The sequence below is a fragment of the Dermacentor silvarum genome, unplaced genomic scaffold (genome assembly GCF_013339745.2).
Source record: "Dermacentor silvarum isolate Dsil-2018 unplaced genomic scaffold, BIME_Dsil_1.4 Seq910, whole genome shotgun sequence".
Classification (NCBI taxonomy): domain Eukaryota; kingdom Metazoa; phylum Arthropoda; class Arachnida; order Ixodida; family Ixodidae; genus Dermacentor; species Dermacentor silvarum.
The window spans coordinates 1-60,001 of NW_023606957.1; the positions used below are offsets into that span (position 1 = coordinate 1).

Genomic DNA, 60,001 nt, shown 5'->3' on the forward strand with positions numbered 1-60,001 from the left:
AGTAGTGCGGTCAAAAAATTTATGACTACGCAATTTTCGGTGTTACGTAGGCTGCTACGGGTCATCCTCACATGTAATAAATTGTTGTCCCGCCACAATGCTTTCGCACGAAGCTAATTTTGTCATTAAGCACGCGCACGTACATTTTTCTTGCGTACTGTAACTAACGCACTACTTTTTGGCCGCGGACGCCGGCAGTGTGCGAAGTCGCTTCAGCGCTCACGTAATGGCATTCTAATTTTGAAGAATTATGCCATGAACGTTGTTTTTTTCAATATTCTAAGTTAACAGTTCCGTGTCGATTTAGGTTTCATGTTCCTTTCAGAGAGACAGATCTCATATATGCGAGCCTGTGAGTCGTAATTCTGAAAACAGTACAGCAGCTCGCTAGGCCGTTTCGAGGCCCACATTATGGTGGCTATATATACTGGCAGAGTTGCTTCTTGTTGTGTGTAGAGTGTCCGTTGGATGTCTTTCACAGCTCTTCATCGGGTGTTTCTCAAATGTTTATGTGTTTATGTATTGCTTGGTCTGTCTGGTCTCGTTCACTAGTTTCGCAGAATATGGCTTATTGTTGTGCGTGTATTTCGGAATTTGACCCGAAGCCTCTATACATAAAAATTGTCCACGCAAATTGACGTCTTTTTTTTTTTTTAAACTCCCGGTGCACCTCGAAAAAACTCCGTCCAGCTCGATGTAAAAAAGTTGCAGTGGCTTAGCTCGGCTTTGCCAGGATATACGTAGCGTTAGCAAAGGTTCAGCTGATTATTCTTAGCTTTCCTGGTTGTCTAGATTGTCAAGGATTAGCTTGATTGTCATGCTTACTGCTGCTCCAATGACACACACGCGGTATACGTATTATGTGGCACATGTATTCATTCCTCCTACGCTCAACCGCTAATTGCCAGGCAACTACTTCGGGATCCGATGAGTCAAGCTTCTCCGTTCTTCTGCGCTATTGAGCAGCATTTGCGCTCTCCTTCTCCATGGCTATACCACACTGGCAAACGCCAGTCAGAAGCGCAGCGGCTCCAGCGCAGTGTCAGACGGCGACTGCACAGCGAGCGCGCGCCGGCGCCAGTGCGTCTACCACGGCTACGACGTCACTCCTCTGGAATGCGCAGAACGGCGGCGGTGAGTCGCGCGCGGCGGCGGCGGACTGCGCGAGAGGTGCCGGCTCCGGTGGCTCCGGTGCGCAAGCTGTGTGACATCACTGATCCTTGCGCATGCGCAGCACGGCTCTTGATGTGCCGCGCGAAACGGGCTTGGCTAGGCCAGTGTAGCTAACGCTACAAAATAAAAATGACAGCGCAAAAAAACTCCAAAGGCACCACGCAAAAATTCCGCCCGCACGGAGTAAAAATTATACTCCGATGATTCGGAGCATAATAAACTCCCAACCGGGGGGTCGCTAGAGGACAAGATTATACTCCCATCTAAGAGTTATTTCCGTTTACAGTGTAGCTTTATGGCGAAAGCAATTATATCGACACTTCAGGCAAATTGTCGCGGTTGTCGTCGCCGTGGTGTTCCGCATTAAATCCAAAAGTCATATACATGAGTGACCCATACCCTGTGGGTGCAGGAAAAAGCACGTCAGCGTGAGCCGAAAAGGATGGCAGCATGATATTATTTCCCACGCTCTCAATAGTCGGGTAGTTGTAGGTCAAGTAATGAAACGCGAATGGGAAGGAGAGCAAGCGTCTTCTCCTCTAGCCCTACCGTAGCTGTGAATGACTTTGCGCGGCTGACGCTTATGGGGTCCGCGTGCCATATATAGAATTGTTGGTAATCATTGATGGGTGCAATGATAAAGGGCGACCAGGGATGCGCGCTGTCTTCCTTGCCGCGCTGTCTTTCTGCGCCCCTGGTGTTGCAGAGTTAAGAGACAGAGGTCATCGCAGATCACTCACAGAGGCCGTCAGTAGTGAACATAAACATAGGCAGATAATGATGATGAATCTAATTTTCACAGTTGCGGTGAATCGCGCGGCTTTACGAACCGTTCGCCTCCGCTGCCGGCGTTCCTCACAATGCTTCCATTGTGAAAGCGAGTGCTCGAGGTCATCCAGTGAGTTATTTACAGGTTTACGTGGTCCGTGCTTACTACGTCCACTATGTCCACTATGCTTACTATTTTAATTTTTATTTGAATTTTACTATAATTTATCTGGCCACTATAACTAACGTATAGACGCGTGTAAGGGCCACACTTTTCTGTCGTGATTTTGACGAGCCTTCCATGGGACCGGGCCATTTGACCTCATTTTTCCAACTACGAGTTGAACTCCGCCGTAAACCTCCGCGATCGCCTCCTCTCGACATCCAGTAGCGACGTGCGAAAGTACGCTGCGCGCGACAATTCGCTGTTGAGCCCAATCAGAATCAGCGCACCGAACGCAATTGCTTCTCGGTTGATTGTCTTTTTTTATTAATACTGGCTGTAAAGTTGGGGGTGTGGCCCTTACACGGGTGCGATCCTCACACGAATTTACACGGTAAGAATCTTCCTTCGTGTAATACTTCGCTATCACTAATACTGCTTCGCCTTCCCGGCCAAACTGCACTCTTTTTTTATTTTTTTAGTACTTTGAGTCCGAGTATAAGCCCTACTGCGCATGACTCCTAGACTTCTATTTATTCTCATTTTGAGTGAATCCGGCTTGGCATCATTTCGGTTGCTGAGTGAATTCTATATACAAGGTGTTTCAGCGAACAGTTTCCAAAATTTTTAGAGGTGGCCTGTGGCAGATAGTACAATTCTAGTTCATGAGCTCGTCTACTCGAAGAGGCGGGCATTACTTGCAAAAAAATGTCAATGCATAATCGACTAATTAACAAAATTAAACAATTAAGTTTTTAGCTAATTACCTTATGGCCCATGTTGCAATTTACAAATTCTAGCCATGGAGTGCGGGTCCACTTCGAACTAAACCTCAGGCTGACACCAGTGTCGAGATATTAATTCTCTAACCGACCAACATTGGCGTGCCAGTCACTTTCTCAACAAAACGTCCTTTTATGCATCAAAGCATAAAAGAATGAAAAGAAAAAATTATGGGATTTTACGTGTCAAAACCACGATCTTATTATGAGGCACGCCATAGTGGAGGACTCTGGAATAATTACCACTTGGGGTTCTTTAACGTGCACCTAAATCTAAGTATACTGGTGTTCTAGCATTTTGCCCCATCGAAATGCAGCCGCCGTGGCCTCAATTTGATCCCGCGACCTCATGCTTAGCAGTCCAACACCATAGCCACTAAACAACCACGGCGGGTAAGCGCAAAAGTAACTGGAACGCCAATGCATTTCTCCGCAATGTTCAGGAATTAATATCTGGAAACTGGTGTCATCCTGAGAATTAGTTCCTAGTGCATCCGCCTTGCGAATTCCACGGCTAGAATTTGTAAATTTCAAAACGGGCCATAAGTTATTATGTTAAAAACCTAATTGATTTTTTATTGGTTGATTATGCATTTCGATTTTTTGTGCAAGTAATGTCCACCTCTTCGAGTAGACCAGCTCATGAACTAGGATTGTGCTATCTGCCACAGGCAACCTTTAAAAATTTTTTGGAAGTGTTTGCTGAAACACCCCGTATTCATGGCCTCTGCATGCAAGAGGCGATGTTTCCATCCCTAATACGTAAATGTTGTAAATAATTAGAAGAGATTTTTTTCTTTTATTTTGTCGCTAGTCGTTAGCATTAATTACACGAAAGAGAATCAATATTGAGACACATACCACTCACGTGCTTTTCACACGCCGTTGATAGAAGACTCTGCCAAACGGGTCACTGAAGTCTACATGTTTTTTTTTTTTTTCAGGGTCAAAAAAGCACGCAAAGTAATTTGAAGTGAAGAGAACATACATCAATATATTCATTCTCTAGGTATAGGCTATCCATTTGGTTGGCTACCTCCTTCTCTTTAAAAAATATCATAAACTTGGCCCTTTTTATATATTTAAATGTATTGTGTATGTGCGTGGTGTTTTGCGCGGAAATGAAAAAAAATGTTAAAGTGAGGAAACACGGATGAGGTTGCCACCGCTGCTGCTTCTTATGCGCTTGTCCTCCTACTGTCAAGATTTGCCGAAATAAAGCGAAAGATAAATTAAAAGCCGTGCACGTCCGCGCCAACAATGATTCCGTAAGCTTTTAGCCACAACAAAAGTGAGAATGTGGAGCCAACGCAAGAGAATCCTCAAATTATGTGGGTAGCAGAACTCCGGTAATGAAATTTTAGAGGGGGGAGTCTCAGCCCCCCCCCCCCCCCCGGGAAAATTCCGGAGGTACTCGAGCCCCGGAGCCCCCCCCCCCCCCCCCCTTAATCGGCGCCTATGCCGTGCCTCCTCCTCACTGGCACCGTAGCCCAGCCAATGAGCACCTGAGCAGCAGCCGTAATTCACTAGGTGGACAGTTACAAAATACGCTTTCAACTCATTGTCACTGCCGAGAATTTATAGACCACACCACACTGCGTCTACGCGACAACAATTTAATGTAGAGCATCGAAAGTATTATTAATCAAATGCGATGTACGGTTATCATTAGCATACTCGAAAAAAATTTTCTTTCACCAACGAATGTTACGCAGTAAAGATTTGCTTGCCAACTTTTATAGTGTTTCTTCGTAAGGCGAAACTAACTTTCTAAACCAGTGCATGCATATATCACAAAACTGAACACCTACAGCAGACCCCATGCAGGCTTTAGTGAGTGGGCAAGATGAAACAGCCTTTCATGATCAAATTTGCGCACTTGATTTTGACGACGAACGCGTCCCGAAACTATCCCCAGATATGTGGGCAGAAACGCTACACAGTGCCTCCACCGACGAAGGCAACTAAACTAGGGCTGTGCGGCTATTCAAATATTTTGATTAACGAATCGAGTACTGTCCTAGTCATTCCGTCCTAGAATCAAATAGTCACCATTCCAAAGCCCGAATGCGTTTCGAGTAGCTTCAGAACACTTTTCGTGGTCGATTGTGCAATATAGAATATTAAATTAAAGATAAATGGGCTGAGGTTTAACTCTTGTAAACCTACTTATCACGAGTGAGAGGTGTGCTTGGCTTGGTTTTGCAAAGACTATGCACACAATGTTTCATTATTGCACGCTTCCGTGCGTGGTAAGCTTCTTGATAACGTGCTAATCTGGCTTCCCTTTGCTCCGGCGTTTCAGTAGCCAGCTTTGCCATTGCTTGAGATTTCGCAGCCTGCCGTCTAGCTATATCCGGCGGCTCAAGGTCATCGCGAGACGTGGCGTAGTAGAGCTTTCGCTTTAAAAATGCGGTAACTATCATCCCGTCCATCGTTCACATCACGTGCTAGAGCCCATTAAATCGGTCACGGAGCCAGACTTTTCCGACTAAATCGCGGTGACTCGCAAAACAAGTTTGTTTAAATACGGAATTCGGCAGTGGGTCTGAGGTCTGATTTTAATTACAGATGCAGCACCGAAGTGCTCCCATCAGATTATATTTCAGAATGTTTTATTGCAACGTAATTGATGCCATAGTAGCCAAAGAAAATTCTACTTTAATTGTCATGGTCAACTTTCGTGAATCGAAAATATTTTCGCAGCTCTCAGTAAACAGAACCGCAGAAGCAGCTCTAATGTATTTTGTAGAACAAGCATAAAATTGTGTGCCTGTGTGTGTGTGTGTGTGTGTGTGTGTGTGTGTGTGTGTGTGTGTGTGTGTGTGTGTGTGTGTGTGTGTGTGTGTGCGTGCGTGTGCGTGTGCGCGCGCGTGCGCGTGCGTGTGTGAGAGAGAGAGAGAGACACCTACCTTCGAAGCAGAAAGCTACCCTTAGACGGTGGTGGCAAATACTCACACTATGAAGAAGACGCGCCTCCGTCCAGCGGCATCGCCAACGCTCGGCCCACTCTGCTCGTGCTGCTTGTCGCTGATGTCTTTGGAGACGGTGCTCCACGCTGCCTCGCCGTTCCTTGAACTCGTAGCGTCCTTGACGGACACCGCCAATAAACCTCTTCTCAATTGGTGGAGGTGCTGGAAATCCCCCGTGGCTTGCGCCCTGGAGCTTCGAACCCGAATGCTTCCGCCCATCATGACCGACATCACAGACCCACCGGCGCCTGCGCCCCAGTCCGCCATCTGCACCGGTGTTCCTCGGCAACTTTATCCGAAAGTCTTCAGCGGTACAGATAACACCGACGTGGAGGACTGGTTTACGTCGTATGAACGGGTCAGCGCGCATAATAAGTGGGATGACGGTGCGAAATTGACCAACGTCATATTTTATCTTACTGGCGTTGCCCAACTGTGGTTCCATAACCACGAAGTCGACATCCCGACATGGTCAACTTTCAAGACGTCTTTCACTCAAGTGTTTGGTCGACCTGCTGTCCGCAAACTACGCGCTGAACAGCGCTTACGACCCCGTGCAAAGCAGACTGGTGAAACTTTCACGAGTTACATTGAAGAAGTCGCCGACCTTTGTAAACGTGTCAACGCCGCTATGCCCGAAGCTGATAAACTTCAGCACATCCTCAAAGGCATCGACAGTGGTGCATTCCAACTGCTTTGGCCAGGAATCCGCGCACCGTTTCTGAAGTGGCCATGCTATGTCAGAGCTACGATGAGTTGAAGAAGCAACGCACCCTGACTCGGCAGTGTTGCGTCCCGAATCGGCCGGGCGCATTCTTTGATTATTTCCCATCGAGGCAGGCCCTTTCATCAGCGTCGCCCAGACGGCGACAGTGCCCGACACCGACGAGACGCGCAAACAAGCGCCCCAACTTGGCAGTGCCCATTCTTTGGGTGCTTACCCCGATGCCACCCCCTTCATCAGCGGCCGCCTACCTGGCGACGCGGCCCGACAGCGGCAGTGGCACGATGACAAAGAAGCTCATTTAGAAGCGACCGACCACAACCGCCACGCTTCGTTAGAAGCGGGGATTAGCGCGAAGGCCATTCTCCCGACCCTGGTAAGATGATCGTCGGAGGGCAAAAAACTAAGCCTCCGACTTTCGTGGAAGGAGTGTGAACCCCCTGTTTCCGGATTGCCTCGCCCTTGCTTAGAAGATGCAACATTAGAGGCGGAGTTCAGTGAACAATACGACCTCTCTGATTGGCCGCATCAAGGTCATCTGATTCTCTAGTCGGGTCAACTAGGGAAGACGAATGCTTTATAAGGAGACACCTTGCGTGCAGTGGGGTGTCTTGACGTGTTCTGATGTGTGCTCAGACATGTAGTGAGCTCAGACTTTTAAAGTGGTCCCCCTTGGAGTGGGCTTCCATATTAGTAGCCATTGTAAATATGTAAAATAAATCCTTTTTTCTATCGCTCTTGCTCCCGGACGTACTCATCCCTCTGGCTAAATGATCACCGGCTTCAACGCTACCTGAGTCGCAACAAACTGGATGGCAGCGGTGGTATGAATTCTAAGCCCGAGCGGCGAGCAACTGGATGGCCGAGGTGAGATCGACCCTTCAGCCAACGCCAGTCGCCGGCATCGCGTTCACCACCAACTGGATGGACGCGGTGAGATCGACCCTGCAGCCAACGCCAGTCCCCAACAACTGATTCACGAGCGAGTGGATGATAGCAGCAAGATGGAACCTGCAGCCAACGCCAACTGGTTCGCGAGCGGCTGGATGAGTGCAGTGCATCATGACTGCACGGTACATGGTGAGTGCCTGGCTTTTCGCTTGAGTCATAGGATCTTATAGCCTATACTTTCTAAAAACCAATGGAGCGTGTTCAACTGCCCATTTTGATACTGTGGTTGTTGCGCATCTCAACAGAAAGCATGCAGCTTTCAGCATAGATCTGAACCAGCTACTAAAGCCAGACCTCATACTTGTGTGGGAGTAATTGGGACGTAGAGACCTACCGGAATTGTAATCAGTTAAAAGGCGACCCAGGATTTACGTCTTCTTGCAATTGATTCGATGCGGTGGAGCAGTACTTGGGGACTTGGTACTACTTCTGTGTGTAGGCACTTGGTTTTTGATATATTTTCCAGGCTTCAAGTTCTCTTGGGAAAACGGAATTGAACCACTGATAGTTTTCTGACTTGCATTGCAATTTTTGCGGGTTTTGCAACAAGTATTGTGGAATAGCTGAGCCAAAGCCTAAAGTAGTGATCACGGACCTCATGGGTTTAACGAGAGCTAGCTTGTTGCGGTCGTGTGAAGAGCTCGACGTAAAAATAGACGATGATAAATCAGAAGCCGAAATTTGAGCAAGTTTAGAAAGCAACAGGGATCAGGAATACTTTGAATATTTCGGCAACTTAATTCTAAAAGAACAGGAACAGGAAGCAATTGAGCATGAGCAGGAATTGAAAAGACAGGAATGGATTAAGTAACAAAACGAAAGGATGGAAGCCCTAAGACAAGAGATTTAAATAATGGAACAGGATTTGAAGTGGAGCAACAGAAATGTCAGGCACCCGTAGAAGTAGCGGACGGAAAGTGCGAACAAGTAGCACGCACGGTTCTACCGATGGTAGAAAGCAAGGCTGATCCCCAAGAGCCTAATGGTACGTTCACAGGTGAGGCCAGATCCGTAGACCGGGACGTATTTCTTGAGGAGCCCGTTAATGGGGACCGTATTGAGCGCGACGAGATACTGTGCCAATGGAATACTAGAGAAGCAGCTAGGCCAGCTGTGGACGATTTGGCACTGTTATACAGGGAGTACGTCGCGAAGATAGCTTTTGCAGAAGTCCAAAGCGGCCCCGATTCGTCCGACAAGAGTACCAGTGCAGATTCCAATCGGTCAGGAAAGTGCGCTAAAGCAAAATTTAGGCACGGCAGTGCAGTTGTGGACAGCTCCCACCAATACGAGCTACTTTTCGCAAATGAAAATAGCTGCATTGTCCCTGAGTGTTTGAAGCTCTCCGCCAGTCGAGATAGCATTGAGAGGAATGATTTACCCACAAATCATTCATACTTTGCGGTTGAGATGGAAATAGTGACCGATGAAATTCGCAATGCACACGGACTATAGGGGGCGCGCGAGGCGATCCATGATGGCGGACCGAGAGAGTATCAGAATTGTCGACAGTGCGTACCTGCCGTAGCACGCCGACTGTATTCTTATATTTCGCAGTTTGTCTTCATCGGCTGCGGAATGCCGCTGCCTTTTACCAAGCAGCTATCTCTAGGAGAGATTATGAGACACCTTGAAACCTACGAAAAGAGGATCCGGTGTCTAATCGAAGGCGAAGAAGCTTTGAAGGCTGGTCATTTAATTTGCTGCGGCGTCAAGACATGCAGTGCAAACTCTGTTACGATTCAAGGACTGTGTGTGCAGACGTCCCACGTTCGAGGGAAGCCTCATGAACTGGAGTTTATTTTTGACGGAAGCAGTCGTATCAAGGTACGTACTACGTCAGCCTTTGAACTGTTCTATGTTGCAGCCGCAGTGACCGCACATGTGCGCTGCGGCGTGCGCGGCTACATTACTACGGCGTGCGCATAAATGATTCTTGAATGTAATAATTCCGGCCCCGCGAGGTGACTAGCATGCGTAACCAGAAGTGCGTGCGTGCTTGTTACGAATGCCGTGCTTAACTTTACTAATGGATGTATGCGACGCGAAGCGTATGTAAATGTCTGGAGTGTAGCGCCTTCGGTTTAAGCCAGAACAAGTACGCCGATCTTGCTTTCAAATTTGGTTTTAATCGAAATGGGTCAGTGGAAGAAAATATGCCACATAGCTGGCGATCGGCGCGCAACTGCGAACCTAGTTACGCTCCGATGCAACCAGCCTGGCGAGGTCAAGGATGCGCTTCAGCGTGCAACCCAAATTGTTTGTTTGCGTCTGTTTTGCCTGCCATTGAGACAAAATCGAAGATTAGTGTTGGTGGGGGGGGGGGGGGCTTACATCAAGTACTTGCAGTCATCGCAGTGCGCTGAACTGGGCAACATGGCTGATTTGAACGATCTACCTTAGTTAGAAAACAGCGTTGCAGACTAGCCAAACAGCGCTGCATCTACCTTCATTTTTTTCTGCATTAAAAAAAAAAAGCCTCAAGGCAAGCCTCATTCAGTGTATCTACCTTGATTTTCATCTGCATTGTGTGTTGAAGCTCTGTACGCACACAATTTTATTTATGCCAGGGTATTCAAAACACTTTCAATTACTGCATAGTCCTGCTGTAGTATGCATGACGCAAGTGCAGTGTTGAAGAGCAGGTCATGCAGCGTGTATCTGTAGGCTCACAAAAAACTATTCACCAAAAATGAAAAGGTGATCTTTCGTCTAAAAAAGTCTACCATGAGCAACCGAATTTTTGGTTGGAAACGAAACCACACTAGTTTGGAATATGTTAATGCAGTTGTTTGCAAATTTTCTAATTGCAGACCTATGTTGCAGCGTCTTTAGCGAAACATCGGGCAGTCAAAGTGCATGCATGCATGCATGCATGGTAACACTGTGGGCCCATTTTCAGCAAATAACAGCCGATGTAAAGTGGCATATTCAACAGTGCAAGATCTTTTCGAGTTGAGTGTTACCGTTTCTCGAGAGGTAGTGCTCGGTGTATAACCCATTTTCGTTTGCAGGGCCACTGCTCCTGCAAGGCTGGAAACTCTCAGCGCTGTAAGCATATGATTGCAATGCTGCTATTTGTGAACAGGCAAGGAAACAGTTTTTGTCTATTTATTTAGTCAGATAAAACACCAACGAAGCAAACAGATTGCAAAACAAGCTCATATGTATTTCCTTCAGCATTTTCCTACAGCAGCCAGCCCTGTTGCACACTTAGACATAGCATACACACAATTCGAAGCTGTGATGCGCTGAACACTGCAACAATCAAGCATCAGAGGCAGTTGCGATTTTGCCTTTGCAGCTTATATCACATGGCTTCCAATGCTACAGAAGCCAACGATACACTAATGCAATATATCTACTGATGCCCATGATATAGTTTGATGTGGCTTCTGTCTCAAGAAACGTTGCCAGCTGACACCTGTTTATGCCACAAGCTACACTGTGAAAAAAAAAAAAACATTTCTTATGAAACACCCAACTTCTTGCAGCTTTTTTTGCAATTTGCCTCACTTCAACAAGGCAGCTGAAGTCGCAGGTCATTGCACATGAATGTTCTGTGTGAAAGATAAAATAAGAGAAAGTGAAGTTGTTTTATTTTTCACAATGGTTTCTCGATGCTGTATGGCTCACGGCAGAGGCACTGCCTAATTTTTAAGAGTTCCATGAGAATATGGCAGCGCAATTAGAATTGACGACATAACACAGAATGAAAAAACACGAGCGCTGTGTGACACGCAAACAGTGCTTGTGTTTGTTCATTCTGTGTTACAAGTGCGCAACACATACAGCACTCGTGTTTGTTCATTGTTTGTTGCGTTGTCGTTTCGAAGTGTTCTGCCATATGTATGCATGATAGTTACCTTATGGAGAGGTGCTTATCAGATGTTTTCAAGAGCAACATGATTGCACAAAAACAAATATTAATTCGTAAATAAGCCCAATAATCCATCCATGCCAAAGTATGCTTTCAAAGTAACAGAAATAGTAACATTAGTGTTTGAATTGAACGTATGTAACTCGATGCGACAACCTAAAACCACACCACTAAATCGTGCGATTAATTCGGGGGCACATACGAGAGCCAGACATTTGCTGAACAGACATAACGTGAGCATTTGCAGGTGCACTCAGCGTGCGGACACTAAAGAGAGAGCTGCAGAACATGTACAAAATTATTTTTTTTGGTTCGGTAGAACATAGGAAAATACATTTACGCATTGGAACAGTATACTAGATGGTGCTTTGCTGTCGGCATTTCTTGGTGCAGTGCTAAAAAGACTTTATTATCACAACCAGTAACACTGATGTGTGTTATCTCTGGAAATATCTCTGGAACAGAATAGGCATCTAGCATGTCTAAGCAATGAGCCACAAGCAGCATCAAAGGTTACTTAGCAGTAAACCTTTTTCATGTGACTTTGCAGAATGTGAACTTGCAGAATGTGTATATGCAACACTGCAAAGGGTATCATGAGTGATTGTGTGGTTTGTTTCATTCTATTAATAGGACTGGCATCCAGAATTTGGATCTACTGACCTCAACAGATATGGCACAGGCCTGGGGCAAACTGAAGATGACACCCATGTATGAAGCATGCAAATTGCAGGAATTGTGCCATGTACAGTCACAACCACGGCCAATTCTAGACGAGAAAACCAAAGAAGAAGTACGTCAACGGCTGATTGCAGCCTCACAGCAGAGTGCATTGGCGCTACACTATCGCGGCAGACTGCACCGAAATGAGAACGGTTCACTCGACGTCATTGCAACCATGGAGGAGCGCATCTTAATGAGCCATGTCATGAAGCACCAAATGGAGCCATATAGGGAGATAATGTTCCATGATGTGGCATTCCACGATGCAACAGCAATGCGAATTTACAGGTTTTCGAAGAATGACCTCACAAAAGAGGAGCTGCAGTTTTACGAGTCGCATGTTCAACACACTGAAAAGGAGGCTCTTCAAATCTGTGCAGATACAAGAGGTCAAAACAACACAAAATGGAGAAGAGAAAGAAAACTTAGAATAACAGGGAGCAGATGCCACACATATTTTACTTATGTGCCAAAAGACGCCATCTCGTGGGAGAACAAAGTGTCGAAAATGCTTGCAGATAACTTTACTGGAAATCACGCCACGCGATATGGTAAAGAGTGCGAACAATCAGCCATTAATAAGTACAGTAGTATTACAAGAAATGTTGTCACAAAGATTGGCTTCATTATACATCCAAAAGTCCCTTGGCTTGGGTATAGTCCAGACGGCATTGTGTTCAAGAATTCGAGCCCGGCAATTTTGTTGGAAGTGAAAAGCCCACTTCTAGGAAAAACAATAACTGCTGCCCAACTTGCCAAAGAAAAGAAGCTAGCCTACATAAAGAATGATGGCGAAAATTTCATTTTAAACCCGACGCATGCGTACTTTTCACAAGTCCAACTTGGCATGTTCCTGCTAAACTTAACCATCACCCACTTTGTAGTCTATTCACAAGTGGAGCCACTGATATTAACTGTTCACAAAAATGACAAGCACATAGACAAACTTGTCCGAAAGTTGCAGTTTGTCTATTTTAAACACCTGTTGCCCAAACTTGCAGGGCTTGCTTGAGGGGAGTTCATGTACAGCGGGATCCATTGTTAAATTGAACACCGGAGCGCGTGGCGTCTGCTCGGCGGCCGCAACGAGTGTCGTGCAGGTGCAGTGAGCGCTGTGGGCGGTGCTTTTTCGTCGTCAGCTATGGTCAGCTGCCGTGCTTCGGATCGTCGCGAAGTAAGCTCGCATAATGCGTGTTTGAACGCAGCCACTTCCCTTGTGACTGAATTAGTGTATAATCAGATAAATGCCCTTAACATCAGTAGCAATGACCGTGCAGTCTTTTGTTCGCCTTCTCGTTTCATAAAGATTTGCCCGCCTCAAAAAATGTTTACTGTGCACGTCGATTCCCATGATTCAACGATAACTCGTGTGATAGCTCTTTATAAATTAATATGCTCGTTAAAGGCGTGTGTGGATTCTTTGTGCAGCCTACGCACTGCAGCGACTCGAATATGCAGTAGTACAAATGAGATGGGCAATACACACGGAGAAGTATTCTCTAATACAGCTGTGCCACAAAGAGACATCCGTAAAAAAATGATCATGTTTGTCTTGTAAGCTGAAACGGCAAAAATACCTGCTTGTTAATATTTTGCCTCGTCTAATTTTCCTTCAGCTTTGCAATGGTTGGCTTTCAGTGTGTGACCATGCACTCACTGGCCAACATTAAAAAGGCGTGATCGGCTTGCTTCTCTACTATCCGAAGCACGGGAGCGGACGACAGAAGAGCCTCGACCACAGCGCTCACTGCACCTGCGCGAAACTTGTTGCAACCAGCGGCTGGTGGTGGCGCCGAGCAGACGCCATGCGCTCCAGTGTTCCCTTTAATAGTGGACCCCTCTGTACATTTCGATCCAAAAGCATTTTTATATTTAGGAGGTATGAGCCATTCATTGTCTTATGTGAGGGACGCATATTTAATAACAGGCAATACGAGAATGTGTGTGTATCATCACGATGACCATCGATCAGGACAAAAAGTTGTCGCAGTTTCACCTGAAAGGCGAAGCATCAATTGCGATAGCAAAATTGTAGAGAGCCATACGGAGTAATGATATTAGCTTTATCAGCTGTATAAACTTGGACATGCAGCAGCACCGGCAACACGCAGAACTGTTGTCGACGCCGTCGGCGTTTTGCCCGCGTTCGCTCAAAATGCGTGCGGCGTTGGCGACTGTTGCCGGAGCCTCTGATATAAATAGGCACTTGGTGCCGCAGCTAAACGTCGCCTCCCTTCCCTCCCCCCCCCCCCCCCATGACTTTTTGTGCGTCAGAAGAAGGCGCGTTTGCTCTACATATATGGTGATTGTAAAGGAGGAAAGAGACGCCTACTTCTGCAGCCCTTAAGGGAGCACGGCGCAGAACGCGCGTTTGTTCTTCGCCGTGCGTTCACTCCCCGTGAAAGCACGCGCCCCTTCACTCGCACATACAGCGTTCGGCGCGCGGCGACGATTTCATCTCCATTGACGTCATACGGAACCTCACGGCGACGGCAGTAATCTGCTTTTGAGTGTCCATATAATTGCTATCGCAATAATAAACATGTTCGTACTTTTGTTCAGAATTCTGTGTCGTGTGCTAAACAGCTTTGCTGGTTATCCACCTTCACAGAGTGGAATGGCTGATGATTTTTGAATATTTGGGAGCTCATCTTTTTGCATGAGCACTGCCTTGCAAGCCAAAATCACCTGCAAAAACATCACCAGCAGCCCATGCTATGTCCACTGTAGGACAAAGGCCTACAGAGATCTTGGATTACCAGTCTTGTGTAAGCTGGCCCCTTCCAATTACCACAAATATCTCTATACACTCCACTTGATCCTCTTCTATCCCTTAGCACCAAGTCTGTTACCCTAATAGGCCACCGGTTATGGCCCGCCCAATTTCATTCCTTCCTTTTAATATTCACAAGAACATGTTTGCTTTCTAATCAATACCGCAATTGTTTTACCTCAAAAGCATGCAAGTTTCGGCATTCGGTTTAGCCTTCTAGCACTCTTCGTGTGTTAAACGCCGAAACTTTGTCTCTTGATCAATGTTACGCCTGTCATTTTGCATTTCATCACTCGTTATGTGGCCTTCAGCTTCTTTGTCCCCCAAGTTCTGACTCGCAGATCAAATAGAATACAGTGGTTCCGACTACCTGCGTACTGACAATGTATTTCATTTTGTTGCATGCACAAGTTCTCTGCTTTCACTCAAACCTTTTCTCGGAGAGGATAGGAGTGGAAAGATTCACAACGCCGGCAATCACAATAAATATTTGGTCGAGAGCACCAACCATTTCCCAGGGCACAGGTTCCTTCAAAACTTTAAATACTTTCATTCTTTGAATTGCACGCTCAACATGCACACGTGCCCTGGCTATTTTCAAAGTCTTTTCTGAGTCTTCTGTCGTGAACTGCAGCTGACCACGAAGAAATGGTGGCTGCACAACCCCCAGTCCACGGTTTTCACATAACGTGTCTAAGTTGAAACCTTTATCAACCATTACGTCGTCTTGAAAACTGTTGAGCTTTTCCAAAACTTCAGATTTTTCGACGCATGCTCTATCTGATGCGCGGCCTCCAAAGCCACAGCTCACAAAAGTGATTAAACCTGCAGGTGAGACACCAACAAGAAGCTTTGCTGTGTGCGTTCCCTTATAATGCGAGTAAGTTAGAATTCGACAGGATGCACAGTGCGACTTTTCTACTGTAACCTCAGTGCAGTCTAGCACAACACGAACCTCTTTGTAATCTTCAAAGCACTGTGGCAAATTACTTGCAATCTGCTGTTTGTCTGGCCATGGAATAGCGGCTTCCAGAACTGCTGCAAGATAACGAAGTGTGCCATAAAAGTGGCGAGCGACAGTTGTTCTGCTCACACAAAATAGGGGGGCCAGACACACAAACGGTAAACAAGTTTTTAGGCGGACAAGAACGAGAATAACACGTTCAAGTGTAGACATTTCAGTGGCTACATGTTCAATTCTGCCCACTTCATTACTAATTGTTATTAGCAGATTCATTGATGTCACACCAGTAAAGGCAAGGACAATGCTGTCCGATGTGAGTAGGTCAATAAGCCTAAGCCTTTTCCCCACAAGAGATTCCGCATCGACCTGGATGCCCTTGTCTTCTGTACACAAGTCTGGTACGTCTTGCGAAAGCTGAACAAGGGCTTCTGCCACCTCCTGGTCTAATGTGCAAACGGCTGTACCAGTTGCACCACTAGGGCAAGGCTGCGATGCAGTTTCCTGGCCATGCTCTTGCACCTACATGCAAGGAGAAAGTTTGCACATTAGGATATATTTAAGTCAATGCAATGGAACAGGAAAACTTCTAATATACAGGTCTATTTGGAGCTATTTGTGCACTCTGAAAGAAATTATAATACACTGATGTAACTTATTTTGGATTCATTGCAATAAAAATCCAAAAACGGTTAGGCATTTCAGTTAGTGTTCAGCCCATTTGTCACTGTAATTCTGTTTTTCAATAATTGATATGGTCATATGCCCCACAGCCACATATTGGGCTATGAGGCGTGCCATAGTGGGAGGCTAAGATTTTGACCAGCTAAGATTTCTTAATGTTTATGTGAATCTATGTACACCAGCGTTCTGGCTTTTCACTGTTTACTTTTCATATCAGCTGCTCCACTCATTGTCTTCGAAATAGCACAATATGTTGGGATTTCTCCTACACATCAAAACATTATGAAAAAATTGCAGGCCCATGCTGTGGCAGCGCAGCTATCTTAAAACACGAGTTTGACGGCTTGCATGAAATGAAATGCGACACTTATTTTCCTGCAGCTTCTTTTGTCAGCAAGCAAGCAAAATGTAATGGAGACCTTTGCTTAAGGTTAGACGGTATTCCACAAGTGCATACCATGTGTTGATTTCTATAGTTCTTCTGCCTATATACCTTGCAATATAAGAACTGTCCTTTCAGAGTAAGGCAATTGACGGTCAAACTGATGCCATAGGGCCTAACAAAACCTTGAGCAATATGTGCTATAAGCTATTAATATGAAATCGTCCTCACTGGCTAGTAGAAATAAATACCTAGGTTAGCAAGCTTTCTCCCTGGGTGCATCTAACTATAATGGTAATACACATTAGACCATGGGATTGAGCCTTTACATCACATAGGGCACCGTTGGGGCTTTCTTCACGAGGCAGTGCATGCACAGCTCGGGCAGGTTCCCCGCATGTTCCTTGAGAGGCTGATCCTGCACAAATGGAAAATGAAAGAACTAAATGTACATAAAAATTCTACATAGCGATAAAGTACACAAGAACAATTGCTGCTCAGAGTGCATTAACTTGATAGTAAACATAAGTGCTTGTGCCAGTTTAACAAATTGATCTTGTACACCTTCTGCACATTTGCCCACTTTCTGTAAGTTTCCTTGGTGTCTTATTACTTGTAATTCTTGTGAGATACCCGAATGCCATCGAAAACCCTGCGCGATGGTTCTCTACTTTTCCTCTTCGTCAACTACAGAGTTTTGCGAAAGCAGTTGTGTACAGCCCTTAAGAGAACATCTCCAGCGACTAAACTTTCATCCAGGTTGAGGGGCTGGAGGCATGAAAGAGTTAAACGGTGCATTTCTGAAAACTTAGAAATTTTTTAACATGCACTAGCTAGGCGAAGCGTATTACACATTGTTGTGCCTGGTGGACAACATGCAAGGGAGTACATTGTTGCTCTCAAAAAGCACTGCACATTAATATTTGAGCTTGACATTCCGAAGTACGACGCCTGGTGTTATTGTGTACATATTTCAGCAGTGCCTCAACCACGGAAGTAACCTGTGTGCCTACTGCAATACATGCGCTGAAATTTTCTTGGTGTTTATTTGCCTGGAGCAACATATTTATAAAATGGCTATTGGTCCTTTCCAAGCACTCTGATATTTGTGTGAAACAACAAAGCTACGTTACAGGGTTTTCGTTATGACATGCTTGTTGACTCAATAAAGCTTAGTCAATTCGTTAAACAACCACAAATGTGTGCAAGAAGGCTATGAAATGACCAGTCAACTGTCAAATTTAGTGGAATGTCAGATTTGCATGCATGCTCCAACCATGCAAGGCATTTGTTATGCTTTTCTTCCTTACTTTATTTTTGCCTGCCCAAAGGGTGGAAATGCTGAAGTGAACTAATTGTTTTGTTGCTCATTAATATACTTGTGTGAAGTTGTTAATTATTGGGTATGTCAGGGCAGTTGCAATTTGTTTATGCCACACGACGTGCTTGCTAACACGCACCCACGGCGCACAAACCAATTACAGAATTCTAAGAGAACGGCCTTATCTCGGCCATAAGACCACATGAGTATATTTTATATGGTTGGAGATATGGCTTGCAGTATCGAGCACCAGATTAGTGCAGGCAGCTGCACTGAGCAACACGTGTTCATTTCAATATTAATGCTCGTGTAGCTTGAATGTCTGAATATTATGAAGTATTGCTTCATTGTGTGACCACCTGACTTCAATGCACACAAGTCAATTCATTCAGAGCAGTAGGTGCTTAACTTGAAGCTCTCCTTTCTGTCGTGTCCTTTCTTAATTTCTTTTCGCGATTGAAGCAGAACATTCACTGCAGCACAAATGCCACATTCTACGCCTTTTACTTTTGCAAAATTTTTTACAATATGCACTCGGAGGTGCACAGCAGCTCTTTCAAGTCAAATAAACCTACAAAGCAATAATTTCTTGCTGGCCTTTCACTCCGGCTCATTTACGATTCTTTAACCATTCATTCCTCCAGCCAGCTGTTGTCTTCTTGAAAGACAAACACTGAAAACTTCACATTTTTTTGCAGCACACAGGCACACAAGTTTATTCCGTCATTATGCAACAATGAAAAAAAAGCACATAATCAGAACGGCTTGATGCATTCTTTAAGCTGTTTGGCTGTGCACACTAATGCAGCTGGGCATAACTCACAGTGAGATCGGTCTATTGCTGTAAGAAATTGAAATGCATTCCAAAGACGTAGTGAACACTAGTGGTGTCATGCACATAAGACACTCTCCGTGAGGCTGGTAGTCTGCAGTCCTGACAGTTTGCTAATGAAAACCACAATGTCGTTACAGTCATTACAGCTGGTAGCACTGTTTTGTACAGCACCAGCAAGCACAATGGTGACTGCAGAAGAAATCAAAACTCCAGGAAACCTAGAAGATGAATTGTGAGCCAGTGGATACAGTAGAGATGACCGACAGCCAAAAGTGCTTGAATGGCACAGCTTCCTGAATACAACTTACTTGGGTTGATATTGCACCTCTGACTTTCTACGGGCTTATCCACAAAGCTCCTAATGTAGTGAACCTAATGCCAACTTTTGGCGCGTTTATATGAACCTGTCTACTACTGTACCATCTGGCTGTGACTGTTTCCATAGCCTTCCAGGGTTTCATGTCTGTGTCTGCTAAGTAGCATATCACAACATATATTAACAATAACACCGCATGAATATAATAAATTCTGACGACACTTGAGAAGCATGTGTGCTGTAAGCTATCGAATAACATACCATGACTATGTCTAGCAGAAGCACGGGCACTTCGCTCTGCTGCTTCCTGTATCCTTGACAAGTCCTTTTTGTCATGACTTCTTGTGGGCAAGCTCTGTGAAGGCACAGCATTCTTCTTCAGCCGTCTTCGAGTAGGCGTCCACACGTTGGGGTCTATGCAAATTGAGAATTAAAATTAAATCCTGGAATTTTAGGTGCCACAACAACAATCTTATAAACAATCAGAGTAATAGATGGCTCCGCATTTCGACCACCTGGGTGTCTTTAACGAGCCCCCAATGCGCGGCACACAAGCGTTTTTGAATTCCACCCTCATAAACACGCAGCCGCCACGGACGGGGTCGAAAAAAAAAAAAAGATTAATTGCTTCACATGTTCTAACAAGGAGTGGTAATGCATAGTTATTCAAGCACAACAGATTATATATATAATGTTTAAATCCTGTCATAAAACTACCGCACTAGAAATTAAGACAGGAAAAATACTTCAAAGCACAGTCGTGCGAACGTACTGTACACAGCATCGCGCATTATGGCCTGTCAAAACAATCGACCGCCTCGAAATTAAAGCGCCGTTCATTTTCTGCTGGCGCTCGAAAACCAGACACCAGCTGCTTAACGGCTCTAAAAATAATCAACTGCTGAGGGAGCGTTCGGACGTCCTATCGCATAAGCGCGAACTTGTTAGCTTTTCGTTCCGCAGTGAACGGCACGTTCGCGTAAGCTACAACCACAACATCGTAGAAGCGTAATGTTTGCTTTCGTAAACAATGTCAACAATTTGCATTTTACTTACCGATGCTGCTCCAGAAGAAGTCTGCGGTGACGAAGTGTGCGCTGCAAACCTTCATTGGCGGCGTCACAGGCTTGCCGATCCGGAGCTTCACCACCCAGGTCTTTTTAAGGCGCGCGTCCAGCGGAAACGAATGAAGGCTTATCGCATCCTTCGCCGCTCGGTTGGTGCACTGAGGCACGCAACACATTCTGTTGCTTTTAATTTGTTTACCCATGGCGTAGATAGCAGCTGTTAACAAATCAGAAACGCGTCTGCACAAGCATAGCCACACGGTAACACTGCGCCGATACTCTTTGAGATATTGCTCTCGCTGGCCGCTACGCGGCGCGACCGTCTGTGTGCATTGCGAATAGCAGCGTCACCTCCAGGAGCTGCAGCCGTCAGTTTCCCGAAGGAAAACGTCGGGAGTGAGACGGGGACGGAGAACGGCATGGTGCAGGTGACCGAGAAGGTCAGCGTCGTGGTGAGGGCGAGGGGCTGTAATGGGCGGTGTTAGTAGTGGTCTCGGCAGATGTTTCTTGGTCAGGTTGGCTTGGCACCTGGTGCTGGCTTCGGGGTGGATAGCGGAAGCTGGATGAGCTGGGTCGAGAAGACGAGGGCCAAGGACTTCGGCAATATCGTGAAATGTGTCCAACACGTCCACATCGAAAGCAAATTGACTTGTCGTCAGGCGTCCGCCACGCGTTCGGATCGCGATAATTCGGAGTGAGATAATGACGTTGGAGAGGGTTCAAGGTCGCCGAAGGGTAAGTGTAACGCGGTTCACAGAGCATATGTATTGAAAGCCCCCGTTTGCCAGTTCTTGACGAACAACGTATTGTATAGGAGATATTGTAGGTTGGGCATCACTGGGCTCTCCTCGCATTAAATGTGCGGGCGATGCGGCTTCGATTTCGCGTCGAACGATTCGGGTGATAGCCTCCGATGTTGAAGGCTGAGTCGGCATACGAACGTCCTCCTACGTTGATGTCGCTGCCGTGTTCGGAAGGTGGTAAATTCGTCTGCGATACGTCGGCTTTTAGCATCTTCGAAGCGTCGGCATTCAGTAATAATCTGGTTGACTCTCGAAGATTTTTTAAACACAATCAGGTCAAACACATCGTCCGCGATCCTTTTCAGTACGTGTGCGACCTTATCGGCTTCTGTGATCTTGGCGTCAACGTTCCGGCAAAGGGCCAGCACATCTTGAATGTACGTCAAGTACAACTCAGTGGACGTCTGTGCACACCAGGCAAGTTCTTTCTTGGCGGCACGCTGGCAGCCTGCAGGTTGGCCAAACAACTCGCGCAGTTTAGTCTTACACACGCTCCAGCTTGTGAGCTCCTCTTCGTTGTTATCGAACCAGGCCTTCGCAGTTCCCTTTAGATAAAATATGACATTCGCCAGCATCATTGTCGGGTCCCACCTGTAATGTGCGCTTACGCACTCATAGAGTCGAATCCAGTTGTCGACGTCGTCACCAGCAGTGCCGGAAAAGGTCCCAGGGTCAAGGGGTGGAGCCAGGACGACAGTTGGCATGGCGGCCGCCGCTGACGCAGTTTCACCGCCGCTAGACATTCCTAGAGTGGCGACTTGGCAGCCGCTGCGGAGCTCCGTCTTGCGTTATACCCCCAGCACCTCCACCAAGATGTTACGTGAAGGCACACACAACAGGAAAATATATTTACAGTATATTTACAAGGCGATCAAGCGTTGAACCATATGGCCGAGAGCGCGCGCCAGATCATCAGCGTCTTCTTAATCAAATCTCCTCTTGAAGAATAGTACCGTGACAATATTCTTCACAGAACAGTAGGGAGGGCGTAGTTTGCAAAAAAAGAAACACAAGTAATACAGATGACGATTATTGTTTGGGGGCATCATACGCCCCAAGGAGTGTAAACTTTTCTTAGAATCCACTGAAGTCTGACCTTTTTCCTGTTAACGCGATAGCGTTTAGGGCACCGTGTCGCAGAAAATCCGGCGTCGGCAACCAGCGTGTGATCGCGGGTGGCGGAGAAAATCATCCAACCACATCGACCACGCAGGTCCTCCACGTGGTGCAAGGTTTTGGTGAACAAAAATTGAATTTCTCAGTGTGAAATCCGTCAGAAAAATGGTTAAGTACATATTTTACCATTCAGCGTCGGATTCACCTTCGGATCGTTTACCAATTGGCGTCAAATTGTAACTTGAATGTACGAGAAAACCTAATTCTGCTACGAGGACACTCAAACACAAACCCCTTTTGAAGCATTTCTACCAAACCTGCGCGCGTCGGGGTAATAACAAACAATTAATAAAATTATAAGAAAGGTGCTAGGGCCTTCACATTTTAATATAAGACCACTTATATTGCCCCTAAAAAAACGTATTCCCAACAATGCACTTCAGTTTAACAGTGAATCCGACTTCATCGGTGTATGCTTGGTCTTTGTAAGCTGTCTTTCCCACGTTCAGTGTTGCAGTGAATGAAGCCTACTTGCCGTATGCGAACGATGCGATGCTAACGGGTCCCGATAACGCTATTGCGTTCTACTCTTAAAGGCGAAGCTTAAGCGCCCTCCAATTTTTTTCCTTGTTCGCATACGATTTTACACACGCTGCAAAAATACAATGTATGAAAAAACAAAAAATACTTCCACTGCAACTCAGTGGTTAGTTCATCCGACTTCCAGCTACAAATGTTCACTGGGGAAGTAGCGGCGGCAGTGGGCAAAATTTCGTTTCATTGCGATATATTGCATTGCTTGCCTTATAGAGTCATCTTAACAGTGCGGCTTTTAGCAATAAAGAGAGGTTAAGTAAAGTAAGGGAGTTCTGAAAAAAAAATACAGGCTATTGTATCGGAACGTGCGACGCACGCTTCCTCGCCATATAATGCGAATGCACCTGCGGCGGCAACCCAGTGGCTACGGCGCTGCACTGCTAAGCTCGAGGTCGCGGGATCGGCGGTTTCATTCCAATGGGGGTGGAATGCAGCCGCTGTAGGAACGCCCTCTGTTATGTTTCTTCTCCCCTATGCGAGACATTTTCATCCTGTCTTCCCGCTTGCGTAATACGCAGTGCGCAGGTCACGCACCGGCTCTGCGCGCCCCACCATACCTCCGCTGCCACTTGGTGAACTGCTGTCCACACACGGAAACCATTTACTCAAGATAATCCCCGACGTTTACCCGCACAACTCCTATCGGTTGCATAAAGTAAAGCTGCTACAACGACGACGGTGAACGTCGTACCAGATGTGATCGACTTAGGGTCACTGTACAGCTACAAGAGTCACCACCCATTATCGAAGTAGCATAATTTCTTGTCTTACCTGGGAGAAGTAGTACTAGCGCCTTCTGACGCTGGTGTGCAACTGGAGTGCGGTGGAATTCTTACCGTGTTACACGACTTCGGCGTCCAGTAAAAAAAAAAAGAAAAAGAAAGAGCTGAAGCGTTTGTTTATGAAACTTACGGCGAAATGCTTACGCCAGCAAGTCACGTATTGCTATCAACACCAACATCATCCCCCCTCCCCCCACACCCTATCCCACCCTTTTCGGTGACGGTTTCACTCAGAGTAATAGAAACCAGAAGGATGTAGCATCGGATGGAACGAAAAAATAAATGTAGGAACGGCTCTGCGTCGGCGCCATGGCTTGCTTGCGGCAGCAATACAGGTCGGCAAGAACTAATACGTTAAGGCCGCACCCAGCTCATTGCAGTGCAACAGTTTTCCCAGTGTGCAACGCGTTTGCGCACGTCCTCCGGGATTGTGGCATTCCGCTCTAGCAATGGCGTACGTATTGCCCCATAATCCTGAATCCTGCGATGTCACCGCTCGTCTTAAACAAGAGAAACGCGATGCTCACGAACCTAAATGAACGAAAAAGGCCGATTTCGTTTTACTGAAGTGAATTGCGCTAGTAAGAACTTGGATAGTTATGAGCCAGCTCCGAAACAACCGTTGGTAGTAGCTTAGCAAGGCAAAGATACCCGACAGCAGGTGCTGGAAGTGACCGATGAAATGTAGCCGCCATTTTTGCGCCCAAGTTACATAGTTAGACCTCTACATATATTTGTGCAATACAGTATTAGCAAATACCGGCAACAGCGGCGCATTTTGTGAATGTCTAGTAATCACGTGACTGTGTAGTACGTGTAAACCATGTTAAATTTTCGCATTGGCCGCAGCACCTGATGTGTGGAAAATACCCGTGCTGATAGCTTAGATAGCAGTCCTAAACGTTTTTATTGCCAATGGTCCACATCCACGAAACAATGTTTGCCAAAGTAGTCTCAAAGTACTCTCAAGTAGACATGCAGCTGCATAGTTTACTTAATACTTGCAACTGAATAGTCTGCCTCTCATGACGTCTAGCAGTCTTGGGACTTCATGCATCCCTTGTTACGTCAGTGCGGAAGACGTAATGTCGGCATATTTCTTCAAACGAGTAGAAAATAAATACTGATTGAAAGACCGAACGCCAGTGGTGCAACTAGGAGCTTCAAACTTCATTTGAAGGAGTATTGTCTTACACTGGATATGAACATATACAGTGTAACTCTGTATTTTTCCCCACTCTTTTCATCTCACAGGACAGTCATATTCTCGTGGTTCAGACTTAATGAAATAAAAACATTAGAATAATTTGTGCAGGAGCGTAGGCTTTCTATGTAAAAGTAAGCTGTGCCTTCTTTCTGGAGTTTTACGTGCCAAAACCAGTTCTGATTGTGAGGCACGCCGTAGTGAAGGGCTCCGGAGTAGTTTTGACCACCTGAAGAAACCACAGGTGGTCGAAATGACTGCAAATGACTACTGCGGCATGCCTCATGGTGAAATCTTGGTTTCGGTACGTAAACTGCAGAATTTAGTTCATCTCTTTCTGCAAATTTTGCTGAAAGCAGACGCTCAGGTGGAGCAATTCCCGGTAGTCTTGGAAGGGTAGATTCGCCTGCGGCCAACAGCATCCTCCTCCTCCTGTTCTTCTAGCTGCGGTGTGTTATTCAAATAGACGTCATGTTTAGCACACGGCCAATCCACTAAAACCCCTGAATCTTATAAATGTAGCACAATTGCAGGCAGCGTCTCGTCGTTTGGACAAAGAAAAAGAAATTTAAATTGCGCGCACCTGATGTTCAGGGTTGCATTAAGCGAACGTGTGACATTAGGTGTAAAATCCTTCAGTTCGTCGTCTCATTGAAAGTCCTTCTCTGCTACCTTTTCCCTTCCCTTTGCGAGAACAAGCGGAGATGAACCCGGCAACTGAGAGAGTTGGGTCGCCTCGGTCCGATCTATGTGCCTTTGCGGGTTTAGAAGCTACTAAGGACGTTTGCTGATTAGTTAAGGACCTTTGCTAATGGACAACAATTGCGTGAGCGCCGCGCGTGGTCTGCTAGCTGCACCTGGCGCACACCAGTAAGCACGCTCCAGTTAATTTTCCAATAGCGTAGCTTGCCCGCGAGATGAAAGCTCTTCACCACTTGTATATCCAGAGCCTTAACCGTCCACTTCTCTGATGCCCCCTCTATCGTGCTTTTGTATTTTTACGCATATACCTAAAGCTAGCTGAACCGGTTGACTAGCAATAATTGTGGCAACGCGAAGTAGACGCACACTGACCGAAACTTCAGCGCTTGTATGTTTCTTTTAATGCGATTAGCATTATTTGCCTACTTCGGGCATGTCGAGTCTAGTATCTATCTAGTTTTTTATGCCGACCCAGTGGCCCACGTTATCTACAAGCTTCAGCCACTAGGTATGTGCTCGTGGTCTTGATGCCGTCATGGTCGTTTTATCGTCGTCATTTCAGCTTTGTCATCTGACTCTCGTCATGTCATCGTCACGCCTTTCACGCCGACCTAGTGGGCCGAGTGGTTTAACAGCCTGGGCCACCATGAATGTGCTCGTGGTCATGATGCCGCCGTGGTCATTGCATCGTCGTCATTCCAGCTTTGTCAATCGCTCTCGTCAAGCCGTGGTCCTCACCCCATTATCTTGATTTCATTGGCGTCATACAGGCTTATACAGTAGTCGTTACATCATTGTCATTATACACTCATCATCCGATTGTCCTCATGCCATTGTCATGAGGTCGTCGTCATTGTGTCGTCGCCATGCATGCATTGCCGTAATGTCGTCGTGATACCGTCGTGGTCGCTTCATCGTCGTCATTCTAACTTCGTCAATCGACTATCGTCATGCCGTCATCGTCACGTCATCATCGTCACACAGTCGACGTCATATTATTGTCGTCAGGCCGTCGTCGTCACGCTGTCGTTTTACCATCGTCATCGCTTGAGTATCATCATCACATTGTCCTCATGTCTTCGTCTTCATACCGTCTTAGTCGTGCCACCGACGTCAATCCTTCTACGTCATTCTCTCGTAATGGTGCTGTGGTCATTCTATCGTGATTATGCCGCCGTGGTTATGCCATCGTCGTCAGACAGTCGCTACCATTCATCCGTTGTCAGGACGTCCTCATCATGCCGTCATGGTCGTACAAGCGTCGTCACGCCAGCTTCGTCGCCTGACTATCGCCATGCCGTTGTCTTCGCGCCATCGTTCTCACACAGGCTTCGTGATACAGTCGTCGTCACCGCACCATTGTCCTCATACCGTTGGCAGGCTTTCATCGTCATTGCGCCGTCATACAATGCGTCTTCATACAGTCGTCGTCATGCACTCGTTGCCATACATGGTCGTGATGCCGTCATGGTCATTCCATTGTCATTCTAACTTGGACATCTGACTCGTCATGCAGTCGTCGTCACACAGTAGTTATCGTACTACTGTCATGCCATCGTCCTCACGCTGTCGTTTTACCATCGTCATTAATTCATCAGCGTCATCGCATTGTCGTCATTCCATCGTCGTCATAATGCCTTCGTCGATCCACCGACGTCATTCCTACTTTGTCATTATATCATAATAATGCTGTCGTCATTGAATCATCGATATGCTGCCGTTGTCATGCCATCGTTACCAATGCGTGGCTGTCAGACAGTAGCTATCATGCATCCACTGTCATACCGTCGTCGTCTGCCGTCGTGGTGATTCCCGCTTCATCATCCGGCCGTCGTCATACCGTCATCAGGGCATCTGCGTCATACACTCGTCGTTATCCCATTATCGTCATGCCGGAGTCGTCACGCGTTCGTCGTTATACAATCGTAACCATTTGAAAATCCCCTTTCATTGTCACCATGTCATTGTCATACCACTTTTTTCGTTCCATCGACATCATTCCTCATTCGTCATTCCATCGTCGTCAGTTCGACGGCGTCATACAGTCGTCGTTATGATTACGTCGCTGGATTATGTCACACATAGCTGAAGCAACGGGACTCTCATTATGACAACTACAGCTGTTCAATAAACTAGACTTCATAAATATGGCGTGCGGCTACATTGCTCGAATGTTAATCGCATTAGCATCGACTGTCATCGTGCGATGAGTTATACCGTACATTTTGTCAGTTCTTCGCTTATTTGCTTCATATACGTGTCCACCGATGCAGTTGTGGGTTCCAAACGAGTGACATTTATTACTGTGTGCTCTGGTTTCAGGTATGCCCGCGGAGACTACAGCTTCCATCTGCGAGGTGATCTTCGGCGGACTCCTAGAGAGGTTCCCGAGGCTCAAGCTCTGCTTCGCCCACGGCGCTGGCTCTTTTCCTTACACCGTGGGGAGAATACAGCATGGCTTCGACGTGAGTAAATGAAGAATAACGCACGCAACTCCAACTCTGCATCACCTATCCACGCTCATTCCTTAATGTTGTACACTTGATTGCGTTTTATTTGCATGTTGGTTCTAGTGCTTGCGTGAATCTTTAGACGTATATATATGCAGAGGTATGAAGTGAATATCTCCTTCGGGCGCGGTTGGCGGCAATATAGTCCATCGAAAGCAAAATTGCCGATAAAAGTAATGATATTTTAAAACGTGTTGCATACACCTTGAAACGTTTATGTTTGGGATTGTGCTGAAAGTTTGAATGATACTGCCACACACCCCGTGAACGAGGCGCCAACGCCGGGCCAAATTCCAAAGCCGACTTATCAGCTTCCGAAAATAACCCCACGAAAGCAAGGACAATTAATAAGGAGCCCTCTGGTGCGCCAGCGAACGTCGGTTGTGGTCCAAAGACCGAGTCAGAGCCCACTGTTGTCAAAACAACAAAATATATTCTTCAAACAAGGCAGTTACATACACGCGTGCGCACTTAGGCTAGACACATCACAATAGAATTCAGATGGACGTTAACAAAACACAGGAAAACAATTAACGACAGGCACTCCAACACGTGCAGTACAGAATGAATAGGAACACAAAGTGGCCAATCGTATACACCCGTGCTGGTCTTGAGCCGGACGATCTCGGAGTAGCTCGAGGCAAATCTCGAAGAAGGAACTTCTTCCGGAAATGCATACGCTCGATGAACTCGTCAGTCAGTTTGCCGAGGAATCCAGTTCTTCCGCAGACGCTCAGTCTTCACGTTACATTTCTTCAACGGCGCGGTCTGATCTCCCTGCTGATTCCCGCACGACGCTTTTATTGCCTTCGCCAGCGTTTCTCGACCTTTCTAACGGAGTCGGGCTCCCATACCGTGAACAAAGCCTGGGAATCTTCTAGACATTTCTCACGTTTTCGACCGCGGCCGTCCGGTCGTCGTCGAGGATGGTGGTGACTCATCCGCTGGCGCAAGCCAGGTTGCCGTCCTCCCTCTCTCTCTTTGCTTGCCTTGTGAGAGGGTTTTTCGGGGGGCGCGCTCTCTCGCTCTCTCTCTCGTTACCGTCGCCTTCGCGTATCTTGTCGAAACTTCTAGACTCCGTTGATCGCGTTGGCTGTCTGTGGCGTATGCGCTCTCTCCGTCTGTCGAAGCTGCCGCGGGGCCGGCTTGTTTCCTTGCTGGCTTGAGTGACCTGCGGCGCGCACTTTGTTTTTGCGCACTTTTGTGACAGATACGTGGAAAATATCCTTGTAAAACGAGTTGGAAAATAGACGGCTGGGTGTTTTCTCTCGGTGTCAATACTATGTCGTAATGTAGTGGGTTCACTTCGTTCGCTCTTTTTCGTACTGTCTTGCATCAGCCATACTTTCCGAGTATGCTATACTCTCCCTAACCCGGTCAGAATGCACCACGTGAACCTAGACGAATTCTACCACGATTGCTCAAAATGTGGCCAAATAGACACGATGGAACACATCTTCTGGGACGGCCCCACAGACCCACCAGCCGAAGAACTCCAGAAGCTCGTAGGCTCGCAAAAGTGGGAGACCTTGCCGGCCAGCTCCGCTCCGGAAGTACAAATCCGGGTCACAGCACCAGCCCAAGACGTCGTCTTCAGCCCCGACTGAGGGCCATATGGTGGGGTCGCAGAACCCATGTCTCCCTGTACTGATAATGAAGTTTTATGACTGACTGAGTAGGCACGAAATAGTTGATGTTCTCATATCTGACGTTGCTGTCCAGAGTTCTCGCATGGACTCTACATTTTGTAGACTAGACAAAACTCACTGAATATTAAAAACTCTTAATCAAGTCTGCCGCTGTATGCTTCTCGTGTATGTGGTGAAAATGTGTGAAATAAAATTTCAATTGGCAGATTCGTTTGCTTCAGAAGGCAACAGTTATGCCAGTGTCGTTAAGCCATCGAGCACTTTCTGTAACCTGTGCGCGCTTATAAGGTCATATGAAGTTTGTGCGTGTTTCGGCTACCTGCGGGCTCTGAATGCCTTTATCGGCGAAATTATTTATTTGTATTTTGTGCCAGACAGATTAGAGCTGGCGCCAATATCAAGCGTCATCATTATCTCTTCTATAAAGCTATGTTACATACAAAAAATAGTAAAAAAGTTGCTCTTTTGCCCAAAGTGTGCAGCAGTGGCTCTCACACAAACGGTAATGTTCCTAGTGTTTCGCAAATTTTTAGCTAATGGAAACTTTGAAGGAGACTTACGAACAATATGCGCATAATTGTGTGTCGAAGATTTTTTAATCGCTCGCTCGTAGGGGACACGACGCTGCTTTTTTTTATTTGTTCTTTATCACAAACCAGCTGTACCAAATTCTGGCGTTGCAGTGGAAAGGCGGGAGGCAAAATACAACAGGAAAACGGAACAGTAAACAACGAACAGAATACAATCAAAAGAAGAACGCTACAAGAAAAGAAAACATTACGGCAGAACTCATCTCACGACGACTGTCGACGTTAATGCGATTAGCATCCGGGTAGTGTAGCTACAGACAGAAATTCTGAAGTCACATTTATTTAACGTCTGTAGTGGTTATTCTGAGACTTCTGTTGCTTCGGATATATGCCACATACTCTGCTATTGTCAAACTAGACGAACTTAGAATGACGATGATGGAACGACCGTTACGCCATCACGACGACTGCATCACGAAGGTTACAGGACGACGAAGGCGAGACAACGACGGCAAGACTATAGTCGTATCACGAAGCTGGAGTGACAACGGTGGCACGACCACGACAGCACGACGATGACGGGGTGACGAGGGTTGCGTAATAGCGACTGCCTGACGCCGGTGCAATGACAACGATGGCGCGACAACGGCGGCATAATCACGATTGAATGACGATAGCGGGATTTCGGCAGAAGGACGAAGACCGCTTGACGTCGATTAAACGACGAAGGCGGTATGACGCGACGACGTCGTGGCTACAATGGGACTGCGTTACTGAAGTGATGACTGCGGTAAAACGACAGAGTGACGACGAGTGCGTGACAACGATGGTGTGACGACGATGGCATGGCAAGTCAAATGACGAAGTTAGAATTACGACGATGGAACGAGCGCGACGGTATTGCAACTACTGCACGACGACGACCGTTTTACGGCGACATAATAAGGACCATGGCATGGCACTGGTATAAGGACAGGAATGTGACGACAACGGCGTGACGAAGACTATCGCGAAGACTGTTTGACGACAACGGCATGACGACGATCGGATGGCGAAGCTGTACTGCCGACATTAGGACGACTACGTAGGCGCCACGAAGGGGGTGTGGCCATTTGGTGTGACAGCGAATGCATGACGGCTGTGTAACGACGTTGGCTTGAGTTGGATGACATAGTTGGAATGACGACGATGCGACGACCATGACTGCATTATGATCCCGAGCACATAACTAGTGGCCCAAGCTGTTAGACAGCTTATGCCACTTGATCGGCGTACAAGGCGTTTCAACGACGGCGTGATGATAGGTCACGAAGCTGTAATGATGACGATGGAACGACCGTGACGGCATAACGACCACGAGCACATTTGTGGCTTAAGCTGGTAGAAGACCTACGTTCCGGGGTTGGCGTATAAGGATAGATAGATAGATAGATAGATAGATAGATAGATAGATAGATCATCATCATCATCATCAGCCTATATTTTATGTCCACTGCAGGACGAAGGCCTCTCCCTGCGATCTCCAATTACCCCTGTCTTGCGCTAGCGTATTCCAACTTGTGCTAGAAGTAGGCAGAATAATGGATAGAAGTCGGCAAATAATGCTAATCGCATTAAAAACGATTTTTGGCCGTGCTTCTATCATATGGGCATACAGCACATAGGACTTTAAAATAAGTAAGCGAAAACATGGGCTGATATATTTAATTGTAAGTTCCGGGGACCTCTTCCACTCCTTTTAGTTCGTGTCAAAAACGTGCATATTGAAGAACTGTGAATTAAAATTTATTTTCACCTCTTTGTTAGCATAGCCTAGAAGCTCCAATATAGATGAACCTAAAACATATTGGCTTCTATCTGTACTGATTTCTGAAAGGAATATGTTATGGAAAATATTCTACCTGAACCTCCTTTACGGTCCTCAAGAACAAGCCAACTTAAACTATAGATTGCGCACTGGGACACCATGAAAGTCCAGTACATATTTGGCGCCCGGCTTTTGTTTTCAAGGTCGTTTGAGGGGAGAAAACGGTTATGGACCGGCTCATTATTCCTAAACCCACTGAACCACCATCTTGGTGGCGCACATAGATGCAGTAGCGCCACATTTCCTTTACGTAATCTCGGTATGAAACTGCATGTTTCTGACTTTACTAGTGAATTCAAAGGTTAATTTTATGCACCCCCTCGCCGTCTAGCTACTACTTCGTTCTAATTTTCATTCGAGAGCAGCAAGATTTTGCCAAAGCTCATGAACCGACAATCCGGCTATTACTTCATTCTCTTACGTCCGCACTTCCTCGCCCGAAGCGTGGGACAACGTGCTCCGGGAATCTAGCCTCGACGTGCAACTCCGGGCCATTCTACGAGCCGAGGAGGTGGAGGTCAGGCACCGCCCGACCACCATCCTTCCGTGACATTTATTTTCACTTTGCTAAATTTGTTTCTCTCTGTCTCTTATGTCCACAGGGGACGATGACGAAGTGCATATTTTGTGGAACACCCGTCTATTTGCTTTTCTGGACTTTTCACTGCTGCTGTGGGGTCGGCCGCCTCACATCTCACAGGGATGGATGTGCAACCTCCCGAGTCCCCGTGCGGTTCCGCTTCATCAGCGGGAATTGTTTCGACAAAGCGAAGAAATACATCTAGGATCAGCGAGGATACTGAGTTGTACGCCGCATCAGCTGATGAGTCATCGCAAGATGCATTTGAGCCAGTCTTTCATCGCAAGGCCAAGCGACGGATCGTCAACGCATCTTCGGTGTCAAGTTTGTTCGCCGTAAGAACTGCGCCTCAATGATGGACTCATACTGCCCGGTTTGTGCCGCAGAACTCGACTGACAATCTCGCGTCCTCAACAGGCAAGCACTGTCCTTGCTTCTTGAGAACACTGTGCCAAACGAGATCAAGGATGTGAGGCTAAACACGAGGGAAAGAACCTTGGCAATCCACGTGTTGACCACGAGTGCCCTGAGCACTCTGCAGCATATAATGCAGATGGGCAACATAAGGGTTCGGCCCGTTGTCCGAGCAGATGGTACCACCATTGCAGGAGTCATTTATGGCATTGACATTGAAATCCCCGATCCAGACCTTCCAAGGCTCATAGAACTAGCAAGTGAGAACAATGTCATTGTGCAAGCCGGCCGTCTTGGTAAGAGGCGTTCTGTGAGATTAACATTCACGGGTCACTGCCTTCCCTCCTACGTCAAGGTTGACCACTTCTGCCACCCGGTTCGACTGTTTGTTCTAAAACCGCTGCAATGTTACAACTTCCAGAGGACTGGTCATGTGAAGGGCGTTTCCTCAAATTCTGCCTTGTATCTCCGATACGCCGAGCTAACCTGAACAAAACTGTAGTGCGACTACGTTGAAGTGCACTAACTGTCAAAGTGCTCACAGTGACTCTTCCACAAACTGCCTAAAGATTAACAAGAAATTTTCTGTTCTTAAACAAATGGTTAGGAACAATTCAACCCATAAAGAGGCCGCTGAAATAGTGCGACGTATACAGACGCCGTCGCCGTCGACGGTCCTCACGTTGGACTACGACAGCTTCGAAAAGTGCGTTATCTCTTCAAGTAACAATCCCACCTACAGTTTCCAGCACAGCAAACACTGACGCTGGACGGCAGAAAACTTCGACACCTCTCTTTACACATCATTAGCCCCCGCTTCTAAGTACACGACCTATAGAGAAGCAGCAGCAGGGGCCGCAGTTCAGCAAGCTGCTCGATCAGATGAGGTGCGACATACAGATAAGCAATTGGTATCTGTACTGCAATCCTTAATGAATGTAATTCGCGTATTGTTGAACAACATGCACGCAACGTCAGCCAGAAGTGCACTGCGAGTACTGGACACACTAAGTCCGGTGAACGGCAGCCCTTGAGTAAATAATGGCTCGCCAGAAACTATCGTTTCGGGAGGAGGTCCGAAAAGCAGCAGTCTTGCTGTTCAATGTCTGGGGACTCCGATCGCGTATCGCCGATTTCCGACCATCTGGGTACGCCAATAGATTTCCCATCATCATCATCTGCGAGCCGAACTTAACGAACTCAATCCGGCTATCAGGCAATGAATCATTTATGCCGTCAACTATTCGTGAAAACAGCCAGGTTATCGTGTCTATCCGCCATCACCTCACTTACACTCTTCAGCCTGTACCGCATCATGACGATAACAAATACATATGCGTAACAGTAAAGAAGAAAGGCTTACCGTCACTGTTGTGGGTGCCTACCTATATCCATCAAGCCGATTTGATTACAAAAGATTAGGCGACATCCTATCATCATCTCCTGATCCATGGATTATCATCGGGGATTTCAACGCTCATCATGCACTGTGGGGAAGTACGAAAATCAACGCGAAAGAGCAGAGACTTGGTATCATTCGCTTTCGACAGCGAACTCTGGGTTTTAAGTGACATGTTTACGCGGCTCCGCATACAGCAGCTGTTCTGACTTCGCCTGTGTCTCACGAAGTCTCGTCAGGCGTACTGGATAGTTTACGGACATTGTAAGGCACGGGAGTGACCATATTCTTACGTATCTCAAGATCAGAGGTCTGTCCTCTTCCAAGTCATGTGATACCATCTGAAGAGTGGACTGGCCCAAATTCCAGTCTGTTATCGAGTAATTTAGTGCTTAATTTCTAAAACACAATGAAGAGCACAGTACAAGACAATACGCGTGCTCTCATGTGCTCTTCGAAATTCGTGGAAGTCGATATAGAATTACAACGACTTCGAGCAATCCGGCGACGTGGCGAACGTAGATACCGACGCACGAAGTCAACTAACGATCTACGGAGTGCTAGACGCTTACAAAAGAAAATCTAGCGCCGGTTAGATAAGACTGCGTTCTGTGGATGAATCGCTAGAGCCTCGTAAGCCCTTATCGCACTTATGGACGAAGGTACGAGGGCTCGGGACACCCACCGTACAGCGGTCTCTATTCAAGGCTCTGACCCTATTCCAACAGCGACCAGATATTGATGTCGCAGAAGGCTTCTGCGGTAGATTATCCGGGCAACAAATAGCTTCCACCACTTTATTACATTCCATAAGCGTCCCGCCCCAACGTGAACGGATGGATCTACCATTTTCCGTCCATGAACTCAAGGCGGCGCTAGCTTTGTGCAGACGTACGTCATCATCCGGACCAGACGTAATTTCTTATAAAGGTCTGTGTCATCTGGGTGAGCAGTCGAGGAGTGGTCTGCTAGATATGTAAAATGAATCCTGTCGAGATGGCATACTTCGCACGAGCTGGAAGACTAGTCGCGTATTTCCGTTACTGAACCCTGGCAAGACACCATTGGATTTTCATCGTATCGCCCGATTGCACTGACGAGCGGTGAGGGCACCGTGATAGAGAAGGTGGTCCTTGGACGCCTGGTGTGGTACCTGGAATAACACAACGTCTACAGACATGCCATGGCAGGCTTCCGACGTGGCCGCTCAGCGATTGAGAATGACGTCGAGCTAGTTACGTAGGTTCAGCACCAAAAAGTATGGAAACGTCTCTGCGCTTCTTTGTTCCTCGACGTCAAAGGGGCGCTCTCGAATAGTAAGGCCTCGGTGGTCGCATCTTTCGATGGATACACAGCTATCTCTCTACGAAAAAATTCAGAACGGCGCATTGGGAGAGCTGGCTCGCCAGCGAGGAAAAGGGGGCCAAGTGGCACTCGTCGAGCAAGCACGGTGGGCTCGGCTGCTGAGGCCAGTGGAGCCCTGGACTAGGGGCCCCACCTACCTGCTTCCCCAACCCTTTCATTTTACAATAAACGTTTTTCAATTCAATTCGACACTCTATGCGGTCTTTTTTTTTGTGAGCACCGAGGACGGCCACAATTCTTTACATTACACCTACTGTGGCGTCCCCCATGGCGGCGTACTGAGCCCTACGATGTTTATCCTCACGCTGAGTGGTCTCCTTGATCACCTTCCAAGCACAGTTAAGTAATCAATGTATGCGGATGACATATGCGTTTGGGCGTCTGGAGCGACACGTCCTACAGATGCGCGCAAGGCTCCAAGAAGCTCCCACTCAGACTACACTTCACCTCTGCCATCAAGGCGGGGAGTATTCATCTGATAAATGTGCACTTGTGGCGTTTACGCGCAGTTCCATGATGCACTACAGTGTATTAATAAATTGGCAGAAAATACAGTATGTTCGGTCATACAAATTCTTGAAGAACCTCACGTCCCCACACATCGCATGGTTCCCGGCCCATATGGGCAGCACTTTCGGACCTCCTGACTGTAATCCGAACGAGCGGGCACACCTACTGGCGCAAGAACTCACATTCCGCGTCTGCGGTCCGCCCCCTCGCTTCAACCCAGCCTGGAGGGATCTAGACAACAAAGACCCGCTCGTATCATACCACGAAATCACTTCAAATCATAGCTTAGCACGAAGAATTTTTCTCCTCCTCACCAAAACCTCAAAAAAGGACAGGCCGTCACTTACAGACCATTGCAGACTAGGACATACATCACACCAACAACACTAAGCAGGATCAATCCTGACCTTCCAATTGAATGCCCACACTGCGACCACGAATACAACAACTTCGAACACATGCTCTGTCTGTGCCCTGCCAACGCGGGCACGGACTTTCCTGACCAGTCCTCCTGGGACTCAGCGCTCAGAAGCACAGAGCTCATCGGTCAGCTCAAGGCTGTCCAGAGGGTCCGGGCCGTAGCCGAAGGGCTCTGTCTACCGGCCCCGACCTGGGTGGAGCCACCGGATTGATTGGTGGGGCCTCCGGCCCCACTTTAATTCTTTTTCCTCAGGACCTCAATAAAGTTCGTACTCACTCACTCACTGAGTGTCATAATTGACAGATAAATCTCATGGAGCCCCCATGTATTGTAGATGCATGAAACAAGCAGTTGACAGGCATCTGTCACCTTTTGAAGTTCTTCACAGGAAGAACCTGGGGAATTACCACAAGCGTTATGCTGCAACTATATAGCTTACTTTTTCCCGGCTTCTTGCGGTACAGCTTGCCGGCATTAACCAACGCAAGTAAAACAAGCCTACGTACTATTGACCCTTTTCGCGGAGCAGTTTGTTTTAGAGAAACGAGATGGCGCTCACGGCGGCGCGCCATACCTCTCCTCAGCGACCGCGCACGAATACGAAACCATTACCGCTTCTATCTTGCTTCTGTGCGATCAGCTGTCGGTAATACGACTGAGTTATCGCTGACGCTCTGTGCTCCATTCACTCTGGTTTGAATCATGTGGATTGAAGACGTGTGCAATAGTTGGCTGCAAAAATAGTGACTGACATGTTAAGGAATAGAATGAATCTGTGTGGCCAAGTTCGCGGACCGCTGCTGCAACTGTCCGAACGTGTTACCGGCACTTATTGATGTATGGCTTTCCTCGAGGATACAGAAATTCGCTCATCCGCCAGCCTTGTATCGCTAACCTTCAAAGAAAGGGCTTCATCCCCAGAACGTCGGCAAAAGTGAGTACCACTCGTTAAACAATGACAAAGGGAGTAGCGCTGCTTCCTGTCATAGTAAGTTTCGCGCGCGATATCTATACACATCTGTCCCAAATGGCAGGAAAACTTACGCGCACTCTATCGCCGACGTATCAAGAATAAGTGAATGGGCGCACACTTAAATATATGCGCACTGTATACGCACAATAAATGACGGACTACATCTATGGCGCACGAATGGTCCAAGCTGAATGTTTCGTGACGGTTCACAAGCGTAAGCTAGTTACTAGCTGTAATATATATTTGCTACAAGGTATTACAATGTAAAAAACAGCTACGTTTCAAGCCTTGTGCGTAGCAAGAACAAATCTATCGGAACTGAGCACACCCGCGAGCAATTAGGCTGAAAATAATCAGATAGTGGCCACACCGAGAAACTTCACTGAGTCAGAAAATGACATTCTACTGCTTCAAAATATTTGCTGAATAAAGAACAAAGAGCAAAACACACTAATCCTGACTGAATTCATAATGGGAAAGCTTGGATAGCTTGGAATAAATATTTAGCCCCGCTTTTAGAACAAGCACCACATACGCTGCTTGCGCCGTTTGGACATAGCTTAATCAGCTCCGAAAGCGCTTTTGCATGTTCTCTGAAGCTGTGATCAAAGTTTTGTGTCGTCCACCTAGTCACCGTCTACGATATCTCCGAAAACAGAGGTTTTCTAAGCCGCGCCGTCGTCATACACTTCCATTGTAAACAAGGAGGCAACGGAGGCAGTTGAGGCAAGCAATGGACGCGTCACCACGTGATCAAACATGGCAGCGCCGACGGGATCGCCGCGAAAAGGGTCAACACAAAGTGTTCAGGCCTAGGGGCTCCGGACTGGCCTAGGTCTTCCTCGAAGTACGTCAACAGCAGCAACTGTTGCAATCGCTAGATACCACCTCATCAGGACCCACATCGCAGTTGTAAGCACTAAGAGTGCACGTAAGGCACCTTACCCGGATGCCCTGCGACCATCTAACGTCTCTATCTGCGGTGAGACTACGTGCCTCGATCTGCCGAACGGTTTCCGCACATCGTCAGGCTATACCTTCTTGCTTCACACCGGCCGCGAGACCTTCGAGTGCTCCTTGGTGCCTCATTCCGCCGAATATCAACCTGACATTACCTGGTGTCCGGGAAAAAAGCAGATACGTCATTGCCGGCTCTTAAACAGCTTACCTTACTCCTATTATATGAGAAGTACCGGAATTACACGCATACTTACACCGACGACTCCATCTTACTCAACAGCTCTGCCGCAGCTGTTGTCATTCCAGCAAAAGCCACCACTGTCAAGTTGAAAACGTCCCACTTGACAGCAGCAGAACTCACAGCACTTCGAGTCACACTGCACTTTATTATTGACAAATCAACACACGAATAGTCCACTTTCTGCGACTCGAAGACGGCACTGCAGTGTTTACTGTCAGTCTTGCGGCGCAGTCCACATGAACAGTTGATGTTCGAAAATACAGAGGCCATACACCACCTAAGAAAGAACACGAAATCATTTTTCAGTGGCTCATAAGTCAATGTGGCATTATCGCCAATGAAGGTGCCGATAAAGTTGCTCGTTTAGCTCGTGTAGAAGACCATCGCCTATCAATCCCGCTGTCTAGGACAGGTGCTGCAAGGATGCTTCGCCTAATTGTATGCCCATGTACCACATTAGAGTGGAATTAACCACGTTTTATGCATGCCCCTTTATGCAACCTAAATCCAACCTTAGGCCTTCGACTTTCACCAAGATTTCCCCGAAGAGACTTGACCCTTCTGTGTAGACTATACGGTTGGGCGTCGCGTTTACCAATGCCTACGTGTTCCGCATATATGGATGGCCGACGCCGCAACACGTGGAGATTGCGGCAACGAAGAAACAACTTGTCATGTTCGTATATTCTATGAAACAATTCGAAGTGATCTGTGCCAAGAAAATCGCTTTCCATAGTGCTCAACCAGTTGGACGATGAGCCTTTGCCGGAAGAGACACTTTTACAGCATTGACGGGACTTAAAATCGCATCAGAAGGCCGTGCAACCGCAGCGCTTCTTGAGATCGACCGGCCTGTGTGAACGCCTACAATTGCAACGTCATTTCTGTTACCTGTTCTTGTTCTTCTTTTTCTTCCTTTTTTGTTCTCGCTCTTTTTGCCCTCTTTCCAAGCCCCAGTGCAGGGTAGCAAGCCGGAAACTCACCTCTGGTTAACCTCCCTGCCTTTCCTCTCTCTGTCTACGTCCGCAGTGTGCTTTGCAAGCGTAAGTATCTTCCCGAGCACATGACGGCCATTGTAAGCTTTCCGCTTCACCGTCACAGCAGCGAACTCGGAACAAAAAGCACCTATGCCGTACACAGCAATATCCTCCCGCAGCAGGAGATAGTTCCGGACGTAACTGTGAGATTATTGCCGAGATTAGAGAGCTTTAGGTTGATTGGTACATGATACGTTACAGCGAGATGTTACGCGTTAGGACGTCTAGGTAAGCACGTCATGTACCGCGAATTACTGTCGTGATGAGCAGACGGTGTGGCATGAATGAACAAATCTCGAGCGGCATTCGGTCCTGCAAACGACTTGTGTGGTGGAGTTAAGGTTCGATTTGCGACCCGACCAGCAGTGCGGAAGCTGCTATACGCCAATCACTCTTCGAACACCCAAGCGTGACGTGGCGCTTTCCACGTTAAAGTGTGGCCAATGAAAACGGTTGTTTACTTGTTTGTGCGACGTGATACGTCATATCTACAGCGAAAATGTATTGCTCCATTTATATATAATGCTATCCAGTTGGCGCTATGTAGTTGGCCGGGGCGCCATCTCTATAAACATCTCAGCCTCCAACCGCGCAAGTATTGTTTTCTGCCTCTGTTTCTTTTTAAAGCACCAAGTCTGTTTAATTTATTAGCAAGTTTTGCTCAAGGTTTGGTGGGGCTCATACTTTCTTTCTGCAAATGAAATAAATGGTAAATAATAATGTAATTTAGTCAGTTTAACATGACGTAGCATTACTCAGTTCGTTCTAGCGTCACTGCCATTGCTTTGGTGGTGCTCTGATTTCTGCGATACACGGGGACGTGGTTGCTGTCACCGGCTGCAAAGGACTATGCCTCCCGTCCTTGGCAAACAGACGAAACCATGCGTACATCAATGTATGACGCTTGCTCCTCACAGTGTACCTGTAGTCTTCAAAGAATTATTGAGGCTGTGACGTTCTCTTTCACTAGACATCGCTGTTCTACAAGATGTGACACATGGATCCTCGCCGCGATAGAAAGAGCTATTGCTCATTGTAGCGGTCTGTATAGTGAAACGGCCCAATTCCATATGCTTGTAGATTTTGCGACTCGGGAGTAGCCTGGGGCAAGTACTAAAAATGTGGGATACCTATACATCAGGTGGTAAATGGTTCATGGGCTTCTTGAATAAAAAGAATTAAATTATGGGGTTTTACGTGCCAAAACCTGTTCTGATTATGAGGCACGCCGTAGTGGGAGACTCCGGAAATTTGGACCACCTGGGGTTCTTTAACGTGCATCTAAATGTGAAGCACAGCCTGCCTACGTGCAGGCAGTGAAACCTTTGCCAACGGCTGGAACCAGATGGCGAATATGTGCTCCTGCTATATCAGCTGACGTATACGCGGGCAACGGAAGAACGTTGACTTGAGGAACAAACCAGCCGCTCATCTGCTTGTGGCAGACTTGCGTATAGATTAGTGAGTGCTGGTTAAGCTCCTGCCACGTCTCCCGCACGCATTTGACATGCGCCCCTTTTAAATCAAGGCCCACTACTTATGACGCCCTTTAGATGCGCATTACACTAAGGAGCGAAATGATTGAATTGTCCAATCTTTTGTATAATGATGTGTGCCTGATGTGCCCGATGCGCAGTGCATAAAATAGCCAGTCGTTTGAAATAAGCGCAAAATAAAATTTTACCACCACCACCACCAAATAAGCGCTAGTCTTGGTTCCTGACTGCACCTGGTAAACATAGTTATTTTCCCAGCGTATGAACGGCGCAACAAATAGGCAAGGGTGTGTGACTGTTGCTACGAGCATTCACCGCGATCTTGGGTGACGTTCACCTAAATCAAAGTAGAGGAGCGTACTTGCATTCCGCCTCCATCAGAATGCGACCACCACGACCGGTACTCGAAGCCGCGACCTCGTGGTCGGCAGCCGAACACACTGTGCCACCATGACGCATACCATGATGGTTGCGTAATCGGTTCTACCTGAGAAAACAGTATATCTGCTTATTTCAATTCGCCCTTTATTGGTGCGCAATTACAGCTTAACCGGAAGGACACCCATCAACAACTTCGACGTGTTTCTACCACCTTGGAGTGCCCCTTTGTCGACTGAGTGTAGCAAGCGAAAGCGCCGCAAGTGCAATACGCGTATGTTTCATACTACAATAATCTGGAGGAATATGTCGAGTTAACTTTCTGGACAGCACCTATCACCAACATTTGCTCTTGTTGCCGCTTCAACAGCGTTTATACGAGTGTTTTTGCATCTTTAACCAAAGGTGAGACCTGACCTTTGTGCTGTGGACAACAAAGCTGCCCCGAAAAGTTACCTGGGCGAGATATACGCCGATTCGCTGGTGCACGGCCACGGCGCTCTAAAGCTCCTACTGGATACACTCGGAGAGGTATTTATGCATCTATTGTCGTTTTCTTTTTATCCACATTTTTAGTTCTATTCCGTCTGATATAAACAGATGCATGATGTGTCTTCGTGCAGAATACACAAGACAAATGACGAAAGGAACAAACGTATGCGCAGAAAGAAATATCTGTTTTCTTAGCGAAGTCACGTTATACGACTATACACCTCGTAGTGTGAACTGCTTTTAAGAATTTGTAAACGTTTTCTAGGCTTCTAGGTAATTTTTTGTTATGGCGAACAGGTGATAATTGTACAATTGAGAAACAGCTTGAGAATCGACAACCTCGCGAGCTACGTTATATATAATCGCAGATGTAGCATACGGATAAGTACAGGGAGTAGGATATTCTGTCGCTGGTATATAGTGTGCCCTTTCATAGCTCATATTTAATTCTGCAGTTCTTCAGAACTAAATATGGGTTTTCGCAGAGAGTTCCGCATATCTAGCTTAGTCCTCGTATGTTTCGTGCATTTATATCAGTCTTCATAACAAGACCTTGTCATATACTGTAGGTTTTTGCTGTAACTACTTTACCAACGCTAAAGTTTACCAAATAATTTATGAAGTTATCCTGCTAATGTATAGACCTTTTACAGCGCCATACCCATGAGCGCCCTAATATTTGCTCACGTGACAGCACCCGCAATCGAGCCCTTTCTGGTCGGCGTTTTCTCGATATAAACGTTTACAATGGGCATGGCGACCACAGGCACGGCTACGGCTCAGACAGCCGTTATTTCGGCCAGGTCCGTCAGTATTGAGCGGGTAAACGACACAACACTTCGGCCAAGGTTGCAGAGGCAGTGTACTTACTATATTTAGTTTATCCATTCTGTCTGCGCTGCAAGCAATCTTAATCGTGTCCACACTTTCCAGCTGAGGGCGACGACTGTGGCAGCCTAATGCTTGCTTTTACCCTGTACATTCTAATCTTTACAGCGATAGATTTGTAAGGATCTTACTGTCGTGCACTTGTAGTCGTTAACTGTATGTGCAACAACTTCGTTCGCGAATAGGCGCGTGAGGCCGTGTTTGTTTTCGCACGCAATACATGCGTTTCCTAATTCCTCCAACCACTTAATTCTTGTCACCAGCGCTGATCAGATAACGTGGGAATGGTTTTCTGGTTACTTAGAGCGCAGAATAAAATGTAATCGCGTCGCGCGGAAAAAAGTGTACCAAATTCCCGATCGTTCGCTCACCCCCTGTTTCATTCCTGGCGCAGAAAGAAAACTCGCAGTGTCCGCCTATTCTTCTACGTTCGACTTCTATATATTTCGGAAAGTGAAGTTCGAGTATGCCAGTCGCGCTTGCGTGGGGAGGACGTAGTGCTGATTTGCATGTTTATCGAAGTTCAACATGCCGCGATATTTTTGTGCCAGGGGTAATGATGTGTTGTTGCTGCAGATGGTGCTAGTCTGGCAGACGTTGCTGGCACTCGGTTGCCGGTCATTTCCAGCGCTTGGCTATCCAGCACAAGCGGTAGTGCTTGTTGTGCTCGCCTTGCGGAAGTGTAGACGTGTGCGCATCACAAAGGGGTGTAAATACGCGCGCAGCCTAGGAGGATGAAGGTCGCATACAGTGTCATCCAACACCTTCAACTCTCTGTCACAGTTGCTGTTCACGACAGAGCGAGCCTTTTTCTCCGCTCTTTCACATTTAAAATAAATGATATTAATTGATTCCTGACCTCTCGGCGAACGGTGCTGTACCTGCTGCTGATAAATGCTTGCTCTCTATTCAGAAGGCGTTCAATGGCAGCGGGCGTGTGGCGGCTCCTGGTGCGCACACTGCTCATTGTAAAATGCCTATAGACTCTTTTATCGAGGACGCCTCCATTTGGATATCACTTCGCTGTCTAGAGTCCCGCGCCATGCTGGTATGTGAAATCGGGCTGGAGGTAGCACAGCGTACGTGCTGTTGACGACGAGTGGCAAGTTTTCGCGTTTTCCTGATCTTGCGATTGGGAAACTTCTTAAGATGTCGTTACTGAGCTTTGAGCTTCGATATAGCTGCAATATCGAACGACGATGGGCCTAGAGGCGCTGCCACATTTCTGCCCGCGATTGAAATAGGAGGCTAGTCAAATCGGACGTTGTCGATACGTAACATACGTGCAACGTGTCATTAGTGTATGTGTAGCCTTGAACTCTATAAAGAATCACTCAGGTGACAACATTCAGAGGTGTCTCTCTGTAGCATGCGGTGTGCCGCACCAACGTACATCCAAATTCAGATAACTACCGAAGCTCCGACGAAACATGTTTTTCGAGCGTTCGTGCTCCTAAAGTTTTCGCTGTACGTTTCAACACGAAAGTGTTTTATGCCGGGGTCCGCGATGAACTTATGTTACAGATGTAACGAATGTGACGTTCGCTGCCAACGAGTAAATTATGTTTTGTTGACATAAAACCCCTTGATGTTAGAAAGTAGCGACACGCTTTGATCTACGCCGCAACACCCTCGCCGGCGCGGTCAACCTCCTCTTTTTCTCCCCCTCTTTCGCGGAGGCAGCGCATCCGCCACGCTGAATGGCTGCGGCGCTCGAGACTACCTCGTCAGGTGACCCTGACGTCACGAAAACGGCGCGAAACTTGCTTTCGCTCGCCTTTAGTTTCTCCCGCTCGCCATGAGCAGTCCAAGTGGTGGTCGCCCTGCCGCTCCGAACGTGTGTTTCCCAAGTTTTTCCATCCTTTCGTAGGAATCTGAGATTCGTTCTCCGTGAAAATGCCTTGCTGCTGCGCGTTTCAATGCAGCAGCAGGCCAGAGAAAGGGCAAGCCTTATTTTATATCCCCCGAGGTGAACGGAATGTCGTGCGTCGGAAGCAGTGGCTCCATAACATCGGGAGAAGGGATTTCGCCCCGTCTAAGCACGCCGTTCTTTGCGAGGTGAATGTTGCAGCTTTCCTCATATTTGTGGATGAAGTTGCATGGAGATTTTAATGCTCTTCGCATAGCCGGACTCTTCGTTCAGTTTAATACAGAGCACCGATAACTGTGCATGTAGTTTTTTTTTAAGTGAGTTGGCTGAAATTTTCGTTGACTCTCCGAGCCGTGACAAAGCTTTTTGTGTTTTCGCGCGTGCGTTAGTTTTCAAATGTATGTAATTTGTGAGTTAATGCCTGTAACTCATATTTTGTAGTTGTGTGCGTGTGTTTGTGTATGTGCGTACTTGTGTGCGTGTATGTGTGTGCATGTATGTGTGTGTGCGTGTGATCCTTGCGCCTAATACTTGTGAAGCCAAGGAACTATTTTACTCTTATTGCGTGCTTATTGTATCTTTGCAAAGTTTCAATACTGCGAGCATATTTTTTTCTTTACGTACTTTATGCTGCGAAGGCATGAACCGCAATATATAGGTAGATAAGTGGTATTACGTATTATGTATTATTCGCGCATGCTCATTAAGTACAAGCCACGCGCTTCTGATAATCTCCCTCAATTCTGATAAACTTGACATCTTGAAGTCTGTAAGTCAATTATCAAGTGCCAGTCTTAGCAGTTTCCGTGTAAGGAATCAGCCTTTTTTTTTTTTTTTTTTTTTTTTGAGAGAGAGAGACTTAGGTTACTTCCAGAGGTGATGGAATGTAATTTCTCGTCGTTTCATAGTGACGGAATACAGGCGCGTGTGTAAAGTTGTATGTTGGCTGTTTCGCAAACACAGCGCGTATTTTGCACAATGGCATTGGTACAAAGGCTTTTGGCCGACTCATTTTGGCGAATTCACTTTAAGTAAACTATCACATTTCTTCTTGGTTACGTTCTCTGAGCCTTTTAAGAGCGAAGATTGTGAACGAAATTTTCGTTTATACTCTACGCTGCTTATATTGTACGCACCCAATACACCTCCGCGTTACGGACAACCCAAGTGGCGACGTAGACGTAAACAGCTCAGCCACTGCTTGGTACTCATTTTTTCGGAGCGCTTCCGCTTGTATTTATCGAAGCGTCCTCAAACAAAAATGTCACGATGTTCTATCGCAAACGTACTTTCGTCATGACAGTTTCGCAAGGGATAAATTCCCATACAACGCTTCAAAGGGCCGAATAAACATGCGCGCGCATTGATTCTAATGCGGCTGCAGCGAGCCACTGGAGGGTTCAGCGCCGCGCCGGCCCGATGAGGGGGAGAAATCCGAGGAGAATTGAGAAGGAAAGCGCGCGCGCGGGGGAGAGTGTCGCTACTTTCTAACATCAAGGGGCTTTATGTTGACAGGGATGGCGCCGCCATCTAGGAGCGGTGAAGCGAAGTACTGCATCATGACACTAAAGAGCGCCGACAGGGAGTGCTTCGGTAGCACGGTGGAAGAATATTTAGGTGTTGACACTGCGTGCGAGGGAGCGTCCAGATTATCTTCGGCCGCGCGCGGGCGCACCGTGTAGCTAGTAAGTAAGTAAGTGAGTGTGTGGTCCTGATCCCTTTTGACGCAGGGCAGGCGTTTGTCAAACGCCACAGGATATCTGTGGCGTTTCTATCTATCTGCTTGCAGCTCTGCTGCAAGCAGATAGATGGCGCCGTGGCCAGCGGTCCCAGCTTAGCGGCGCCGGCGGCTTGGCATTCCTCTGCCTCCGCTAAATTTTCGTTCATAGTGGCGCCAGTAAAACTCAAAGCGCGAAGGAAATTCGTTATTTCTGATTAAGGTGATAAGTGTACCAGGCTGAATGCTTTGCTACATGAACGTATATTGTGCAGGGCGTGAATGACGTGAACACGGATCGATCGGGCAGCACTCAACGCCCACTCACATTCCGCTCGCGCGCACATTTTGTTGCGACCGATCTAGTCATGCATACAAGCATAAAAAAATGAAAGCGTAAGCCCGCGTGCTACCCCTCGATCAGAAGAAAATAGTGACTGCATCGGAAAATTCAAACTTAGAAAACCGTTCAAGCATCGTCATGCGAATTCAGTGTGGGCGCGATATAATTTAAGAAATGAAACGGCGCAAGCTTGCGATAGTGCAACGCACTAGAGCAAGTGGGTGTTCATGGCTAGAACCTATGATGAGAAAGCACATAGCTATGTAAAGAAATCTTTCAAAAGATAATTTATCAGGCGGGACGAAGGCAGGCGTTTTATCTTGGATTACAATATCACTAATACAGTTTACTTGTGAAAATCTTTTTTATTTCAATTCCACTTAACATAGACTGTGTATATTATTCATTTGGCTTTCGTCGTTTGGGGAGCGAGTGACTCTTGCAGGATCTAAGAGGTGACTTTCCTTTTTCTTAAATTGCATATGAGAATGTGCCAATGTAAGCGTATTTGACAATGCATGCTACAGCCTGTCCACAAATACACTTATACCCAGCACACAATAATCTCATAGACTTTTTATTTTTTATTTTGCAAAGACAGAATGATTAAAAAATTGTGCATGAAGCAGCTCGATAATTTTAATAGAGGATATCCTTCCCAGAAGCTTACGCTCTCATACACTCCCACAATGCAAAAATGTTGAATAAAAACATGCAAGCGTGTAATATACACCGCACGCGCATTGTAAAATACATTCAGTATCCAGGATGGCACAAATTTGAAAATCAAGCACACATCTGCACAGAAAACAGCAGTATTATACAGGGTGCACAAAGATTTAAAAACATGTAAATGTCACGTAGCTGAACAGAACCAAGGTAATGGTGTTTTCCGTCCCTTGGAGATACTGAGATTATTTTTTACATTTGGCCTAATTACATGATTAGTCTTAATTAATTAACTTCTCAAATATTATAATTATATTAAAAGTTTCAATGGGAAAATTGGAGAGCAACATGAAAGACTCCCGATACAGCTTTCTATTACTCAATACACGCTACTTAGAAGTATTTTTCCGAGCATGAAAGAAGCCCACGAATACACGCAAAGTGCCTCGACGCAATTTTGAGTCTCTTCGCGGGTTTCTTTCACGCTCGGAAAACACTTTTATGTATCACGTATTGAGCAACAAAAAGCTGTATCGGGAATCTTTCATGTTGCTGTGCAATTCTCTCGTTCACACTTTTTATCTAATTATAGCATTAGAAAAGTTGATTAATCAGTTATGAAAACAATTATCTAATAAGGCGGAATGCAAAAAATAATCTGAGTATCTCCAAGAGACGACAGACAACATTGCCTTGGTTCTGTTCAGCTATGTGACATTTTCATATTTTTAAATCTTGGTGCATGATTAAGACACCCAGTATATATCTTATACATGCAGCAAAATTTGCACAGACTGCTGTGGCACACAGCAGCTTTTGTGGCACACAGGAGGTTCTCTCTTCCGCAGCGGCTTTCGAGGTTTATTTGACCGTGTGAGGTCCTTTAGACAGTTCGGAAATAAGGTGGGAACGGTATTTGCAGACAGAACAGGGCTCTTTGGCGCGTCAAGTAATATCATTTTATCGAGCTCCGCGTAATATGCCGTCGATATCATATCCTCTGAAAAATGCTTGGCGCAAACATGGTCGGTAGGCATTAGAGTTCGGTCTGCCCTCAGATTTACACGGCGCCACTGCTCTAGACGACCGCTGTCGGACGGCACTTTGATTAGAGGCACACGCTCCGCACAAGTTCGGTATCCAGAATTGCAGTTCGTGACGAAGCACTTTCTACCCATTTCAAACTCTCAGAAGGCCGCTTCCACCTTGGTCGAGGGCCCGTGGCGACAATACACAAGCACAAGATGATGAAAGGCGCGTGAACAAATTCTGTGCCTTCAAAACAGCACGGCCGCACATGCAAGCACAAAGCGCACAAAGACAGCGAAGCACGCGCCTTCCCGCCGAGGTTGGGACCGCATACCGCAGTGCCCTCTACGACGGCGCCGAACCAGCTGCAACCAAGCCGAACATAATCTGGACGCGAGCGAGCGGCGCTTTCGCGCGCGTTGGGGGGAGAGTGCCAGCACCTCTCCTTATTCTTACACCGTGTTCGGTAGTCACAGCGCTGAGGAGCTCCCACGCGGTATAGCCTTGTCTTGGCACTTTCCGCACATGGTTTGTCTTTCGCGTCGAATTAGCCCGTAGCGCCTCGTCGCCTACGGAGTGCAGCTTCAACATGCATCAGCAGTGCTTACACATCGCCTACTGCTTCGCCGGCGATGGCGCCAACTAAGAAAACTGCTGCGCTAAGTGGCACAGAAAGGCAACGGCGTCGACGGGCAAATCTCGCTTTGGTCCGGCGAAGGTATAGCGTGAATTTCGCTTTGGTCCAGCGAGAAGCAGAACGCCTTCGCGCGTTCGCGGCGCAGGCTGCGAACTCTGACACTCGCTTTCCTGAAGCTGAGCACGTCGCAACTGAACTGGTTGTCCAAGACACTATGGAGTCGGACCAAATTCTCGTACCGTCGCCGAAGCGACTCGGTAGCAGGACGTCGCGCGCAAAGCAAACCTGCAACATGTTCGCCGGCCCGCAAATCGTGCGCCTTTCGCTGCAGTGGACCGTGTGTGCACGAAGCAAACATGCAACAGCTTCTGTGAAGACACGTTTCACTTTCGTGTTCTATCGATTCGCATGAAAGAGGGATCAACCATAATTTTTTCTTAAACATTGTTTACCTGGCACCTGGGCATCAAGCTTTACAAAATAAAGAACTGTGAAATAACTGCACCAGAAGGGCCGTTAACATATAGTGCTCGATAAAACGACCTGGTAACTGTGGCCGCGAATGTGCCGCGATCAACCAAACACACGCGACGCGTTGACAGAGCATACGCACTCTTAGGTCTCGAGTGGTACCTGTGTACCTCGCCGACTCGAGAGAGCTGAAAAAGAAAAAAGACAGTTTCGCCCAAAAGGCGAAGCGTCGATTGCGATAATAAATTAGTAGACAGCTCTACGTAGTAAGGATATTAGTTTTATCGGCCGTATAAGCTTCCAAACATTCGCTTACCAACTAAATTACCAACTACGGTGTCACGTGCGCAGAGGTAAACATGAACACATCTCGCTCGATGACCGCGGAAACGCGCAGTCAAAACGCTGGAGTGAGGAAGCGCGAGGGCAGCAGCGAGCGAATACACTTTCGTTCTGTCTCTCTCTTCGATGCGAACTAAACGTCGAAAGCACAGCGCATACGAAGCTACCGTTGCAATTTGCAGAATCGATTTGAAGATGAGGCCCGGGCTAGCGTGCACTTAGTCCACGCCGCAGATTGCTTTCAAGATACGGCTCTCGCGCGGCCGCGCCGTAAGCAGCAGCCGCCGGGGTAGACACACGGGAGAGCCCATGTGAACGATAGGGGCGGCCGGCACACGGTAGGCATGGCTTTCGCAGTTGTTGTTGTCTATCTCTTTTGTGGCTCCTACCCACTATGGGGGATTGGCCAAGAAATTGGTAGATTATTCCAATTTAATTTGAAGCACACATTTCCCAATATCTATGATATTAGCGCTGTATAGCGTATAATTATCTGTTAAAATAAAATCGTAAAGCCAGAATGAATGAATTTAAAAGTACACAAAAAAGAACAGATAGAATTTAGCAGAGCATTCGGTTGGATTCTGTAAGAAATGTTTGGACAGCGGAGCAAGCATCCTGTGTCTGTTAAGTACATGCCAATTCTTTGAAAAGGTATTTCCAATAATCTTTGTCTTGCCGCAGTAAAGCGGCGACAAGATAGAAGAAATCGGTGTATTTTCTCTTCCTCATTACAAAACGATCAGAGAGAGGAGGGAACAAAACCCGACCTGTGTAAGTAGAAATTCGGGGACGGATTGCGACAACGTAAATTGGTGAGGGAGACCTCAAGCATCTTTGTGCTACAGGATTCGTTACGCCAGGGAAATGCCAGGTGCTTATAATCTGGAGCAGCAGTCAGAACTGGGTTTGATAGGGCTTTCCTAAGTGATCGCATCCGAAACCTAGCCGCCGGGATGTTGTTGCCTCAGAACATGGCTCGTACCCACGAAGGGAGATTGGCCACACAGGATGAATTGAAACATACACCCAACAACATACAAAAGGGGTAAAGGCGAACAATCAAAACGAAGCATTTGGCAACCAACTGATAACACATATTTGAGTACAGCTTTGGTTACAGAACGAAAAGGAACACATCTTCCTTTTCTTCGGCACGCACTGTTTCTATAATACGTCCTTGGTCAACTTCCACCACAGCGCTGGTTGTTAAGCATGATAATCTTAGAACACACTTGAGCAGACTAATCTTAATGTACGTGCACGAAGAAATGGTTGACTTCGTCCATTGGCACTAGTTCAGCCACTCGAAAACGCACCTTTCATTTGTATCCTAGTTTGATCATGGGTGTGAAGTTGGTCACCGCGCGCTCACTGAAAACAAAATCTTCTGAACATACACGCGACGAAGCTGGTGGCGTGAAGTCCCTTCTGTTAATGCTAGCAATCAACGAAGCGGACGCTAGTCGGCAACCGCAGCGACGCAGTCCACGGAGTCGCCGCAGCTAAAGATGAAGACAACATTCGCTTCGGAAAGTTATTTTTGCAACCGAATACAGTTCAGTGGTAATCCGCTGACCTTGAGTGATCTTAGATCGCAACAATTACAGGCGGAAGACGTTAGAATCACAGTACTTCGCAATGACAGAGCCACCGTTCCAAGTTGCCACTGGGAGAAAGGGCGGTATACGCACATACCAGCCCGAGGACAATTGCGCAGCACTCGTTCGAGGCTACGTTCCTCCTCGCCGATGAAACGGTGTATAGGCTATTGTTGTATTTTCTGTTAGTATCACCAATGAAGTTCATCTGTTTCTCTCCTTGAACAATAACTAGTCTGCGCCGCCTGCTGCGCAGACTACTTCCTGTACCTAGTGAGAACTACTTCCTGTACCTACTGCGTAGTACTTCCTGTACCTAGTGAGGAGAACTCACTATAATTAGAGAGTCAATATTTGATAATGCTGCAGAAAGACTGTTACACGCCCTCAAACAAATTTTTACCTTCCTATGAAGATTATATTTCACGTATGATGTGTGCTACGAGGAGGTGAAATTACAAATCCCGCATGACTTCTGATCATATATATATATATATATATATATATATATATATATATATATTGCACACATACTAAGGGGAAATGGACAGGCAGAGTGAAAGGTGAACGATCACAGCGGAACACCATCAAAATGCACCATTACCAACTCGCCCAAACGTCAACCCCTCACTCGTAGCAGCTCTCAAGAAGGTTAATGTTGTATTTTATTGCACTAGCAATTATATGGGCACTGCAGGCGCATTTCTGACGTCGCCGTCGTCGTCGCCGTGAGGTTCGTCGCCGTTGCATATCCTAGAAGCCATGCATATATATATATATATATATATATATATATATATATATATATATATATATATGCACGATTTCTAGCATATATATGCATGACACCTAGTCTAGCGACCCAATAACCAAGTTTTTCCATCCATCCATCCATCTAGCCTATAGAACGGCGACGAACCTCACGGCAATGACGGCGACGGCAGAAATGCGCCTGGAGTGCCCATATAATTTCTATCGCAATAAAATACAATATTGATATTCTGAACAACTGCCACGAATGAGGGTTGACAGTTGGGCGAGTTGATAACGTTGCATTTTGATGGTGTTCCGCAGCGCTCTTTCACCTTTGACGCTGCCTGTCATTTTTTCCCTTAGTATGTGTGCGCTGTCAACAACAGCAAATGAACTGCTAGTGACGTTGAATTTGCTGCAGTCGCTAGGAGCCCTACGATATATATATATATATATATATATATATATATATATATATACATGGGGGCGGCACATTTTAATGCGTTAGCACTCTTAAGGCACTTCTCGCAGCTTCTGGAGGATAGCTATGTATGTATGTATGTATGTATGTATGTATGTATGTATGTATGTATGTATGTATGTATGTATGTATGTATGTATGTATGTATGTATCCTTTTTCCCGCCTCCCTTGGTCACTGGTTAGTCCATGGTCGAATGGGTACTGCATAGGGCTGCTGTGCTGAGGGAACAGGATTCGAAACCAACCGTCGGACCAACTTGGGTCCCCGATTAGGTGGCAATGCGTACCTATGTGTCGCTCTCCAAGAAACCCATTTCACACCGAAATGGGTCACTGCAGATGCGGGACTGGGTAGGTACCGCTGTTCCGTGAAGCTCTTTGACGCCGACATGAAGCACTGAGTACGTCCCACTCGGTCTGTGCTGGTCTTCAGTGAACCTCTTCGGTGTCAACTTGGGTGTCTGGGTATGTGCCAGTAGGTGCGTGCCGCCCTTCAAAGAACGTCTTTGATCCCAACTCGGGTAAATAGGTAATGCGCCACAGGCAATGTGGCACTGTACAATGACGAAAAAAGATCCCTTCAATTTAGTCGATGCTGATCGGGATTGAAGCCACGACAGAAGAGTTCCTCAAGGACAGAAACCCGACGCTTTAGCAGGCCGCGAAACAAATTCACTGGCTACATGCCGCTTTTCAATGAACGTCTTTCACGTCAACGCTTTAGCGAGCTGCGCCACGAATACAGTGGATTTTCGCCCCTCTTCAATAAACATCTCGCCAACTTGGGCCACTGAGTACGTGCCACTGAGTGCGTGGCAAGCGAGGGAACAATTCTCAGAGTTCGCAGGCACCGGTTCGCCGAGGCTTAGCTTGTCTCGGACGCCACGCGTGGACTCCTCGGCAGCGCCACCAAATGACACCGCGTGTCCAGAAAGAAGTGGGAGAGAGGAGCCCACGGTTGCTGCATGACGCGTTTCTCGGCATTCGCTCGCCCCGGCGCGCCGTGCCTCTCGGAGGCCACGCGCAAGCTTCGCGACGGCGGCGCAAGATGGCACCGAGTGTTCTTAGCGAAGCGCCGAGGAATCCCGCTGCAGCACACTCCTTATATGCGCAACTTGTTTCGACGGCGACAATACGTTGTGTCGATATATTGATTCGAAGCTAAACGCACTGCCGTGAACAGTCATCCTGACATTAGGTTCTGCCGAATGTTTTTCTCTTAGGATCGAGTGATGCTGGGCAGCGACTACCCGTACCCGCTGGGGGAAATAGAGCGACCCGGAAGACTGATTGAAACCAGCGGCTTTCAAGATTCGGTCAAGGTATGCTTTGCACCGACTTCTTTAATCCTATATCAAACTGAAAAACACGCATTCAGAACTAAACCGCTCGTTCCATTCCACTTAGCGCTCTGCGTTTCGTGTAATGTCGGCTGTTCCTTTAACATAGGTGTCCACGTTGGTTTGTATGATACATTTATATTTTATACTTCTGGGAGTGGCCGCCCTGCCCCTCCATTTCACTCAGAAAAAAAAAGCATACTTGAGCTGACAAAATGTTGCAAAAAAAAAAAAAAACAGACAACAGTCATCACGTTTCTGTGGTTCCTATGCATCATTCGTAAAAAATGGTTGTCAGCGCTAATCCTAACGTGAACACGCAGCCTGAGCCGCAACTGTAAATATACATGTATATATATACCACGCAGCTGGACTTGCATGCGCTGTAAAGGCCGAACGAGAGGCACATCCTGATAACACGATAAGTTATATAAAGCGCACTCGAAACACTGCGCTGCTTTTTTCTTCTTTTTGTTCAAACGCCGGATAATTATTATTCGTGATACGTCAACTGTAGGTATAGTCACTGAATGTGTTCCTTTCAGACAGTGTTATAATAGCGTTCTACACCTTACGTACGTTAAACAAAGCCCTTCGGTGGATGCTACGGCGCGGGTCCTCTTAAGAATTTCATTTTACCGTACGGGAACATTAAATACAAATACGCAAATCTTATAACCATACACAAATGCCCAAAGAAGCCGCCGCAGCCATCCCATGCGTACTGCGGAGGACGCGGGTTAGGCTTCCACATGCGGCAAGTTTTTTTTTTTCTTCGTTCACTCTAATTTCCCATTTCGTTATTATTTCTACATTTCAATTGCACACCATGCAATTATTTCTCCTTTACATTTTGTGGCTTCATTGAGTTTTCTTTATATGGTTGTAGTTGGCAATACGCGAATATACGACTGTCCCGAGATAGTACGTGTTTCTTTTAAAATAGAACATTACTATTTCTCGCTTATTAATCACAATCAGAGACTGCACGGCCTATCGAAACATAATCCGCTTTCTTTCCTGAACGCAGGAGAAGCTGCTGTGGAAGAACGCCGCAAGCTTTCTTGGAATCGAAATGACCCCGGAAGGAGTCAGAACCCGGACGTAGGGGTACGCTTATTGTCGAAGCCGTCCTCAATAAAGTTGTAGCTATGCACGCAAAGTGAGATTCGGACGGGCTTCTGCGGACCGGAATAGAGCGGACCCTTTCACTAGTGCAGAAATGAATTTAGCCAATCTACAGATTGCCCATGCGGTTTGGGCAGACTGGACGGTCTACGGAAAGTATGCTGACTGCATGCATATCTTCTTCGGTCTCTGAAGTACTTAATTGGGTACCGCTGTTGCACATTGCATTAAACCCTTTTTAAAATTACTTCGGAAGCTATTACGCTGCAGGGAATGCCACAGTATTCTTGTCTTACGATATGCTGCATCACTAGGACGCACTGCGATGATGCCCTCTCATCAGAAGCGCTACTATGATCATTTATTGGCGTCCCCTTTGAAACCGGGCGGTGACAAACAGTCACCTAGCCTGTTTGATTTATTCAGGTATGCTATACGTGTTTTTCATTCCGCCATGAAAGAAACGCAAAGTGACTGACGGTCACTTCTTGCACGTTACGGGAATGCTATAACCGTTCCACTTATACAAAAACAAAAATAAAAAGGAAAAAGGGGGGTAATGCTCGTATTCGGTTTAAGAGCGATTGTGTTCCTGACCTGTCTTCAGCTCTTACGAAGCTATATACAAAACCCTGCGATCGTTGTAATCACCAGTATTCAAGTGAAGCTTGTATTGCCGCACAAGTGTCGGCCGTGGTGGAGGTGGTTTGTGTCACGCTAAAAAAAAAACACCGCATATCCACGGGGTGAATGATGATGAGTGGGCGAAGCTCCGGAGGGAATCATCGGTAAACCGTGAATCTTCCGTGTAATTCTCCCAGTCTCGCCGCACTAAATCGAACGATTGACTTCCACCAATGACACGCGCCATATGTGACGTCATTCCTATTTTATAACAGCTACCTTCATTATAATTGCACCATCTCCCGCTTAAGGGGACGCTAGCACAAACGCGTTAGAAACGTGCAGTACTCTAAGGGGGAGAGGCCACAGCGTCTTACGCAGCCGTTTACACATGCCGGAACGTGCACCGCGTTTGCCGACGCCATCAGCGTTAATGAATACGGGGGTAAGGCGGAGAGGCCACAGCGTCTTACACCAGCTTCTTGCACGGGCCGTAACGCGCTAGCACAAACGCGTTAGAAACGCGCAGTCTTTCGTTAATGTTGGGTATTTATTGCCATCGTGGTGCGTGTGTCCATGTGCGCTTCGTGGCGTAGTGGTTAGCTCCGCGCGGTCAGAAGCGAGGGGTCCCTGGTTCGATTCCGCTACGGACACAACTTTCTTTTTTTTCTCATAAAAGTAGACGTGGCTACCTACTACGACGACTACTACTACATACTACAGAGAAGGGACAGACCCACACCCTAAGGAGCTTCGCCCCTAAAAAACCCAGCTGCTCCCAGAGTAGAGCAGGTGCGGGGAAAGCTGCCCCGGCGCCGGATCACGTGACGCGCGCGGCCAGTCGCGGTCGTTCGGTGTGTCGCGGGGAGGGAAAGTGAAGGAAAGGGGGTTGGCGCGCGCTCCGCCGGGCTTCCCTCGCCTCAGATCAGTTTTGGCAACCGGATGGGAAGACTCCAGTGGTGCGTTCCGCCGAGGACCAGGTTGCGTTTGAGGAACGGCGCCGCGAACTCGCTCGGGAAAGGGCTCGTCGTCGACGTGCCTATTCTAGCGTGAGGGCTACCGAAGCCCAGGCGAAACGTCAGCGAAGAGCCGCGGACCCTGAGCTTAGGGCAAACGAAGCGGAACGCCTGGGACAGCGTCGTCTTGTCACAAGTTTCGCTTACCCCCATTTTCTCGACAGGGGAAGGGCTGGTGATTTTTTTCTTCTATATCTCTAAAATATTCTCAGTCTGATGAGTTTGGTTTTGTACCAGAACGGTTTATAGCCGTCACTGTAGTTCGGAGCTTCTTGCTTGGATTAACATAAACTGCTAGCGACGGTCATGCCACTAGACCGCTATATGCGAAGAATTATTGGCAAACCACCGGTTACGGTACTGCCTACTCTTATTTTTTTTCAGTTCGAACTACGAAATAAGATATCAATGCTTCGCGAAGAGTAGTGCGAGCAAATTAAAACCGATGGCACCAGAAGTAAGCAGGGTGTCCCAAATAACGTTAGCCAATAAATGATTACTGGTAAGTGCAGTTTCAAGACGGCACAAGAAGAGACACCGACACAAGGGGAAAGCGCTTGTCTGTCGGTGTCTTCTCTTGTCCCGTCTTGAAACTGCGCTTACCAGTAATCATTTATTAGTATGAGCCAACTATCCAAGCAACGAATTTTGTTAACATTAGCCAAGCTCTTTAAAATATAGAATATACGAGGACGCAACCAATGGTATCCTGTCAGCAGTGACGTACCGCACGAAGCGGAATTTTCAAATATTTTCAATAATAGCTCAAATAATAAAACAATTCTACTATCGATAATTATATTACATTAATTAACGAACTTTCATTTGCCAAATTCAGGCCGCGAATTTTCATAGAAAAGTAATAATTGCGTTTTAAAATACCCGATTCAGTTGTTTTGCAGTGTGCTATGTCTCGCGTAATTATTTTTTCCACGTTATATAAAGAAAACGCGCGAAATATGAAAATAACCTCATGATTACGCGTCCGCGCGCCGTGACACCAGCGGTCGGACGAATTAACTCTGCTCAATGCCTGGCTCTGCGGCCACGGGGAAGTGGCGAGGCATCGGTATTGCGTTGGTCACCGCGAACTGCCTCTCCCGCATGAAGCGCGAAGCCAGTGCCGTGCGCAGCGGCATTTAGGGGAAGGACAAAGGACGTCTCGTAGCCAAGGCCTCCGAGATGGGCGCGCGCCGACTAGCCAACGCGCGCAAGTATCGGAGGCTATGATTAAGTTGAGTGAATGCTTCCGAGTAACGCAGGCCGGACCCCGGCCGAAACGTCAATAAACCGCTTCAGGCGCGCGTCTAGTTCATCTGTGACCACTGGTGTCGCTGCGCGCGGACGCGCATTCGTGCGGCAATCTTAATATTTCGTGCGTTTTCCTGATAACATGGAAATAATAATTACGCCAGACATAGCACACTGAAAACAACTAAATCGCGAGTTTTAAAACGCGATTATTACTTTTCTATCAAAATTCGCGCCCTTAAAAAGTTCGTTAAATTAATATAATCTGGTTATCGATAGGTCGATTATTAAAAAGAAAAATCCTCCCGGTGTGCTACGTCACTGCTGACAGGATACCATTGGTTGCGTCCTCGTATATTCTATATTTTATTTTTAAGAGCTTGGCTAACCTTAGCTGGGACAGCCTGTATACTTGGCGCCTCGGTCCATTGTTGGACCCAAATTTGGAAGAGCGGCAACCGCGCAAATTGTTCGTACCTCAAGCTGAGAGCACGGTATTGTGCGTTTGAAAGAAAATTGAAACGCAAATTGAAAGAAAAAAAAACCCTGCTCAAATCCCGCTGCTTGTGTAGCTCCTATCCTGCTCAAATTCTGCACTTGTGTAGCTCAAATTCAGCGCTAATGCAGTTCCACTAACGATAACCTCCGTAACATGTCGAAGGGATGGGTCGGGTCCGGCGAGGCGATAACATCCGCTAAGTCCTCGGCGACGTCCGGAGGTAAGGAGAACACCAGGTGTAAGAACTTGGTCTCTTGGCTGATGATTTGCCGTAGACGGAAGTGCGCCTCGACCTGCAGGAGCCAGGTGCTGGGGCTGTTGGGTCAAAATGGCGGCAGGTTGATGTGTTGGAACGCGACCACCACAGCACCGCCAGGTCGGGCGTCCGCCTGAGCGTCGGCACCGGCAGGAAGAGCGGAAGAACCGGCAGGATCCATGTCGGAGGGTTGGAGCTGCGTGTTCTTTTCCGGGTCACTAAGTTTGTCGGAGCTAATGTGAGGAAGACCCAGCTCCGACAGCGTTAGGTTTTGAACTGTTCGTTTTATTTAACATCACGCTGCACACGCTGCACGGCCGGGAGCTAACTTCCTCTTCCTTGACGGGCGCTGAACGCGGAGCGAGTTGTGGCCTGCCTGCGGCCCGGGCCCGAGGCAAAGGGCGCTACAGAATCATTTCGCTGTAGCATCTGAAATTATGAGTATCAATAGAGTGTTCTCAGGTAATGCTCCTTGTTTATGACACTGCGTGCACTGTAATAAATGCCACGAAAGATATATTACTGCAGAAACTCCCTTGTGGGACTTGTCAGATAATGCGTAAGCATTCTTTGCAGTCGATCAT

The 60,001-nt window shown here is 46.9% G+C and overlaps 3 protein-coding genes across 4 annotated transcripts; 2 read left to right on the forward strand and 1 right to left on the reverse strand.

Moving 5' to 3' along the window:
• The first annotated feature begins 9,086 nt into the window (after positions 1–9,086).
• On the forward strand, positions 9,087–16,320 carry LOC119435793 (uncharacterized). Its single transcript, XM_049659942.1, has 4 exons — positions 9,087–9,452; positions 10,511–10,621; positions 12,047–12,206; positions 16,225–16,320. The coding sequence occupies exons 1-4, from the start codon at positions 9,112–9,114 to the stop codon at positions 16,318–16,320; spliced, it is 708 nt and encodes a 235-aa protein (XP_049515899.1). The 5' UTR covers positions 9,087–9,111.
• LOC125942025 (THAP domain-containing protein 1-like) lies at positions 15,664–20,812 on the reverse strand. Of its 2 annotated transcripts, none has more exons than XM_049659941.1 (3): positions 20,465–20,812; positions 19,670–19,822; positions 15,664–16,392 (listed from the first exon to the last, which is right to left on the reverse strand). In XM_049659941.1, exons 1-3 carry the CDS (start codon positions 20,676–20,678, stop codon positions 16,349–16,351), a joined length of 411 nt encoding a protein of 136 aa, XP_049515898.1. In that variant the 5' UTR covers positions 20,679–20,812; the 3' UTR covers positions 15,664–16,348. The 2 variants fall into 2 exon arrangements, with proteins under 2 accessions (XP_049515898.1, XP_049515897.1); XM_049659940.1 differs by lacking the exon at positions 15,664–16,392 and adding an exon at positions 16,809–17,354.
• Positions 20,813–25,230: 4,418 nt separating this feature from the next.
• Positions 25,231–55,799, forward strand: LOC119435792 (2-amino-3-carboxymuconate-6-semialdehyde decarboxylase-like). The gene is made up of 5 exons (XM_037702511.2): positions 25,231–25,264; positions 28,002–28,144; positions 42,415–42,540; positions 54,527–54,625; positions 55,674–55,799. The coding sequence occupies exons 1-5, from the start codon at positions 25,231–25,233 to the stop codon at positions 55,749–55,751; spliced, it is 480 nt and encodes a 159-aa protein (XP_037558439.1). The 3' UTR covers positions 55,752–55,799.
• Positions 55,800–60,001: the final 4,202 nt, after the last annotated feature.

Coding starts and splice junctions, on each gene's coding strand:
- LOC119435793 (XM_049659942.1), top strand. CDS start 9,112: ATGCCGCTGCCTTTTACCAAGCAGCTATCTCTAGGAGAGATTATGAGA. Junction 9,453..10,510: donor CGCGGCTACATTACTACGGC/GTGCGCATAAAT, acceptor CCGTTTCTCGAG/AGGTAGTGCTCGGTGTATAA. Junction 12,207..16,224: donor ACGAGAAAACCAAAGAAGAA/GTACGTCAACGG, acceptor TTTCCCCACAAG/AGATTCCGCATCGACCTGGA.
- LOC119435792 (XM_037702511.2), top strand. CDS start 25,231: ATGACTGCAAATGACTACTGCGGCATGCCTCATG. Junction 25,265..28,001: donor CTACTGCGGCATGCCTCATG/GTGAAATCTTGG, acceptor CTCTGGTTTCAG/GTATGCCCGCGGAGACTACA. Junction 42,541..54,526: donor TACTGGATACACTCGGAGAG/GTATTTATGCAT, acceptor TTTTTCTCTTAG/GATCGAGTGATGCTGGGCAG.
- LOC125942025 (XM_049659940.1), bottom strand. CDS start 20,678: ATGGGTAAACAAATTAAAAGCAACAGAATGTGTTGCGTGCCTCAGTGC. Junction 19,823..20,464: donor CTTCTTCTGGAGCAGCATCG/GTAAGTAAAATG, acceptor CAATTTGCATAG/ACCCCAACGTGTGGACGCCT. Junction 17,355..19,669: donor TTCTGCTAGACATAGTCATG/GTATGTTATTCG, acceptor CCATTTGTGCAG/GATCAGCCTCTCAAGGAACA.